Raw genomic sequence first — 61,332 nt, 5'->3', positions numbered from 1 at the left:
TGTACTGGATCATGCAGTCAGACGTGAGCCACAGTTCACCTCATCCGGGGTTTCTGCCCTGGATTTGATCGGAAAAACTCAAATTCGGCAATTTTTACTCAATAAAATGTCAGAAATGTGTAGTCATACTGCAAATGCATTTTTAACACAGATCTGTGGAAAATATTAATATTTATTTATGTACACTTTCTTTTTTCTTTTTTTGTCATGATGACCTCACCTGCCTCCCCCGACCGCACGTCACTGAAGATAATAATTATAATAGCAATAATAATATATACAAGCATGAAGACTGAATAAATACAGTATTATTATATTATAACATACTACTAATACACTACATGTGTCTTTTTTCTAATTGCCTCCTCTAAACAAATAAAGTTTTCTGAATCTGAATAAGTGACATCAGCATAAAGTGACTTGTGGAATAAATGTTACTGTTAAAGTGCAGAAAATGGGAGCAGTGCAAGGAATTGTTGTGCAGATTTTACCATGATTTAAGATGATGTGATGTTTGCCATTTTTCTTTGGAATCTGTGTGTGGTGTCGGGATTATTGGGGCCATTATTGTACAAAATGTGACGTTCCTAGTTTTTACTATTCCATATACAGATTACAACTTGATACTTGAAGTGAATAACCAGATAAGGGTTTTATGTGTTTGTTGTTCCAAATGTAATTTTAAAGGATTTGCATTCATTTTACTTTTTAGGGGTATGCACATGTATAATCACTCATTCTTGAGAGATGGGACAAAAGAGGTTTGAAAAATCTTTTTTTTTTTTTTTTTACATCTACACCATATTATTTAGTTATATATTCCTGTAAAGAAAGCTTTTTGCTATTAAACCATGTAAAGGAACAGGTTCTGAATAAAAACAATTATTTGAAAAATAAACATGTTTCCCTTTTAAACTTGATTTGTGTCAACTCTGTCAGACACACTAAGAAGTCTACAATTGTAATTATTCCAGTCCAACAAGAATCTAAAGTTCTGAATTATGTTGTAAAAGGGTTTAGTTACTCTGATATGCCAGAAAACACATCATGGGAACTTCACACTGTTCTGAAAAGTCAGATTTTTAGATATCTTAATTTTCAAACTCAACTTTTAATTTTAATATCATAAAAAGCAACTCTTTAAATAATTAAAACATAGGGCTGGACAATATTTCAATATCAATATATACCGTGGTATATTTTTATTCAATAACGGTGATATGAGTTTTAAACACATTTTCGATATTTCGCTATAGTACATTAGAGTATGTAATTACAGCGTTTTACATGCCGTTCACGGCGCAGCCAATTCAAGCCGATTCAAGCCGAACAGGAGCCGAACAGAAAGCGCCGCAAGACATTGGCTACGAAGATTGATGAAGTCACAGACGAGCCAGATTGAGCTCAGAAGCAGCTGGCTGTCCTCAGCTCATAGAAAGGCTAGCAAGCAAAGCCCCAAAGCTACAAAATGAGTGCCCATGACCGTAATGTAAACGTGACTGAACAAGCTACCACAAGCGAAGAAAAAGTTGACGAAATAGTTGATAAGAGAGGAAAAACTAATTCGGTGGTGTGGTAGTGGTTCGGCTATCGAAAATCCGATAAACTTCAGGTTTCAGTGTGCTGCAAAATATGCCGGAGAGTCGTGCCAACTAGCAGCGGGAACACATCGAACCTGTTCCACCATCTGAAGCATTTCCACTCGATAGAGTATGCCGAGAGTCAGAAGATAAAGCACCATAAAAATTTGAGCCAACCCGTACCTGAAGCGTCACCCCCAGCAGCAGCGACAGCGGAGTCAAAAGAGAAGTCCATGCAGCAAACGCAGATCGCCGTTTTCATGCCTTATGACAAGAACTCCAAACGCCATAAAGACATAACCAAGGCCGTCGCAAACTTCTTGGCTAAAGACATGATGCCGTTTGCTACAGTGGAAAACGTGGGCTTTAGGAAAATTATGTCAGTCCTCGACCACAGATACGAGCTCCCCGGACGTAAATATTTTTCACGCACAGCCATACCTGCACTTTATGGTGAAGTGAGAGAGAGGGTGGAGGAGCAGCTGAAGAAGTCCGTCACAAAATTTGCGACCACAGCTGACCTGTGGTCAAGCAGAACCTCCGAGCCTTACTTGAGCCTGACAGTTCATTTTGTTGACCAAGATTGGAAGCTTGTCAGCTTATGCCTCCAGACGGTCTATTTTCCCGAGGATCACACCGGCGAAGCTGTTGCAGCCGGACTTAAAGATGCGCTTGCATCCTGAGGACTCAGCGAGGATCAGCAGGTCTGCATCACCACAGATAGCGGGACCAATATCATCAAAGCCGCTGAACTGAATTCCTGGACAAGACTGCAGTGCTTCGGTCACCGACTAAACTCTGCTATTGGTAAGTTAAACACATAAAGACACTTGAGTGTAACGTTATTTTGTTTATGGTATAAGGGTTTATAACTAAATGTTCTGTTAAAAATACCTTATGCTTCACACGAAATAAGCTTAAAAAATAAAGCCACCTTGACCTTAACCTAAACAAACTTAATTACATCAATATCTGTATGTTTTAATAGCTATTTTTATTACATCACATTTACTTAGCTAACGTTTTTATCCGAAGACACTTTTTAATATTCTTTTTATTATGTGCAATTTATGCTTGGTATACTTATTGAATGCAAAGGGTGTAATTAAGCATGAGTCATACACTGTGTAATTCAAACTTTACACTCACTACATTGTAGTAAAGTGTAGTTTCTTCAGGGTTGTCATGTGAAAAGATGTGATTAAATATTTACAAACATGTGATGGTTGTACTCACTTTTGTAAGATATTGTACCATCACTTATTGCTCAGTTGGCCTAGAATTTTGATCAGCTGATTTAACAAGTCATTTGATAGACTTTTTATTTAGGTCTTCACATTTGTATGGATTATAAAAGCTTTAATTCTCTCATTTAACTTCAAAGGTGTTTAACTGACATGAAAAATGATTTGATAAATTTGTTCCTTTGCTTTTTTGTGTGTGAACCTTTATACCTGATGCAGCTGTTACACCTGCAGTTCCCCTTTGTATGACAATGAAGACCGTTTCTATTATTCTATCAGATGTAATCAATCATATGAATTTAGAACTGGAATTTTCCCCAAAAATATAAAGAACTTTTTTAAAAAATATATGAATACATATGTGTTTATTTTATACAATATCATATTGCAACTTTTTTTTTTTACCCTCTCTGTGTATCTATCTACAGATAAAGTTAATCAAGACAAGCGAGTGGACAGAGCAGTTGGTGTCTGTAAAAAGGTTGTGGCTGCCTTCTACTCCTGGAAGAGGAAACGGGACCTTGTAGCTGCTCAGGAGTTTCACTTGCCAAAGCACAAGCTTGTCACTGAAACACCAACAAGATGGGGCTCCCGTCAACAAATGGTGAAGCGGATTCTGGAGCAGAAAAAGGCCATCACAGAGGTCCTCTCAAAAGACAAGAAGACCAGGTCATTGGTTCCAATGTGGCAGGATGTGGACATATTAGAGTCTATTGATGCAGCTCTAAGCCCACTCCTCGAATTCACTGATGCCTTGTCTGGTGAGTCCTACGTCAGTGTGTCATTCTTAAAACCAGTGATGCATCTCTTCAACACTTCCATCTTGAAGGAAACAGAGGATGACACAGAGCTCACAAGAAGCATAAAAACAACAGTGATGGGATACAGTGCCTTGTGAAAGTATTCGGCCCCCTTGAACTTTTCAACCTTTCGCCACATTTCAGGCTTGCAGTGAAGAGAAACGGTAAAGACGAACTACGAGCTGCTGCTGAGCCGCTTACAGCAAACACTTCAAGGTCTTCTCCGGTACCTGGAGGTTCATGAAGTTCTCATATATGACTACATGACTACCTTCAAAAAGTGTAATGACATGTTGACACCCATTTGCAATCCATACATGTAATTCTAACATACACATACAAATTACATGTACTAACTTGAATTCAGGGAGCTCTGTAGTAGTTTATGGTTGATTAATTTAAAAATACAACAATAATGTTGAATTTTACAGTATCAGTGCAGTGGGATTAAACATGTGAAATTTAATTGTACAATGTCATGTTACAAGCAAAAGAACCTATACCTAAGTTATACCTTAGATATACCTAAGTTATACCATTACACTTTTTGAAGGTAGTCACCTTTAACAACTAACATTTCAAAAAGAACAAAACATACATAATACTACCATTGGAATGACTACTAATACTTGTATCCCAATTTAAAGTAGTGAAAAGCAAAAAACGATTTTGACATTACCCATGCCATTTTCAGTAAGAATATCTCAGTGAGTGTGATTGTGTGTCTGTATATGTCTGTATTCTACAAGACAGATGGAACTGTCTTGTAGAAAAATTTGGGGTCTCTGGTACCTGTCCCACACAGATTATTGCCACCAAAAACAGCCAATTATTATTAGTATTATCATTATTTTTTTGTCTGCATATCTGCTCAAAAATGACACCAACCACTCATGGTGTCATTGCTTAAGCTTCATGTGCAATTTTTTTTTCTTCTTTGTGACTGTGACCATCACCGGCCCTCATAGCAAATTAACCTATCATGTTTATTTCAAGCTGTTTCCTACATTATGCCATTGAGGGCTGTGCACACCCAAGTGAAACATAAAACAAACACAGGACAGACAGAAAGGTGAGGCATAGACAGTGTTCTAAGAGAAAAGGTGCATTTTATTTGTTTGTGCTCTTTAATTCACACCTTAAAACCAGTTACAAATCTAAAACCCTTCACAAACACCTAATACGACAAAGTCCCAACTGGATCAATCATGAAGATGTCAGGAGGCCACAAGAAGGATAGATAGAGCAGAGTGAGATCCACAGACACTAACCCAGCAACCTCCACTGACTCAGCAACCGGAGGAACAAACTCTATTGAGTTTTGGTAGGTGCCGGTGTGGTGGGTCTGGCATGCATGAAAACCTCCACCAAAAGGAGGGAGCTGTCCCCTCCAGCCCAAGGAGGTCCACCCAGCCCCCCTGCAGGAGCCACCAAGCGGAGACCCAGCCCAGGACCCCGGAGCGACCCCCCCAACACAGCCAGAGCCCCAAGGCCCGCGCAGCAGAACGGGCCATAGCGGACCCCCACGGCGCCCCACCGGCCCACAGCCCCACTTCCCCCATGACCACCCGCCCCCCTCCACCCTCCCCCACAACCCAACTCCCCCCGGCCCCCAAACCCCCGCCCCCCCACCACCCACCCATACCACCCCCCTCCCCCACCATGCCGCCCCTCCCACAACCCACCCCCAACACCCCCCTCCGCCCCCCACCAGGCCACCCCCCACCCCTCGCCCAGCCACCCTCCCCCCGCCAGACCGCCCTCCCCACCCCACCCCATCCAGCCACACCACCCACGCCACCCCTCCCACCCCCAAATCCGGGAGGCCACCCGCTCACCGGAAAACAGCACCAAGGGACCGGGCAACAGCACTGAAAGGGCAGACGAGCCCAGCCCACCCCTGGCCGCCCAGAGAGATGTGATCCTGAGGGAGGGAGGGAGGGAGGGAGGGAGGGAGAGGAAGGAGCACCAGGGGAGGCACAACAACCCAGGCCCTTGGGCCCGGCAGGGAGAAGCCCTGGAGATCACGCCAGTAAAACTATTGTGAGTTACCCTGTTACTGAGTTCACCAGTTCCCCGACTGGTGAATACTCGCCCTGCACCGTGAATGTGACCCACCCAAGTGTATATACAAGTGTGTGTGGTGCCTTTAGATTGGGGGTCGGTGAGGCAGAGCAGAGGGTAACGAACCCCCCCCCCCCCCCCCCCCCCCCCCAGTCTCCCTGCAAGCCCAAAATGTAAATGTGTATGTAGTGCGTTAAAATTGGGGGAACAATTGTCAGAGTGGGGGCATAGACGGGGGACCACAGTACAACATTGCACACGTCCAATGACATCCCACCCCATAACCACCCATTCCCCAGGTAGTGTGGTGCATTAAAATTGGAGGGGAATTGTGGAGTAGGAATAGTACATTTCCACCCCCCAAGGGATGTGTTGTGTGCCCTATGTGTATATTTACAAGGTGTATTGTGCGAAGCTAGTGAAGTGAATTAAGAGGAGCGATCAACGGGGCCCCACCCAGCCAGGCGGAGGGAGGTGCGCGCCTCCCTGTGTTTTAATTATTGCACTATCACCTCCAAGAGCCGAAACTAATCTTCTGATCTAGCCAACTTCTAAATTTCAAATTCTAAAATATTAAAATAAATATTTTGAAGTGTGTACATGCTACACACAGGAGGCCAACGACACCACACAAAGCGGCCACCCCCATGAAGAAAACATGACAGGCGGCCCAGCCCGACCGGGCGCCAGACCCAGACGACCGCCGGGCCACCACCCACGACGTTTTTAGTCACAAATGGCGACCAGGCGCCCGACCGAGCCGAACCGCCCAAACCGAGCGCCAAACCGGGCAAGGCCAACCACATCGAGCCACAGGGGACAGCACCTAGAAAGTTAGCCAAGCATGCAGTGACACCAAGCTAGCCATTCATGCATATAGACAGAGGATCCTGAGGAGTTGTTGACTGTAAGTTGTCGTCGATACGGCCCGCTCGGTCCTGCTGACAGCGACTGGGTTCCTAACTGAAGACAATCATTAGTTACACAATGCCAACATACATAAGCAGCAACATATATTGGGGTGATGTGGTGGTTCTCGCTAACAGGCAGAGTCAGGTTACCAGGTTTAAGTTAAGGGAGTTAACATACGGAGACCATGTTTGTATAAAATTTAACAACTGATTTTTATTTGAAGCAGAGATTTTCTCCATTGAAATGTGATTTATTAGGAGGTTCAACCAGAGATTAATGTTCAGAGATTGCTTATTTTTCCAGTTAACAAGGATTGTTTTTTTGGCAATGGCGAGGGCTACAAGTAAGGATTGAGATTGTTTGCGTGGTAGGTCCGTTGTTGTTAAGTCGCCGAGTAAACACAGACTTGGAGATAGAGGAATCCTGCAGTTTAAGATTGCAGAAAGCTTTTCTGAGACGTTGGTCCAGAAATTTTTAACGGGGGTGCACAGCCATAGAGCATGAAAATAAGTATCAGCAGTGTTCTGGGAGCACTGGAGACAGATGTCGGAGAATCCTATTTTGTTCATCATATATTGAGTAATATGTGTTCTATGGAGGATTTTGTATTGAATGAGTTGTAAGTTTGTGTGTTTTGTCATTTTAAATGCATTATCGCAAATTTGAGTCCAGAAGTCTGGTTCCAGAGATATAGATAGATCTAACTCCCATTTAGAGATGGGTAAATGTATTGTATCAGTGCTTAAGAGTAACTTATATATTTTAGAGAGGGTTTTAGTTGTTGTCGGAGAAAGCTTTATGATTGCTTCAGCTAATGCCGGCGGCCGGAGCGTGCTTTGAAGTGTTGGGATTCTTTTCTTAACCCTTTACGCTTCAGTGCGTCGTAGGTGTACCGCCGGTGGTACACCTACTAACCCTTTAAGGTTTGGTCAATTTCCGCCCGAAATTTCTACTGAGATTTACAGAAAGTAAATTGAATGCTGTTCTTGAACTGTTTGGAGTACATGCATGGTTGGGGTCTCATTTGAAAGCTGACAACCTGAATTTTCACCCAGTGCAGTCAGAATTACTCTAGGTGCTACTGGCACAGAGTATTTCATGTTGGCACACACTGAATTAGGATGAATTTTTTTTCTCGCCTACATTTTTTCCCTAATAAAACACCTGAAAATCAGTGTGGCAGCACTGCAACAGCTTGAAAACACAATATTGCAAAAGCCTGGGGTCTTACATAGTTCAGGTCAAAATTTCAGAGCAATACTACAAGAAATGAGTGTTTCACACATGTATTTGTACTGATATGCTCCGCCCCTGTCAATGTTGGATACACTCTTTATACACTGTGCACACTCTCTACAGAATGGTATAAATTCATTTTCACTTCATTTTCCACTTCATTTTCATTCCAAAAACTCATAAAGAACTCAAAAAATCACTTCAGATAGGCTTCAGTGTCGATCACACACACAGATTGAGAGGAATACAGAGAAACAGCAGGTGGAGCCCGGAGCTCACGAATGAAATATCATATAAAGCCGCTGGCAGAGGCGGGATTTATATTCAAGCCATTCAGCAAACTCATTGGCTACCAGGCCTGTCAATCTAACGGTTCCTCCGGCGTGATTTGCTGAGAAACAAGTCAATCAAGTGATGTAATCGATATCTGTCAGACTCGGCCATGGTTGGCTATATCGCCGAAGTAGGCGGAAACGAGTCACCTGATTGGTTGAAGTCCGGTTTGAAGCGGTCGAGAAGCCTCCAGTATCCATTTTGAATCGCGAACAAAGAAAATAGGACCGTGTATGATAAAGTTATAATAGAAAGATGCAGTGAATATGAAACGCACAGCGCCACCACGCGCCGCGTGCACGCGCACGGAGCCGATCGTTTTCTGGATTTTTTACCTATTTCGAGACATGTTTTGGCCAAAGTATTATACTGGATTGTTTCCTCTGGATGGCTAAGCTTGGGTTCTGGCCGGTTTTTGTGGATTATCTTCTTTAATGACCAGAAACGAGCGTCCAAACTGCGTCGACAGGTGAGCTGTGCACGTTTACATGACTTGTTGTTTGTTGGATAAATGTGTTTATATTACCCGCTGTGGTAATCACATCTGAAAGTGGTTTATACCGGCGGATTCATGAGAATCTCAGCTTTCTATGTGTGTATAGTGTTTGTATAATCGTGTTTGCAGTGTCCTTCTATTTAAAAAAAAGCGTATACCGATAAAAAAACGGCCCGCCCGCGGGCCGCCGTACTTTAACAAGTACTAATTTGCATAGGAATTTCAAGAATGTCCGACGGGTGCAAACACGATTATACAAACACTATACGCCGATGGAAAGCTTAGATTCTCATGAATGATTCTCATAAACCACTTTCAGATGCGATTACCACAGCGGGTGAGAAAAACACATTTGTCCGACGAAAACAAATATTCATCCATCCGTTCTCTATACACGGCTTCAACGCACACAGCGCGACTCACATTTCCGGGTTCATTACTACACACAAAAAAAAAGATTCCACAAAAAACGGCCATAATCCAACCTTTTACATCAGATGACACAAGCCAGTAAACTATTTTATCCAAAGCATGTCCTGAAGTCGTATAAAATCCCCGAATCGGTCATTTTCAAGGAAATGCACCTCGTGATGCCCGTCCAATATTCCCCGTATTTTTTGTAATTTTTTTTATTTAAAAATAGAATATTAGCGATTTTTTGTACTGAAAACGGCTGGAATTGACTGAAGCTTAAAGGGTTAATAATATTTTTAACTTGAAGATAATGTAAAAAATTCCCATTTTTTATTTTGTATTTTTGAAGCAAGTTTGTATTTGACATGAACGTATTATCTGAGAAGAGGTGGTGGAGATGTGTGATTCCATTCTGCTCCCAAACAGCTAAATGGAGCGGCTGATTGTTAACCTGAAAATCAGGGTTGTACCAAATGGGAGAAAACTTACAGGGCTCCAATTTAGAGTTTGCAATTTCTAATGCCTTCCACCAAGCGGTCAAGGTGGAGGAAATCATTGGGTTTTTAAAACAGTTGTGTCGTTTGATGGATGTTGTAATAAAGAGTATGTCTGAAAGTCTGATGCTATTGCAATCCTTCTGTTCTAATTCTAACCAACAGTTGGCATCTCCGGTAGGTTGTGTCCATAGAATAAGATATTGTAGCTGGTTAGCTAAATAATAATGCATAAAATTTGGTGCTTCTAGACCTCCTTCGGCTTTACTTTTCTGAAGAGTAGATAGACTGATTTTTGCTTTTTTATTATTCCAGTAAAATTTTGTGATAGCCGAGTCCAGCGACTGGAACCAGTTGGACGTTGGTTTGAATGGAATCATTACAAAGAAGTAATTTATTTTTGGTAGGATTTTCATTTTGATAGTAGCTATTCGTCCCATAAGAGATATAGGGAGATTGTTCCAGCGCTGTAGGTCATTGGTGATGTTATCCAGTAATGGGGAAAAATTTAAGTGAGTTAATTCAGATAATTTAGGTGAAATTTTTATGCCTAAGTATTTTAAGTTGCCTGTAGGGAAAGAGTAGTGAGGGTCCTGGTCTGCAGGACTCCATGAATTTTCTGTGATCGGAAGTAATGTTGATTTTGTCCAATTTATGGAATAATCTGATAACTCTGAAAATTTAGTTATTAAATTAAATACTTCCCTTAATGAAGTAGCCGGTTCTTCTAAATAAAGTAATATATCATCTGCGTATAAATTAATTTTGTGTTCTGTTGCCCCAGAGCGGATTCCTTGGATCCTGACATCCTGGCGCACAGCTGTTGCCAACGGCTCAATGAATATCACAAATAACAAAGTAGAGAGTGGACAGCCCTGTCTGGTGCCTCTCTGTAAGGTGAAAGTCTTTGAGGCGATTCCATTAGTGGTGACAGTAGCTTTGGGAGAATCATATAGTGCTGACACCCAGTGAATAAATGACTCTCCAAAGCCAAGCTTATTTAGAACAGCAAAGAGGAAGGACCAGTTAACTTTGTCAAAGGCTTTTTCTGCATCCAACGATATGACAACTGCCTTTTTGTCCTGCCGCTGTGACATGTTAATCAAATTTAAGAGCCTTCTTACGTTGTTGGTAGAGTGTCGACCTTTAATAAAGCCGGTTTGATCATTATGTATAATTGTTGAAATTACTGTCTCTAGTCTAGATGCCAAGGCCTTTGCAATAATTTTAATGTCGGTGTTAATTAGTGATATCGGGCGATAACTTGACGGAAGGGTCGGGTCTTTATCTGGTTTTAATAAAAGTTTAATTGCTGCTGTGTTCATGTGAGGCTGTATGTGACCGCTGGTTTTAATTTCTGTTACTAATCTAAAAAACAGTGGAGCCAGCGTTGACCAGAAGTGCTTCAGAAAACCGTCTGGACCTGGTGCCTTACCATTAGGCATACTGTCTAGAGCACTGGACAGCTCATTTATGGACAATGGAGCATCTAGGATATTTTTATGTTCAGTAGATAACTGAGGCATATTTAAACTACTTAGAAATGTCTCAATATGCTCAGGGTTGGGTTTGTTATTTTCTGAATATAGATTCCAATAATAATTGTAGAAAATATGATTAATTTCTTCTGGTGATTGCGTATACTCACCAGTTGTCCCTTTTATTGCTGTTATGAGAGATTTTTCCCGATTGCGTTGGAGTTGGTTTGCAAGAAATTTACCTGATTTGTTATTTTGCTCAAAGTTGTTGTATCTCAGTTGTTGTATTATGAACTCGGTCCTTTTGGATAACATCTCATCTAGCTGTATTTTTGTATTTTGTAATTCAGTCCATATCTGATTATTTGGGTTTGTTGTATATTCATCAGTTAGTTGTTTAATTTTATCTTCCAGATCTTTTTCTAATTTTTGATCTTGTTTCTTTTTATACGATGAATATGATATAATTTTACCTCTAAGTACTGCTTTTCCTGCTTCCCAGAGTAAAGATGGAGATGAGTTTGGGGAGTCATTCATTTCCAGATAGTCTGCCCACTCTCTCCTTATGATCTTATCGAACTCTTCATCTTTTAACAGTGAGATGTTAAAACGCCATGTCGGAGGTGGTTTAAAGGTGAGGTCAGTTTGTAAGGAGAGGGAGACTGGTGCATGGTTGCTGATAATAATGGGATGTATTCTTGTAGAAGCTTTCTCAGTAATAGAATTATTTGTAAGAAAAAAATCAATTCTTGAAAATGATCGATGCACCGAGGAATGGAAGGTGAATTCCTTCTTTGTTGGATTTTTTAGTCTCCAGCTGTCGCCAAGGCCAAAATCATCCATATATTTCTCTATTACTTTGGCAGACTGTGATTGCCTTGTACGTGTTGTGTTATTGGAGCGATCTACTGATGGATTTAGGACTGTGTTGAAGTCTCCTCCAATGATAACAGTTGAGTTTGCTGTTAAGTCAGATAGTTGAGAGAAAAATGAATGAAAAAAGGCCGGATCATCATTATTAGGGGCATACAAATTCCCAATCGTATATTCTTTATTAAATATAGTTGTCTGGATAATAATGTATCTGCCTTCTGAGTCAACTATTGTGTCATTTAAAGTAAAAAGTAGCCTCTTATGAATAAGTATAGAGACTCCTCTTTGTCTGCTGTTATAAGAGGCAGAATAAACCTGATTGAAATTTAAGCCAGTAAGTAATTTTTCTTCAGATTTTTGTAGGTGGGTTTCTTGTAGGAGACAAATGTCTGCTTTTAATTTTGAAAAATGGTCTAAGATTTGTATTCTTTTTGCCTGTGAGCGAGTGCCACACACATTCCAGGAGACCAGAGTTAGTTTATGCATATAGACAGTTTAAGTTCAGCCTTGGATGTATAGCTATGTGAGCTGCTTACTAATATTGGCATGTTATGAAATAAACTCAGTCTGCTGATAACGTTGGATGGGTGTATGGCAGGGTTTAAATCTATGATGGGTCTGGATAACAAGACTGTAAAACATGTCAAACGTGAGCACAAAAAAACAAAGAACACCGGTGCCTCGACATATATAACACACAAAAGATTTACATAGGGAGTTTGTGTGGGGGGAGAGGGGAGGTGTGAGTTTAGGTGGTTAGGGGAAGTAGAGGGAGGGGAGGTAGACAAAAAGGTGAACAGAAGGGGGTCAAACATAAAACAGTGAGCCAGTATTCTAAGTATAGTGAGATTAAATATATTTATATATATACACATTATTTTATAATAAACAAAGCTCTTTTGTTTCACCATACTGATCAGAACAGCCAGGGAGTGGTATTGGGGTCCCGGTACAGTTGGCCGTCGATATAAAGTTTATCTACAACCAAAGTAGACCGTTTACCCTTCTGCCTGTTCTGCCTCAGTATGGGAAACAATACCTTCCGCCGCTCATTGATCTCTCTCGGGAATTGATCGTTCATTCCGAAAGAGGTCCCTTTAAGCTCCCGTCCTTTACTTTTAACTAATTCTTTCTGTTTAAAATGTTCGAATTTAGCGATAATAGGACGGGATTTATTGCTTCTACGGGCTCCAAGCCTGTGAACGCGGTGAAAGGAAATATTATTCACCGTTTCCTGGGGAATTTTTAAAGCCGTTGTCATGAATTTTTTGATTTCTGTTTCCGGATTGTCTGTGGTGCTTTTGGAAATGCCTGAAAATATTAAGTTGTCCCGCATACTACGGGATTGGACATCCAGTACAGTCTCTTTAAGCGCTTTATTTTCCCTTTTAATCGTCTCCAACTCGGACGTAACAGCTGAAAAGGAAGAACGTAGTTCAGTGTGGTCCCGCTGGAGCTCACTTATCTGCAGGTATGCGTTTTCCAAACTTACCTTCAAGTCCCGGATTTCGTCTCGAAGAATTCCGAGGACATCTAGCTTTTGTTTATGGACTCCAGGATATTAACCGGGATGTCCGCCGTAACTAAATCTTCTGTATCAGTCGAAGAGTCATTCTTCCTCTTTTTAGACGGATTGTCGCGGTTCGGATCCTCCATCACGCAGCTGTTAAAATATCCGTCAATAAATCGCTTGAGGTCCTCCACGCTGGATGGTACTCCAAATCCTCAGTTTGAGGGAGAAAATATAAATGAGTAAACTCAAGTAATGCGGTGATTGAATTAAATTTTGTTTAGAAAGAGCTGAGAATAGCGAATTCTACTTCAGCAGCAGGGCGCCGCCATGTTGTCTTCCAAAATCTCATTAACGGTCTTGCGATAGTTACAGCATAGCCTGTCTCTAGCTCTCCCCTACAGTTATTGCTAACAACACTAACCTAAAAATAGCCAATTAAAAATCTCTTCCAACTTTGGGAGCTCATATTTTCCAAACTGAGGTACCTAGAAAGCTCCAGTTTGCTAAGTTATCACACAAGTTTGTGTAGAATGGAACCCAGGGGTGTTAGAACACTTCTGTGCAGTATTTCTAGCACTTTTAAGGTCCCAAACTCCACTCGTGAGTAGGTATCTCTTAATTTTTTAGCATTTTTAGCAAGCCCCCATGGCCTGCAGAGTGTAGGGAAACACCTGGGGATGTTTGTGGGGCACTAGCTACATGCAGAGGCCTTGTTTACCAACTCACAGCTCTCTGGTATGTCTAGAGGCTGAGAAATAAACACTTAAAGATGCAAAAAACGCTGGTGAGGCTTTTTATAGCCCAAATTCTGAAAATTTCAGACCCCCACAACTCAGAAACTATTTGAGCTACAGGCCTACAATTTAGCATAGAAAGTACTTTTGTGACTGTCTAATGGCATGCACATTTAGGACTAATTTGAAGATGGTGCAGCAACACCCCCAAGGAATATCTGGTCATTTCACCTGGAATGACCCTATACTCTGTTGAACTCACTCGCTCCCTTAAAAATCTGGACTGTATCACTCCCTCTGCTCCCTGGTTTACACCCCAACTCCGTCTCCTCAAAGGTAAAGGTTGACAGCTGCAGCGACTCTACAATAAAACCGGTCTAACTATTCATAAAGAAATCTATCACCATGTTACGCACCCGTCTAGGGGGAAGGTGTGTAGCATAGTCCTTGATAAAAAATATATATATATTTTCCCAGTCCCCAAAACAATTAACAGGGTCTAAGAAAAATACAAAAAAAGTTTATTTACAATTTTTTACAAATAAAAGAGGCCACCACATGGGCTATTCATTCAGGCAACAAAAGAACGGGATACAAACGAAAGAGGCAGTTTACACACTCAAAAAAAAAAAACTATCCTAAAAAACCACAACTACTACAAAAGGAAACCTAGGTCTAACAAACAAAAAAAACAACACTAGCTTAACCGAACAAAAACACAGGCAGCACGCAAATTGGTTTGGGAAAAAAACACGCGAAAAAGGGTGCTGCTGTCAGAGTGGCTCTTCCATCACTGTCAGAGACTGTATATAAAGATGGACGTAGCATCTGGCTCCAGAGTTGAAGCCAACCCAGAAGTGTCAAAACCTTGCAATATCCCGCGGTCCGCTAGGGTTGGCTCCAAAAAGCTTTTTCTCCATAGACCCCAATTCATTTTTGGAAAAATAAAATTTGATAGACTGATGTTCTACAGCTCAGGATTTTTTTCCCGTTAGTTTTCATGGTCAAAATGAGAGATCAGGTGGCCGATCTTAAAATAAATCAATACTGAATTTTAAATAAATCGTTAAAGTTGGTGGAGCCAGGGGGCGTGGCTATACTTGATTGACAGTCCCATAGACTGGTCCTGCCCCGAGTTGCTCTCCGGTCCAGCCTGTTTGATGACGCTTTTTACGTCACTGGCTCCAAAAAATCCAAAATGGCGACCAGGAAGTAGCGAAATCCGGGCTTCATTTTCTCGGCATTGAAACCAACGGCTGACGTCACGGTTAGTTCACGCCTGAGCACTGTAGGCTGCCAAGATTTAAAATGGTGAACAGCCAATCAGCACTGGGTCCACCCTGCCACAAATTACAGCTCCTGCACAACACAAAGATCTAAACTCACTCCTACCCAGTCCCAGACAACAAAACAACCCCAAAATACAAACACAATAATAAAACACTCCAGAAATACGGCCACAGCTGTAACACACCACCACATTCTTTATTATAAAGACACAATCCCTACAGGCAAATCTCAGTATTATGCAGGTCTCATCAGTGCAGGTGATGGGAACACTCACGCTTTGTTTTCTCTAAATAACAACTCCCTGCACCCACCAGACTCTTTTCCCCTCACACTTCTACTCCGCCAACAGTTGTAATACGCTCATGAACTTTTCATTGCAAAAACTGATAATATCCACCAGCAACTGACCTCTCACACCCCCTGCAGTTCACTCCCTCCTGCTCCCCTAGCTCCCTCTTGTCAGGCACTCTCAAGTTTCCACCTTCCCTCTTCTGCTGACATATCTGATCTCAACAGGAAATCTAAAACATCCACCTGTCAACTTGACCCCCTCCCCACACAATTGGTCAAAACTTGTCATCTCCATGTCACCGCCATCATCCACTCCTTCCACACCTCTGGTTCTGTCCCATCACCTCTCAGATTTGCTGCACTCACTCCAACTCTCAAGGAATCTGGTTCAGACCCCGACAACTTCAATAACCTTCACCCTATTTCCAACTTGCCATTCCTCGCAAAAATCCTAGAGAAAACAGTTGCATCCCAAATCCACTCCCACCTCTCCAACAACAACCTCTATGAACAATTCCAGTCTGTTTTCCCTCCCCTCCCCACCACAGCACAGAAACAGCTCTACTTAAAATAACCAACTACCTTCTGATGGCAGTAGACTCTGGACTCTTATCATCCTCATCCTTCTCGACCTGAGTGCAGCTTTTGACACCATCTCCCATTCCATCTTCCTCCATAGACTGACATCCATTGATTTATCATACACACCCTTGGCCTGGTTCATATCGTATCTCTCTGGCCGCACTCAGTTCATTCAGTTAATAGATCCCAGCCATCTCCCCTCTCCTCCGGTGTTCCCCAAGGCTCTGTTCTCAGTCCCATGCTTTTCATTATTTATCTTCTCCGTCTCAGCCATATATTTCGGAAATATAACATACAGTTTTACTCCTGTGCAGATGACACCTTGCTCTACCTCTCAACCAACCCCACTTCCACCCTCCCTCCCACCTCCCTCTGTGTCTGCCTACAGGAAATCAAATCTTGGTTCTCCAACTTTCTCAAACTCAACAGTGGCAAAATTGTGGTTCTCCTCATTGGTTCTAAATCCGTTCTTGCAAAAACTATCAGTTTTACCATTGACAACTCCTCTTTCTCTCCCTCCCTGCAGGTCAAGAGTCTGGGTATCATCCTCGACGGCACTCTGTCATTCCAAATTGACATCAATAACATCACTCGATCTGCATATATCCATTGTCGTAACATCAACTGCCTCCGTTCGTCCCTCACCCGTGTCAGCACCGCCATCCTGGTCCACTATCTGATCACCTCCTGTCTGGACTTTTGCAATTCCCTTCTCTCTGGTCTTCCCCTCAAGTGCAGCAGCCTGGATCATCACTAGGACACCTAGTCTCCACCACATCACCCCGGTTCTCCAACAACTTCACTGGTTCCCAATCACACACCGCATTACAAAACCATACTCCTAACCTTGAAGGCCCTCCATAACCTCCCCCCTCTGTACTTCACTGATCTCCAACACAAACACACCCAACAGTACTCTCTGATCATCTTCCATCCCTGGACATTTTCAAATCCCATCTTAAAACCCACCTGTTCAAACAAGCATACCCACTTTGACTTCCCTTCCTTTTTTTCCTCCTCTGTTGTTTTAAAACTGCTAAGTTTAATTCTTTTAATTTTTTTTTACATCTTTAAGTTTTATATTGTTAATTTGAATGTGTTTTAACTGTTTCTACGGTGTCCTTGGGTGCTCTGAAAGGCATCTATAAATTAAATGTATTATCATTATTATTATTAGATGTGGACCACTTAATTTTTTTTAAAGACCACAAGCCAAGGATCCCTCACAAGCTAGTCTCTGCTCCTGCCACTGCTGCCCCAGCGACAGCCCTCACAGCCGCCATACCTGCCCCAGCTGCCCCAGCATCAGCCCCTGCAGCAGCCGCACCTGCCACACCTGCCCCTGAAGGTTTACAGTTCAATGTAATGCATAGACTGACTGTTGAAGACGTTTGGTATGGTTTTTTGTTTTTTATATCTCAAGCTAACACAAATGCTTTCTTCTCTTTTCATGTTTTAGTTGGATCCAATAGTGCACAAGTTGCTTCTTGGAATCATAAATGAAAATCAGCATTGGCTGTTGATGGTAAATTTATAATGTGACTGCATACTGTGTACATAGTATTTTGCAAATAATTGTTATAGTGGGCAGTTTTATTTCTGCTATTTATAATAATGCACATACTGTTTTATACCTTTCCTTTTTTAATTATTATTGCTTGCTAAAGGTCTATTCTACTCTACTCTATTCTATCACTATGAGCGGTGATGTTTTACACAATGTAGTATGGGCAAAAGGGCAGTAAGGGCTGCTTCACTGCAAAATTTCTGTTGTATATCAAAATCAGAAATGCTTTATTGATCCCTGAGGGAAAATTGGTTGTGTTACAGCTCCTCCTATTCAAAAGTGTTAAAGTATATTCAGAAGTACAAAATATAAGAATTAGCAAGTATCAAATATAAACAGAGGTAAAAAATATAAGACAAAGGTGTTAAAAAAGTAAAATTTTACTTTATACTAGGTTATAAATGTACATAGTGTAAAAAAAATAATGACATAAATTACACGTTATTGCCCAGAGGTGAATATTACACGTTGCACATTATTTGCACAGTTCAAATGAATGAATTACAACTGCAGGTGAAACAAAATATAAACCAGGAATATATAACAGCGGACCTGTTTAGATGTGTAGCAAAACAAAGAACATCAGTTAACCATTATGTGCAGACCAAAGCTACGGCTTTTCATTTTAAAGATGGACTATAACTTCGGCAGTTATATACCATGCTGTATATAACTGGACAACATTTAGTAGCATTAAACTAGTAAGGCTCTGACCAGTGGCGTGCACAGATAGACACCAGGTGGTGCTAGAGCACTTGCCCCTTGTCCTCAGTATCAAGCATGACATTAAGCTGCCTTTCTTAATCTAACGCGTCAAAGTTGGTCTATAATGTTGGAGCTCTATGTGCTCCTGTAGACTAAAGCCATGCAAACAGAGACTTTTATGATCTCTGCACTTTCACCGTGGACTCACCTATGTTCTAAAAGGTGGAGAACAATTTCATCTGCATTGTATATCTTTACAATGTACATAAATTGTTTGTATTTCCATGTAGGTCATCGTCCACTAGAGGACGGGGCTCTCAGATCCATTTTGGGAATCCCTCTCCCAAATGAAAAAATGAAAGGTGTTAACAAGGTAAATAATGCTATATTTTTAAATATCTGATAATTTTGCATAGCACATATTTCCAATAGAATTTTAAAACATGTTAAACAATATATCCAGACTGGCACTCTCACCCACCCAATCCAAAAGGACTGTACACCATGAGGGGTCTTCATCTTAAAGGTAAGTGTCACATTGGTCCTTGGATAATGCTCCTAAATCAGTCATTAACACCATGTGTTTTTTGATAAAGTATTCTTCAGCATGAATTATGATGAATAAACCAATATTTATGGCTGTGTGAACCCTCTGTATTACTACATTTTTTATGCTGTACAATGAAAACTACAGCGCTTTTTAAAAATAATTTTCTAATTTCTATTTTCAGTTTGTTGAGAGCATTATTAAGGGCGAGAAAGAAATCAAGTTCAAAATGTCAGTGGAAGACCTGGAAAGGCATCGTTTTGAGATCGCTCAAACGCTGCTACTAAGGACTGGCATGTTCACGGTTGTTTTTGAAAATTCTCAAATTTTCATATGAATTTTGTTGTGAGTGAAGTAAAGTGAGCATTTTGAAAGGCTGATCCAGAATAAAATTATAGCTCATCCCTTGAAATGTTACCGAGACATTTGTTAAATGGATACACATTGTATCAATACACTTAGTATTAACAAGCTATTGATATCCAACTGTGAAATGCTGTTTACTGGAAAATATGTTCCTAAATACACCTTCTAAGTTTTTTAAAAAAAGTTTTAAATAGATAACCTGAGTCAGCGCTGTCACTTTTTTTGGGAGGAAGATTGTGACGAGCCTCATGAGCCATATTGAGTAACACTGTTAAATTATCTAATAAATGCTAGTAGTAATCATAATAGTAGTGGTCTTCAGTCATATGGGTTCTGTAAAGCGTCTCGAGACAATCTGACCTGTAATTGTCGCTATATAAATAAAAATGAAAATTGAATTGAATTAAGTTATTGATATTTTAAGTATAATCACAGTCCAGTACTTATAAGGTAAATACAATAATATATGTTTTATATTTCAGATTGGCTGTGATAGCTTTCCCTGGTGGTACCACCCCTCCTGTGTCAAACGGCCACATGTGGATGATCAGTTTATTAGCCTGTGTTTATTGTGTAAATAGTTTGAACGGGAATATGTTTGGTTTTGTTTTCACAAAAGAAAAACAAAACTTTCACCAAGATAGCTTTCTTTCATTTGGAGTATGATTGGTCCACTGACTTCTGACAGCCACCATATACACAAGACTTTATACAATAGTAGCAAGGTGCAGATATACCTGCTGTGAGTATTTGGTGGTTGTCACTTGCAATACTACTATAAAGGGGAATGAGATTTTGTTAACTGACCCAACAAAATCTGACTCCCCCACATCTTCACGCTGTAATGATGAGATACTGAATACTGTATACAACAATAGCAGAGGTCCAGATATGTCCACTGAGAACATTTGGTGGTTGTCACTTCTTGCAATACTAATATAATGGACTCAGAAAAAAAATCTGACTCCCCCTACAGCTTCTCCCCTTGTAATGATTAGATAACTTTATACAACAGTAGCAGAGGTCCAGATAGTCCTGCTGAGAAAACATGGAGGGTGTCAGATTCTGTTACATATCAAACAACCTGCACGGTTAACTCAACCTACACATTTCTGTTGATGTCATAGTTTTGAAATAGTCATTCTGCGCTTAATCTGCCACACTGTGATCACTTTAGCACCTTATTCTATTATTCTATTTTTATAGACTTTAATTTACTACATTTTAAACTTGTAATTTGGTGTTTATGCTGCTGAAACAAAAATAATTTCCTCGGATTCATAAAGCATTTCTATTCTATTGTTAACTGGCCCAACAATAATAATAAAACAGGGAGATTCTTTGTTCCACTTGGGTGAGTTCAAGAATGAAAAAAATCATGAAAACTTTCATCTTTGAGTTCTTATTAACATAAAAACTGATAATGCAGTCAACTACAGATATTGTCTGAACCAAAAGCAGCTTCATGTCACAATGATACAAAAGATACAAGGAAAACAAAAGTTACTTTTGTTCATAATTGACAGAGCAGATATGGCAAGTTGTACAATATTTTTCTGCCCTGTTTTTCCTTTTCCTCAAGACAGATGTGCTCCTCAGGGTGCAGCAGCCCGAGCTGCCATTGGCAGGGCCGCTCAAATGAAATTACATTGTATATGAAAGTGTGCAATGACAATAAAGGTTTGATTGATTGATTGACTGAATATTGGAGATTCTGAATTGTCAGATAAGCAAATGCAGAAAAAAATTAAAGTGTATAATGTTCAATAGTTCCTGAGATGTTGTTGTTCTAACAGCATCAAAGTTAAATGTGCAAAAACCCTGTTGAAAGGAGGCTGAAGGAAATTCGCTTTCTCATTAAATGTGAAGGAAAGCGTTTGATGTATTGAGCTAAAACTTAACAGATACCTGTTAAAATATTCAAAGTTTATGAGAAAAAAGGAGCTGTGGAGGTCAGTTTAAATGAAACACCAGAAGTAAAATTTAATGATAAAGCATTTAAAACAAACAAGATGATACTTAGCAGTGCATAAACTACAAATTTCTTTTTCATTTCATTTTTAAAGATGGTCATTTTCCTTTATGAACAGTGTTGCAAAACAGTATAATTATGATGTAGTCCTGCTCCACAAGAGAGGCAAAAAAAAATATGTGTAGCATTCAAGAAAACAGACAAATTCTGACGGTACATTGTGTTCACATGACCCTCTCTAGGACAAAAGTCCAGTTTTCATATTTTATTCCAAGAATATCCAGTGGTATCCTCCATATCTGCAGAGAAATCTGACCCTTTCCTTCAATATAGTGTGCATTTTTTTCCAGAGTAACAACCTCAGAAATGAGAGACAAATTTTGGGTCATCACCGACCCACTTCACCATGATGGCTTTTCTTGCCAAAATGATGAGTGATTGAATCATGACGTCATGTTGTTTTGGGGATGCAGGAACAATCCCAGCAGACCCAAAAGAGGGTTTGCTGGCATCTGCTGAGCTATTGCCACACTGATGCTTTCACATACTGTCCTCCAAAATGAGTTGATTTTGTTGCATTCCCACAAGCAGTGCAGACCAGTACTAGCATGAGACTTACATTTAGGGCAGTATGGTGAAACTCCTGATTTGTACTTACTAAAAACAGATGGAGAAACACAAATATCATGCAGAATATTGTACTGTACGTCTTTATGTTTGTTGCATATTGAAATCTTGGAGGGTAGCTGGAGAATCACATCCCATATATCATTATCACTCCAACATCTGAGCAGATTATATGTTAATGCATAGGCTTGTTAGAGTTCAAACTTACTAGCTCAGAGTAGAACTCAGATATTAAAACACCTCTGTTCTTTGTGGTCTACAAAGACCATCTTTAGTGGGTGTAGTTCTCTGGAGAGTTCCAACGACTTGCTTTTTTTATACAAAGGTTCTACCCTGTAAGTATTTAAAGACATCCTTGTTCAATATTGTTCTTAAATAGCTTCCTCTATTCCATCCATGTCCACAGGACATTACTTATCAAATGGTTGTTCTTGAGACAGAGGAAGTTCCTTCTCACATCTATCAGGCAAGTTAACAAGGGAGATCTACCAATCACTGATTCCAGCTCAATCCAGGTGGAGTCTGAGTGCTCATTTATCCATGAAGAGATAATTCTAGCTTGTGTAGATAATACATAGTATTCCACATTTGGTACACCCCACTCACCCTGATCTACAGGTAGCTGCAGAGGCTCTAGTTTAACTTTAGGTTTAGTGCCAGCCCAAATGAAGTCGGTCACTGCTTTGTTATAAATTTTAATGTCATTGAGGGGACAGTATTTTTGGTAGGATTGCCATCTTAATCAGGTTGATTCTGCCAAGGAATGAAATACAAAGGCTCTTCCATCTTGCTAAGGCTTCTTTAAGATTGCTTATCAAGCCATGGATATTTTCTGCCTATGATTAACTGATTTTAGGGGAAACCTTAACCTCCAAATAATTAAATCCAGAAGGAGCCCTGCAAAAGGTTTAACATTAACCAGGTCAATGCTTCCTCCATTATCCAAGATCATAATTTCTGATTTGTCAAAGTCAATTATATGTCCCAATTTTAAGCCAAATTCTGCTATACACTCAGGTAAAGCCACGAGAGAGTCAATGAGGTTAGTTAATGTTACAAGGATATCCTCAATCCACCGCTTTATCCTTACTAGGGTCATGGGGGGTGCTGGAGTCTATCCCAGTTGACTCAGGTGAAGGCAGGGGACACCCTGGACAGGTCACCAGTCTGTCACAGGGCTACATATACAGACACACAATCACACTCACATTCACACCTACGGACAATTTAGAGTAACCAATTAACCTCAGCATGTTTTTGGACTGTGGGAGGAAGCCGGAGTACCCGGAGAAAACCCACGCATGTACAGGGAGAACATGCAAACTCCATGCAGAAAGATCCCAGGCCGGGATTTGAACCGGGATCTTCTTACTGAAAGGAGAACATGCTAACCACTACTCCACTGTGCAGCCAAGGATATCATCCACATACAAAACTTTTTGTTTGTACTAATCATTACACCTTTAATATTTGTATTTTGCCTCATAGCCAGTGCTACAGGTTCTATAGTAAGATCAAATAGAAAGAGGGGGGATGTGGGGTGCCTTATGCTGTGCCTCTTGTGAGTCTAAAAGGAGCAGATAACAGACCATTAGTTACAACTGAGGCTGTAGGTGATTTATATTGGAGTTTAATCCATCTGAGCCCAAACCAAAAATTTCTTATTGCTTCAAATAAGTACTCCAGTTCTATTCTATCAAATGCCCTGTCAGCATCCATAGACACAACAGACCATGGTATTTGGTTAAAATTCAAATGATAAGCAATACTAAGGAGACGTCTTGTGTTATAATGGAGTGTCGGTCCTTGATAAAACCTGTCTGGTCTGCATTCACTATAGAGGCCATGACCTGCTCAAGTCTTAGAGCCAGTATCTTGGATAGTATCTTATCCAATCCCAGAAGACTAATTGGTCAATAGAAAGCGCATATTCTGGGTCCCTATTTTTCTTTAAAAATGATATTACATTGGCTCTGTACATGGATTCTAGGAGCTTGGAGTCTTTAAAAGATTTATTAAAGACCCTTAATAGAATGTTTTCTTTTTGTTCCCTGCATGGTGATGAAGCTCAAACCAGGATTTTCAGCTTGCTCACTACAGCAGTACACTGAAGTATAGAGAAAGTGAGTAGCCCAGATTTAATACTAACTTTTCTCAACAGAGTCTTTCTCTTTGTCGCCCATAAAGCTTTGACTGGTGGCAAACACACAACAATTGTTCTATGAACAGTCTCTGCCATCTCAGCTGCTGAAGCCTGGAACTCCTTTAGAGGAGTCGTAGGTGTCTTGGTGGCCTCCTTTGCTAATCTCTTTCTTGGAACTCCTTCAGAGGAATCACCGGTGTCTTGGTGGCCTCTCTCACTAGTCTCTTGATAACTCACTACTTGTTTAAAAGCAATAAAAGTTGAAAAATTTCTAAGGGAGGTGAATACCCTTTATAGGCAGTGTACTTTCTGATCTTCATTTTTACTTTGTAGTAAAAATTAAGAAACCTCAGCAGAAAACACAAATAGAGATGATTAAATTATGACGAATGTAGTACAACCTTCACGAAGACACTAAACAAGTGATTAAACCTGAATTCTGTGGAGCCTGATCTCAAGGACTTTTAGTTTGTGGGCAACTTCATGAACTTTGGCTGAACCCGGCATGGGGAGATCTTCTTGGCAGGAGTTCAGTCTGTGTCCAGTGTGCGTACGCTGGTGCCGTTGTAGGGTTCCTTCCTGGTTGGACATTCGCCCACACTGGTCACAACCATACTGTTCACCATTGACAGAGTGCTGACAAGTCTGCGAGTTTAGTCCATCTGTGCCGCTCTCCTTTGAAAACAAACAGAGTTAAACAAGGTTTTCTGCAGCACTGAAGAATACATGCCTTGCCTGAAAGGAGAGCAGCACTGTCAAGATCTGAAAACACTTTAACCTGTTGTAATTTAACATTCAGTTGTCTGAGCTGATGTCTGGATAAAGTACTTTGGCTCCAGTCCAAGGTGAGCCAAATACTTCGAATTTGCTGATATATCCCTCAATATTACACACATGAGCTATTGCAGATGAGCTGCAATACACAGTTGCACCACAGAGTGGAGCTTCTTACCACACCCTCAAGACCAATCTGTGTTGGAAAGCAGAGTATTGCTGAACCTTATCTAGTCAAGGAGCACTGACAGAGACTTATATGAGGTTTATTTACATGAGGCTAGCAAATATCTGATAAATTAAGCTAGGTTTGTATTAGATAAACATCCAACATCCCAGCAGAATATTTAACACTGATGTGATGTCTTTTCACATTTATGTGGTAAACAAAAATGTTGAGAAAATGTTTGCGCTAATGCTGATCACATCAGAATTTCCAATCTTACCTACATCCTCAGATTAAATTGGACCAGATCTCTGTGTCAATACTAGTACAGGTTAGACTGAATGACAGCTGGTAATGTGTTAACATACGCTACCAATCAAAAGTTTGGACACACCTTCTCATTTATTGGTTTTCTTTATTTTCATGACTGTACATTGTAGATTCTTGCTAAAGGCATTAAAACTATGAATGAACACCTATGGAATTATGCAGTAAACAAAAAAGTCTGAAATAAGTCAAAACATGTTTTCCTTTCAGATTTTTCAAAATAACTACCTTTTGCTTTGAGTACTCCTTTGCACACTCTCGGCATTCTATCAATGAGCAGTGTGAGGTAGTCACTTGAAATACTTTTCCAACAGTCTTGAAGGAGTTCCCAGAGATGCTGATCCCTTGCTGGTCCTTTTGCCTACACTCTGTGGTCCATCTCATCCCAAACCATCTCAACTAGGTTTAAGTCAGAGGACTGTGGAGGCCAGGTCATCTGAAGCATCACTCCATCACTCTCCTTCTCGATAAAATAGCCCTTACAAAGCCAGGAGGTATGTTTGGGGTCATTGTCCTGTTGAAAAATAAATGATGGTCCAACAAAACGCAAAGTGGATGGGATGGCATGTCGCTGCAGGACGCCGTGGTAGCAATGCTGGTTCAGTGTGCCTTTAATTTCGAATAAATCCCCAACAGTGTCACCAGCAAAGCACCCCACACCATCACACCTCCTCCTCCGTGCTTCACGATGGGAACCATGCATGTAGAGACCATCCGTTCACTTTTTCGGCGTCACACGACGACACAGTGGGTGGAACCAAAGATTTAAATTTTAGACAGGTCTAATGTCTATTCCTTGTGTTTCTTGGCCCAAACAAATCTCTTCTGCTTGTTGCTTTTTCCTAGTTGTGGTTTCTTCACAGCTACTTGACTATAAAGGCCTGATTTGCACAGTCTCTTTTGAATAGTTGATATACAGACATGTCTACTACTAGAACTCTGTGTGGCATTTATCTGGGGTCTGAGATGCTACCAACTTGCGTTTTCTGAGGCTGGTGACTCGGATGAACTTATCTTCAGCAGCTGAGATGACTCTTGGTCTTGGTCTTCCTTTCCTGATTTATATTAATATTAATATTGAATTCCTTACCTTTCTTTACTTTGCTCATTGACTCTTGCCTTAATATGGATTCTAACAGTTGTCAAACAGGGATGTCGACTGTTTACCAACCTGACCTCTGCACAACACAACTGATAGTCCCTACTCCTTTAAGAAGGCAAGAAATTTCACAAATTATCCTTGACAGGCACATCTGTGAAATGAAAACCATTTCAGTAGGCCAAGGGTTTGCAAAGCTGTCACCAAAGCATAGGATGGCTACTCTGAGGAATAAAAAATATAAAACATATTTAGAGTTATTTCACAATTGTTTGTTTGCTGCATAATTGCATATATCTTGGTTCATAGTTTTGATGTTTTCAGAATGTAACTACAATGTAGAAAGCAGTAAAAATGCAAAAAAAAAACATTGAATAAGAAGGTGTGTTCAAACATTTGACTGGTAGTGTAAATCAACTGACCACAGTTGTTCAAAACAGTTCGACACGAAATTTCACAGCAAGATCCAAAATACCAAATGCAGAGTTGTGTGAACACAACTACTGACACCACTCGTTACATACCTCAGTGTGACGCTGCTTGAATGTTCTCTTTCTGGTATGGATCTGCTGGTGTGTTTTCAGGGAACCCGAAGTTCTAAAAGTCTGATTACACTTGTCACATCTGTAAGGTCTCTCCCCAGTGTGGAGACGTTGGTGAGCTTTTAGTTGGGCAATGTAGTTGAAACCTTTCCCACAATGGTCACAGTGGTACGGTTTAATCCCTGTGTGGGCAACTTCGTGGGCTTTTAACTGTGCAAACTGTACAAATGGTTTGCCACAGTGATCGCATCTGTACACATCATGTCCAGTGTGGATGCGGTGGTGAGATTTTAGTCCCTGTTGGTGCTTGAAAGATTTTTCACAGGAGTCACAGTGGTATCGCTTTCGATCAGAGTGGGGGCATTGATGGATCAATAGCTGTTCATTTTGAGGAAAGGATTTCACACACTGATGACAGCTGAATGGTTTAATTCCACTGTGGATGACTTGATGAGACTTTAAATGACCCAGTCGAGTAAAAGTCTTCCCACAGTCACCACAGATAAACGGTCTAACTCCACTGTGGGTAAGTTGATGCGTTTTTAAATGACCTATCTGAGAAAAACTCTTCCCACACTGATCACAGCTGAATGGTCTAACTCCACTATGGATGAGTTGATGTCTTGTTAATGAATGCTTGTCATTAAAAGTGGTCCCACACTGATCACAACTGAATGGTTTAGCTCCACTGTGACTAAGTTGATGGGTTTTTAGGTAACTCATTCGAGTAAAAGTCTTCGAACACTGATCACAGCTGAATGGTTTAACTCCACTGTGAATGAGTTCATGTCTTGCTAAGTCACCAATCTGAGTAAAAGTCTTCTCGCACTGATCACATCTGAATGGTTTAACTCCACTGTGAATGAGTTGGTGTCTTGTTAACTTACTCTTGTCAGTAAATGTCTTCTCACACTGATCACATCTGAATGGTCTAACTCCACTGTGAATTAGTTGGTGTCTTGTTAACTTACTCTTGTCAGTAAATGTCTTCTCACACTGATCACAACTGAACGGTTTGTCCACAGTGTGAATACGTAGGTGAATTCTTAGATTACTTTCGGTGATAAAAGTCTTGCCACATTGCTCACAACTGAATGATTCATCTCTGTTTGTCATCACTGGGGAACTCTCCTTATCCTCCTCAGAGGTCCAACATCTTGACTTCATTGTTTTTTTTCATGTTTCTGTAGCAACAGACAAAGACACAAACAGAGACAGTAATTGAAATGCAATCCTGAAAAAATGCAACCTAAAAGTCTCAATTACATGTGGTTGGACGTAAGGTTGAAACAAGATTACGAATCTGCAGACATATTAGCCACTCTGTGATGAGAAACATAGAAATGTGTCGGCATGCTCACAGTGTAAACAAAACACTGTCACTGGTCAATAGTTTTCAAAGTTCTGCATTGTAATTATGGCATACTAGGACAGTAACATTTGCTAAATGCCATGAAACACAAAGGACAGCTGGAACTGTGGGATTGTACCACCACGATCTGTTGACCCCCAGCCTTTTGGTTAAGCTACATTATTGGATCAATGTACAATACATAAAGTATACAACACCCATGTCCAGAGTTGGGTCATGCTGGCAGTAGGGTCATTTAGGATGTCCCTTTCACCACCAACACTTTCCAGTATCTCCAGGGGAGATCAAATGTTCATAACAGGTCAAATGATAAACACAATTTTGCCACTGGATTCTGGTTCTGCCCTGGGGACTCCTCCCAGTTAGACAAGCCACATTAAAAAAAAAAAAAAAACAGGCCCAGAAGGAATCCTGATCAGATGCCCAAACTACCACAGATGACTCCTTTTTGATGAAGTGCAATGGGGCGTGGAGGCAAATATTAGCATTGGTTCCTGTAGTAACGCCCGAAGGGGCGACACGTCGGGCAAATTCACAAGACGAATAATATTTGGATACCGCCGTCACGACCGAATATTCGGGTCCAGCCCTAGTGATATCACTCTTCTTCATAGAGAACTATACTGACAGGTAGAGAGCGGGAAGAGGGTGCTTGGAGGGTTCTTTTTGCAGGGTGCGGTTCTTGGAGATTGGATGATCGTGTGCCAAGAGACACATCTGTGCACCAACTAATGGAGAACTAAGTCTGAACCACAGTTTATCCCCACCTTTAGCCAATCACATTTCAAAATTTGAATTAATATGTTTGTGTTCTGCAACCAGTCACATTTCACTATACTGTATAAAATTCTCAGTTCATGTCAGACTGAATCGTTTTCTCGGAGGCTGTTCCAAACTAGGGCTGCAACTAACGATTATTTTAATAATCGATTAATCGGCCGATTATGTTTTATTTTTATTAATCGATAAATTGGATTTAAAAAAAAAACATTTTTAATTTCCACCTCTTTATTCAGAAACAGAAGATTTGGAATGACAGACCAAATAAGATCATTGTAGTGAAGCCTTTGTTTTCAACCATCGAAAGAGGCCTCATGTCAGTAGTTGGGTTTCCATTACAGTTTTTCGCAAAATAAAAGCCATATTTCTAAAATTTTGACAAAGTATATTTCCCCTTTGAACGGGGTTCCATTGAAGGTTGTTCTGGGCAGAAGCATCGTAACTCTCGTAAAATATCATCCCGCGAGATTTCACTGCAGGAAGATGGACACCCAAAACCTGTTGCAAAACCTGTTATAACACTTTGCATTCCTCTGCGGTTTGCTGTCTAGTATGGCAGTGATGTTTTTCTCAAGAATAATGTCAAGAAATGTCTCGGTCTCCTCTTCTGTCCACACGTACCGCGCCATGTTTACTCCGAGAGAACTGGTCATGTGACCAGGTACTTCATGTCCGGTGACGTATAATTGCAGAAAAAGTGTTTCCATTGCGCTTTTACGATATTTTTCAATATCAAAACGTCTGAAAAACCACCTCATGAGAGCGTAAAAACTTCTTAGCGATATTTTAGTCCTTTTTTGAAATTCAGGTGTTTCCATTACCAGTTTTTTATTGCGCTATTTACATTTTGCGCATATCTAAGAGTAATGGAAACGCAGCTAGAGATGGTCATGGTGAGGATGCTCTCAGTCAGTCAGCTGCTTGCTGTGGTGGACATGATGTCTTTCTCATCATAAAGTCTGTCAATGTAATTCATCCTGCCTCATTCCAACACAGACCAGTGTCTTCATTCAGACTTTGTCAGAAAATTAAAACTTGAGGCTCAATCTTTAAATTATTACCACTATAGTGTGCAAGTTACGTTCATTTGTAACGCATATTCAAACCATGCTTTAGCTGCTGAAAGTGAAATAAAACCTATCTCTCACAGTCACACGCCCCATCTCTGTCATTAATCAGTTAATAAGCTAACCCTAGCATCAGACAAGCTACCAGAGAGACTGATGTTACGTTTCCTCACTTTATAACGGAACAAATGTAGGATAATGCAGTGACTTAAAGTGTGTGTCCACTAGATGACACACATCGCATGTGGCATGATGGTCCGGGTGTGGTGCGTTTCCAGCTGTGATCCGGTGTGTTTACCTGCAGCTCATTTTTATAAAGTAGACTCTTCTACTGTCCTTAAACATCTAAACTAGCCGTCGGTGAACTAAAACCAGGACAGGTTCAGCTGCTGCACAGATTATTTCTCGTCTCAAATACTTTAGAAATACTTTTCCCTGAAGTGTTTTCAAAACAATAGAGAAAGTTTGCGGCCCAGCTGCTGTGTTTATCAGACTCATCTACCGGACCGTCAAGCTGAAAGCGCGGTCACATGACCACGTAGTGTCCCGCTCTGTGAGGGATTGTCCACCTTCCCTCACTGATCAGGTGTAAGCTCCCCACTTACCCCCATTATTTTGTATATTTCTGTATATATTTAGTGTTTGGTATTTCACCACTGCACACACAAGTTACCATATTGATTATTATTACATTACAGTTATTTTCCCCATTATTCTTGTGTAACAGCTAAAGATTGGATCCTTATCTAGTTAGTTGCACATAGAAGTTTACTGGTTGATTTCCAGCTTCCTCATGGGTTTCTCCTTTCTTTGAGGTGATTGGCTGGGGTACTCCATGGAGGCGTGCCCATGTGAGTGCAGTCCAGGTGCTGTTCATCTCCCCTGATTGGACGGAGCCAAGTGGCCTCATGGGAGGGGAGGTTGGGATGGGGAAAACGTATTGTAGTGGGTAAATAAAGTAACTTAAAGGGGTAGTTTAAAGTGTAAATATGAATTTGGAAATTGTAATGTGTTTTGCTAACAATAAATAGGCCTATTTTGTACATAAATTCTAATATATTGTAAATAATTCTGCTGCACTGCTCCTTGGATTCTACCTACCAATGGGACGCAGTGGTTTAAGCTCACCTATACACACGTGGACAAAATTGTTGGTACCCCTCAGTTAAAGAAGGAAAAACCCACAATTCTCACTGAAATCACTTGAAACTCACAAAAGTAACAATAAAAATTTATTGAAAATTAAATAATCAAAATCAGCCATCACTTTTGAATTGTTGATTAACATAATTATTTAAAAAAACAAACTAATGAAATAGGGCTGGACAAAAATGATGGTACCCATAACTTAATATTTTGTTGCACAACCTTTTGAGGCAATCACTGCAATTAAACGATTTCTGTATTTGTCAATGAGCGTTCTGCAGCTGTCAACAGGTATTTTGGCCCACTCCTCATGAGCAAACAGCTCCAGTTGTCTCAGGTTTGATGGGTGTCTTCTCCAAATGGCATGTTTCAGCTCCTTCCACATATGTTCAATGGGATTCAGATCTGGGCTCATAGAAGGCCACTTTAGAATAGTCCAACGCTTTTCTCTCAGCCATTCTTGGGTGTTTTTGGCTGTGTGTTTTGGATGGTTGTCCTGTTGGAAGACCCATGACCTGCGACTGAGACCAAGCTTTCTGACACTAGGCAGCACATTTCTCTCCAGAATGCCTTGATAGTCTTCAGATTTCATCGTACCTTGCACACTTTCAAGACACCCTGTGCCAGATGCAGCAAAGCAGCCCCAAAACATTACTGAGCCTCCTCCATGTTTCACCGTAGGGACAGTGTTCTTTTCTTCGTATGCTTGGTTTTTGAGTCTATGAACATAGAGTTGATGTGCCTTACCAAAAAGCTCCAGTTTGGTCTCATCTGTCCAAAGGACATTCTCCCAGAAGCTTTGTGGCTTGTCAACATGCATTTTTGCAAATTCCAGTCTGGCTTTTTTATGAGTTTTTTCAGCAGTGGTGTCCTCCTTGGTCGTCTCCCATGAAGTCCACTTTGGCTCAAACAACGACGAATGGTGCGATCTGACACTGATGTACCTTGGCCTTGGAGTTCACCTTTAATTTCTTTGGAGGTTGCTCTGGGCTCTTTGGATACAATTCCAACGATCCGTCTCTTCAATTTGTCATCAATTTTCCTCTTGCGGCCACGTCCAGGGAGGTTGGCTACTGTCCCGTGGGTCTTGAACTTCTGAATAATATGAGCCACTGTTGTCACAGGAACTTCAAGCTGTTTAGAGATGGTCTTATAGCCTTTACCTTTAAGATGTTTGTCTATCATTTTTTTTCGGATGTCCTGGGACAATTCTCTCCTTCGCTTTCTGTTGTCCATGTTCAGTGTGGTACACACCTTTTCACCAAACAGCAGGGTGACTACTTGTCTCCCTTTAAATAGGCAGACTGACTGATTATGAGTTTGGAAACACCTGTGATGTCAATTAAATGACACACCTGAGTTAATCATGTCACTCTGGTCAAATAGTTTTCAATCTTTTATAGAGGTACCATCATTTTTGTCCAGGCCTGTTTCATTAGTTTGTTTTTTTAAATAATTATGTTAATCAACAATTCAAAAGTGATGGCTGTTTTTGATTATTTAATTTTCAATAAATTTTTATTTATTGTTACTTTTGTGAGTTTCAAGTGATTTCAGTGAGAATTGTGGGTTTTTCCTTCTTTAACTGAGGGGTACCAACAATTTTGTCCACGTGTGTATATTGGGTGTGAGGGGATTTTGAGGGTGTTCCTGTTCTGTGTGCTGGGGAAATGCTGTCGGACTGCTCTGTGATGTGCTGGTGAATAAATATGAAGACCTGCATCCTCTGCAAGTTTCACTGTATTCTTTCCACCATCTCAGCCGCAATAGCCATCCCGGGCAAGTAAGAGCCTCCTTTACAACCTGACTCTTACACGCTCACATCAGTGTGATTTTCAGATGCGTGCATTCGCATGTAGTGGACACGCAGCATGTCTTTGTTTTGTGAAGCGTGAAATGCTCCCACACTTTTGAGGACTTCTGTCAAACTGTTTTCTCCGTGCTGGTCATGTTTCATTTGTTGAATTTACTTCCTTTTGAAAATACCTGCTCTGCTCTGCCTCCACCTCGCTCTGTTCAACTACCTCTGCAGGTGAAGTAAACGGCTCCACGACATGACGAGTGACGCATGAATCGCGCGACACAATGAATCGATAATGTAATTCGTTGCCAATGCTTTTCATAATCAATTATTATCGATTCGTTATTGCAGCCCTATTCCAAACAGAGAAAGTCCTTGTACAAGGTTCTTTTGAGATGCTGATATACGAAAATAAACAGCTTAATTGGAGAGGAGTAGTTTCTCTTCTACCTTCAAAAACGAACACGGCCAACATAGTCAGTACATTTACATGAGACCTTTTATTCCTCTTTAATTGAGAATAAAAGTTAATTCCGGTTTAAATGCCCTTGTAAACACTTGATTCCGAATTAAAAAGTTAATTCTGAATAAACTTAATTCCAAATAAACTACCTGGTTTATTCCGATTTTAATTCCGAATAAACTAATTCTTGTGTACGTTCTGTTCATGTATACAGTTAATTCCACCAATTCTGGTCATTCTGGCTCCACACGTAGCGATAACGTAGCGACATACACGTTCTGCGACCTTTGTCGAGCTGCTGTTTCAAAAAGAAAAGCAAAAGCAAAGCATGCTTATTAGTAGATATGAAGAGTAGATAGGCCACGCCCCTCTGAGCGGCGTCCCTACGGAGACACTAAGCTCGTGGGGGCAAAGTTTCAGTGTTTTCCATTGATGTGTACGGCACCAAAATTAAAACAAGAAGAATGCCGGCTCATTGAGTTGAACACTACGTCGGACGATCAAGACAAGGAAACTTGGAATAACTTTCCACAGGTGGAAATACCAATTCAATTATCAAACTTCCATAAACAGGCGTTGCTCTCCTGGGGGCTGATCTACAAACGCGGCTTCTTGCCAACCAGATGGAACAACCAACACATACAGCACAGAAACAAAACCATATTTTACTAATCTTGGTTTGATCAGGGAGTATTATGGGTCAATCAGTTAATCGATGAACAAGGACAAATCTTACCGTACAACCAGTTTATTAACAAATACCATCTCACAAACAGAATACACTACAATTTCCAATGCAATACCAATAGAAACTCTGCAGCTCCTGAAAGGTTCCCAATTCCACCCTCTGACTCAGAAAAATGATGCCAAATTCAGTGTTTCCCCTCCTATATAAACGACGAGGCGGGTGGCCTCGCTGCTATAGGCCACCGCCTCATGACAATTCTGCTGACATTGCTGCCTCACAAAAAAATAAAAATAAAAAAATAAAAAAATAAAAGTGCAGCGCAAAACCCGCCGGACCGACGAGACCGTCCGCGGGGGGGTGCGCGGCTGCGGCAGAGACGGCCGATAGTATATATAATTCCTTCCTTCCACCACCCACCCCCACCCCCCGTCAACAACTTTCAGCTGAAAGTGACCCCTCCACCTCACAGCCATTTCAACCCAGGGGAAACACTGAAATTATTCATCCATAACATAGACAGAACAACCAAAGTCTGCTCAAATAAATTCATCAGGAATCTCATTCAACCCTCCAATCGACCGGCAGCCAACTCTTCCTGGAGTTCACTGTACGGGGAAATAAACTGGCTGGTTGGAGAGAAGCTGCTCGTTCACAATAAGGTCAAAGAAATATCAGACAGAATCTGTCACAATGTATATCCGTAAAAAAAACCCTGGAGAGGTTTAAATTAAATATAGACTATAACTGACTTTTGCCAAACAGAACCAGAAACCATCATCCACCTCTTCTATCAATGCTCATACAGTAAAAACCTCTGGAATCATCTACAAAACCTAATCCAGAACAAAACCAGACACAGGATCAGCCTCCAGGAGAGCCACATCCTCTTTTACTTTGAAAATCCCTCCATAACTCACGATCTTTCCCTTTTGTTAGTTTATCATCATGCTGGGTGAATTTCATATTCACAAAACAAAATGGGTAAAGAAAAAAACAAATGGAAAATACTTTGAAAATGAACGTAAACAATACTTTAATACAATAACATCATCATCAAACAGCAAAGACATAAAAATATCAGACTTTTTTATTAAATACTTAAAACTCCCTGATCTAATATAAATGTGTTTATACTATTAATTATTCGTTAATTTCATCCTCTTCTGTTACCATATGGTTGTAATTCTCCCTTTATATGACTCTTTGTGTTTGCACTGTAATATGAATAAGTTGTTGTTTCCATGTTGTGTTATTCTCTATGATCATTTTCAGTTAACACCCTGTATAACCTCTTTGTGTTAAATTTTTTAAAAAGGTTGTTCCTCTGTGTTGTTGGGGAAAGAAATGCCGCGGCAAATGGAGTTTGTTTTCTTCCAGTAAACACGGATACGTCACGTCCACTCCCTGTCCAATCAGAATCCTTTCCAACGCCCAAGCGTTACAGTGGAATTACGGTGTTGTGCAATTTTCACACTCCCCGGAAAAATCTGACTCCCCCCTGACAGGACAGGGTGTAATCACCAAATATTGTTCATATTCCATCAGTGTTCTACACGTGTCAATAAAATATTTGTTCACTGAGAAAACTTTATATCTCCTTATTTAAAATCAGACTCCCCTAAGAATGCAAGATATGGCATCAAAATATGTCTGGTATTTATGTATAAAGTCTTTAATATAAGTATAGTTCTTAAGTATAAAGTCATTTGTTATTGTTGTTATTTTTATTGGGCCAGTAAACAATATAATAGAATTGAATTTCTTTACTTATCCCACACCTGGGAAATTATTTGCTACAACAGCTAAAACACCTAATTACAACAAGTTTAACAAAAAAATTGTAAATTACAGTCTATAAGAACAGAATAATAAAATAAGGGGCTCAATGATCACAGTATGGCAGATTAAGAACAGACAGACTGTTTCAAAACTAGGACTTTAACAGAAATATGCAGGTTGAGTTAACTGTGCAGATTGTATGAGATGAAATAAAATCTGGAGTCAGATTTTGTTGGGTCACTTAACAAAATCTGACTCCCTACTATTTTGGGAATGCAAGAAGTGACAACCTCCAAACTTTCTCAGCGACAACATCTGCACCTCTGCTGCTGCTGTGTGAAGGATCAAGTATGTAGACATCACAGGAGAGAAGTTGTAGGTGTTTTAGATTTTTCCGGGGAGTGTGAAAATTGCACAACAATTGTTAGGGAAAAACGTGCAGTCCATGTAAACCTTAATTCGGAATTAATACTTCCATGTAAACTCGAAGCACAAAGCTTTAATTACGAATGAGTTTATTTCGAATAAAAAACTCCATGTAACCATACCCAGCATGCAGCGGAACAGCACTTTGCAGATAAACTACACTCGTTAATTTAGGGACATCTCCGTTTACTGGGAAAATGATCATCTTCGATTAAATCTCAGAGGCTTTAATACAAATGAAGTTGATCAGAGTGTGAGCTGAAAGTTTTTAGTTCTGACTGAACTGACCTCAGTTCCCACACCAACAAATACAACAAAACGTGAATTGTTTTAAAGAGTTCACGAAGGTGTAGGCGAAAATGTAGAAAGGGTGCAAGTGTGAACCTTACCATAAGATATATGAGAACTTCATGAACCTCCAGGTACCGGAGAAGACCTTGAAGTGTTTGCTGTAAGCGGCTCAGCAGCAGCTCGTACTTCGTCTTTACCGTTTCTCTTCACTGTTCTTGGCACAGATCCACGTCGCTGCTGCTCAGACGCTATCTCACAGTCTTTCAGCTGCTTCTGTCGGCGGCCGCATATTCGTCTTTTCGCTGCTTTCAACAGGTTCCAACAGAGTAAAGAAACAGCTCCGGTAGGACCGTCGAGGCTTTAGTACGTCATCAGCGGCCGACGTCTCTGGGCTCGCTTTAAATAACCCGCGCATGCGCAAAAAGCGATCACTGCACAACTGATATAAATTCAGGAAATCATTTCTGGTCGATCATCTCTGACTGGCCCAACAGTTTGAGTCTACAGAGCTTAAGGCTGCACTTCTAGGGCATTATACAGTCTATGTTCTCGGGCCGCACGTTTAGAGCATTTCTTTAGACAGCGCTACCTACCAATAGATAATCACTGAAGTGCACGACTTAAAGTTTAAAGGATAATTTCACTCAAAATATACTTAGACTTGAAAAGGTTTATTCAAGGATATTCCATTTTCATTTTGGCCCCAGTAAGTTTGTCTACAGTTTGTCAACATGTCATTACACTTTTTGAACAACTAACATTTCAAAAAGAACCAAACATACATAATACTACCATTGGAATCACTACTAATACCAATTTAAAGTACTGAAAAGCAAAAAAACATTTTGACATTACCCATGCCATTTTGAGTAAGAATATCTCAGTAACTACAAATATAACCCTGCTGCTTTTTTGTACAGTGATAGACGACAGATGGAACTGTCTTGTAGAAAAATTTGGGGTCTCTGGTACCTGTCCCACACTGAGATTGTTGCCACCAAAAATAGCCAATTAAAAATCTCTTCCAACTTTGGGAGCTCATATTTTCCAAACTGAGGTACCGAGAAAGCTCCAGTTTGCTAAGTTATCACACAAGTTTGTGTAGAATGGAACCCAGGGGTGTTAGAACACTTCTGTGCAGTATTTCTAGTACTTTTAAGGTCCCAAACTCCACTCGTGAGTAGGTATCTCTTAATGTTTAGCATTTTTAGCAAGCCCCCATGGCCTGCCCCAGAGGAAAATTTTACTGCTCAAAGCTTGCTCTTCTACAGCTCAGGAGACAAATTTGAGATTCTCATGTCAGCCTCATTTTAGTTTCTATTTTGTCTAAAGGTTTCTCATACGTTTCTCCTAAAATTCACTAGGAGAAATAGGTGAGACAGGATAATTAGAGGGAGTCATACTTGAGACTTGTGGGAGATACCTTGCTAATCTCAATACAGTGTGTTTAATGGCTCCTTTATTTCTCCTCTGGAAAAGAAAATGAACAATAGTGGAGCAATATGTAAGACTCTCTCACAGCTCCACATGAGCACAACAGACTCGGAATCAAACCACAACCTTCTGGGTGTGAGACAGCCACTCTACCCACTGAGCTATGCATATATTAATCTGCACACACACACCTTAGAAATGCTGCAACAATTAAGAAGTTGCCAGGATACAGCCTAAACATCTTGAGGCACTTATAATAATATATGGTGACTTCAATCATGTCACCCTCTCCTCCCACTTGACTGGATTTATCATTCTAAACACCACGGATCATCCACTCATAATATCGTGATGGGCCTCTCTCTGGACTGCAGGACGGACAGATATAGAAGATCTTTGTACCCACAGCGATCAGGCTTTATAATTCTATAGCAAATAGTAGATGAGCTGACAGACAAATGAATTTCCCTTTTGGGATGAATAAAGTAATCTGAATCTTTATTAATTAATTTAAAATAATTATCATGTGGATTACAATAAAGTCAACATGATAGATGATTAAAAACAACCAAAACGTTGACCTGAGTCTGAGAATTCAGTGAGCGCTTGTGGAGATCTCTTCATTTGTTCTCTCTGAGCTTAGTATGAGATGCATGAACTGAAGCTGGGATGAGAACAGATGGAGTTCTTAGAGAGAGCTCTCTGATTTCTCTGCCTGAGATCACAAAGAGACACAAAAGTTGAGAAACTCTGAGAATTATATGAGAGCTTGTTGAGATCTCTTCTGAGACTTTAAAGGAGACTAAACTGAGATTTAGTGCATCTTATTGCTCAGGAGAAAAAAATGAGACACAGGAGAAATAAGCCTTAGTCTCAGTTTGGTGTCACACAGATCTCAAAGTTGTCTAGGAGAAGTAAATGAAACATTTTTGAGATCTCTTTTTGAATTTTCTTTTCCTCTGGGGCAGAGTGGAGGGAAACACCTGGGGATGTTTGTGGGGCACTAGCTACATGCAGAGGCCTTGTTTACCAACTCACAGCTCTCTGGTATGTCTAGAGGCTGAGAAATAAACACTGAAAGATGCAAAAAAAACACTGGTGAGGCTTTTTATAGCCCAAATTCTGAAAATTTCAGACCCCCACAACTCAGAAACTATTTGAGCTACAGGCCTACAATTCTGCATAGAAAGTACTTTTGTGACTATCTAATGGCATGAAAATTTAGGACTAATTTGAAAATGGTGCAGCAACCACCATCTGGTGAAACCACACAGAATGACACTTATCCATCAAGATGGAAGTGGAGAGTGTGAAGTGGGAGAGTTTGACAGCCAGAATGTCTGGGATTATTGTGCTTTCTAGCTGAGCTATAGTCAGTGAAGAGCATCCTCACACATCCCTTTTTGTGTCCCAGGTGACCCAGTGCAGTGTAAAGGGCCATGGCAACGGCATCCTCAGTGGAGCTCTATAGGCGAGTAACAAGTGAGAGGTTGAAGTGTGTCTGTGATATGTTTTGCGAGCAGCCTCTAAAAGCCCTTTATGACCACAGAAGTAAGTGCAACAGGCCTGTAATCATTTAGACTGTCAATGTCTGCTTTCTTTGGAACACTGATTATTGTTGTGGATTTCAGGTAGGAGAGGCTGACGGTTTGTGTCAGGGAACAGTTAAAAACCCTAGGAAAGACCCCAGGCAGTTAATCTGCACTGGCTTTGAGTGGCTTCCCAGGTTCTCCGTCCGGGCCTGCAGCCTTTCTGGGGTTAGTCCTCAGCATGTCTCACTTCAAGTTCTTGAAGCGTGACTGTGTTGCTGCTTGAGGGTGGTGGGTGTGCTATGATTGTTTTGGGCCTTTCAGCCTCAACAAAAATGGTTTTGTTCCTCAGCCAGCAATGCATCAGCATTAACAGTCACCTGGTTATTGTTCTTGTCGTTGGTGATGTGCTGTATTCGCTGCAACATCTTTTTTGGGTTATTTTCAGTGAAGTGCTCCTCAGTTTTCCTTTTGTAGGCTGTCTTGGCCCCTTTAATGCCTCTCTTTAGGTCAGCTTTGGCCGTGCTGTATAGGGACTTGTTACCTGAACTGAAGGCGGTGTTACGGCGTTTCAGGAGTGCCTGTATTTCACTGGTCATCCAGGCTTTTTGAATGGGGAAAACCTGGATCCGTTTGGTTACTGTAGCGGTGTCCTCACAGTTTTTGATATAGGAAAGTAGTACCTGTATATTCCTGAAGGTTCTGGTGTTCAAATACGTCCCAAAGTGTTTGTGAGAACAAGTACGGCAGCTGAGAGAGAGCATCCACGATGTTCTTGTCTTTGTTTGTCGCTTTGCATGTAGTGTGTGTGAGGGGGTGAGGGACGGGCAGAGGTGGTCAGATCCAGCTCTGTCACTGAAGGATTAATTCATATCCTCGCTGTAGTTAATCATCATCATCATCTGGAGGTGGGCTACACAATTCTGACTATGACTCAATTAAGCAAATCTGCAAGCTATAAATTGATTTTACAGCAACTGTCAAGATATAAAAGTGGTTGTTTGTACTTGTAACCTAGATGAAGTTGAGCTATTTGTGCAGAAGACAGAAGATCCAGTTCTTTATGGAGCCAAAACGGTGTGAAAGAAAAACCCCACAAATAAATAACTTTGAACAAAATGGTATTATTGAGAATATATATAGGACAAATAAACCATAAGACAAACAATATAGACAAATATGGCAATTCAATAGGACAAAACAAACAGAAAATCACAGCTTTTGCTGGTTAACCCAGAGTTTGGTTTTCACTTTCTTTCAAGTTTCAAAGTCTTTTGAGTTTTCTCCTTGAGTTTGATCAGCTCAGTTTTTGATCAGTTCAGTTCAGTTTTTAGTTAGGAAGGGGAAAAAAAACCTTCTGTCCACAATCCGTTGACGGTTCAGAGGGGGGGAAAAAACCAATCCTACCAGCTCGCCACTTCATTAAAGAAGATTCAGTTCGTTCTGGAGTTTCTGGCATCCAGGTTGTGAGGTACACAAAGAAAAACCTGACCTGAGGAGGTCAAAACAATACATAATCACAAATCTTATAATGTTGCAACATTCATTTATAATTAAGTTTACCGGTAAACATTCAAAGCTCATCAATTAAGTTGTGACAAAGTAAACACATCGCTTACAAAACTTCAATACAAAATTCAATGCATTATGCTACGTAGCACTTCAGGGCAATATGGCTGCCGCTTTTGCATTAGTTGCAAACAACCATCAAAATATAACATTCAAAGGGTGCTTTCACCAAACTTGCCCTGCCGAACTAAACATAACAAAAATCAGGATTCAAGAATGTGTACTTGTTATGAAAATTGAAACAAGCAAATTACCTTAGAGCGACTGCGTTCGTAAAATACGCTATTTTAGAGCGGGAGTCCGGGCGAGTCACCAAACAAGCACTGTTTTGAACAATAGTCAAAATAAACAACCAGATTAGCCGCTATCGTAAAAGGGGTTACCTTTGCAAAGGGTTAAGGCATCTTACCGGTGCTTTAGATGGGTCTTAAGTGTTCAGATAGGCTTGAAAGTTGCGTTTGTCTTCGTTAGATGCTGCACGCGATGCCACCAGCCACAGCAGGAGCCGACCTTCTGTGCATTTCCGCACAGGAGTATTTAGCAATGCCGCGGCGGAGCAACAGCCAATCAGAAGCGGCTAATGTCAGCTGACTACGTAGTCAGCTGACAACATCAAATTGTTCATGAATGAACACTGAGCACTATGGATTTTTCTTTATTCTGGAGTTACAGGTTCCCCCCCTTACTCCATGTGCGTCCTCGAACATGGCAACGGTTGACTTTGGACAACATGTGGATTGACATCATTAGATTTTAGACCTTCCTCCTCTGGAGCTTGAGTGAATGCTGTCACCAGATTCTGCAACAATGATTGGATACTTTTTAAAATTGGTCGACCCAGCTTTTCGTAGTGTAACCGCTCTGGCGGTTTTCTGGTCCTGGTGGACATTCTCACAGTTTCGGGTTCTGAGTCAGGGCTGGCCACATGATCTGTCTCACTTGATGTGTCAGTAGAAGATGCAGACATATAAGGCTCAGCTGGTTTGTCATCATTTAATTCATTGTTTTCTTCTGCCTCAGTGGGCAATCTAACCTCCACTTCCTCAGATTCCACCTCTGAATCAATAGACTCAATGATTTCATGTTGTTCTTCAGGAGGTTCTGAATGACTTTCCTCCAGATGTTCCGTGGGAGGTTCTGAATGAGTTTCCTCCAAATGTTGTTCAGGAGAGTCTCCCATTTATCAGCAAGTTTATGTTTTCCTCTCAGCCTCACATTTTTCACAAGAACCCTGTCTCCGACATCCAATTCCGATGGAGTTACACGTTTGTCAAATCTCACCTTGTTCTTCTCCATGACCTTCTTGGCATTCTCCATAGCAATATTATAACTCTTCTCCAAATTTGACTTCAGGTTCTTGACATATTCAGAGTGACTGGGCTGACTATCATCGACTGGCAGACCAAAAACCAAGTCGATCGGAAGGCGAGGTTGGTGGCCAAACATGAGCTCATATGGACTGTAACCGGTAACATCATTTCTTGTACAATTGTACGCGTGGACCAAAGGCTTCACAAACTCCTTCCAACGAGTTTTCTCTTCAGAAGTCAAGGTCCCCAACATGTCCAAGAGCGTCCTGTTCAACCGTTCAACCGGGTTCCCTCTGGGGTGGTAAGGAGTTGTTCTGACCTTCTCAATTCCAGCCATTTTACAAAGTTCTTTGATTGTTCTTGACTCAAAGTCTGGACCTTGGTCGCTATGAAGTTTTTCGGGCAGCCCATAGTGTGTGAAGAAGTTGTCCCATAGAGATTTGGCGACAGTCTTGGCCTTTTGGTTTGGAGTGGGGACAGCAACGGCATATTTAGTAAAATGGTCCGTGATTACAAGAATGTCTTTGATCCTACTTCTGTCTGGCTCCAACGATAGAAAGTCCATACAGACAAGTTTGAGGGGTCTGGATGTACGGATGTTCACGAGTGCTGCTGCTCGCTCTGGTACCGACTTGCGCAAGACACATCTCTCACACGTTCTGATTTTATTGTATATGTCGCTTGTCATCTTTGGCCAGTAATGTCAGGATTCAGCCCTCTTGCGGCCTGTTTGTTCCTTCTGTGTTTGTTGCTTGTCTGTGTGCATTTTTGTTGTTGCCCTTTAGTGTGTTTTTTGGCTTGTCTCTGTCTCCCTCTGGCTGTGTTTTCACCCTGTCCCTCTTCCACTCGCTCGTCCCCTGGCTCTGTCTTCTCATTAGCTCATCACCCTCACCTGTCGCAATCAGCTCCACTCAATTCACCTGGTCCCCTTCTCTGTTACTTAAGCTCTGCCATTTCCCCTCAGTCTTTGCTGGTGCATAGTTGGACATTCATACAGTTTCTCTCCACTCCCCACTCCCCTCCTCCACTGGACTTTCACTTGTTGGACTTCGTCTTTTCATTCCCTCACTGGATTACCCCCACTGGACTCGTGTTTGTAAGACCTTAGTTTTGTTCTTGAGTTTGCTGTTTGTCCACCTGCTGTAGTCTTTTAGTTTTGTTGTAGCTTTTGTTTTGTTTAGTTTTGTCTCCTTTAGTCTAGCCCTTGCCCGTGCCTAGTTTAGTTTTTGTCTCCTCTATTAGTCTTCCTGTGGTCTTTGTCTAGGTTAATTTTGTCCTTCCTTTGCCTCCTGAGTTCCCTGTTCTATTAGTTTTGATCCACCTAGTCTTGCTTTCAGTTGTTAATGGTTTTCGATTTTGGTTAATAAATCCTTTAATTATACATAGTGTTTTGTCATTGTCTGCATTTGGGTTCACCACTCCCACCAATCCTAACAAGTAAAATCGACTTCGAACAAGGTCAAGTGTATGATCAATGCCCAGATGTCCCATTCTGTCATGCAGATCTGTAAGAACTTCAGCTCTGAACTCATTAGGCAAAACAAACTGGTAGCAGCATTTGTCCCCCACTTGCCGTCTCCTCACGAGAATGCCATTTTGGAGCTCCAGGCGTTGTTGTTCTCTGAGTAGGAGAGGCAGTTCGGGAAGTTCTTCTCTCAGTGTTGGGGGTGGTGTCTCCCCAGTCTCCAACAGAGATATTATGTGTTTCAGAGTCTGATCTTCACGCTGCTTCTCAGCAAGTTCAGCGCTTGTCATTTATGCAAGAACAGGAGTTGTGAACTGGACATCGTTGACGAAACTGTCGGACAAACCTCCTGTGCCAATTGAAAGGGATTGGACCAGAGCGGAGGTAGGTGTCTGTTCAGTTGAGCTATACACAAATTTGAGGTCGCAAATTGCCTCAATAATGTGGCCATTAATTGTGTCGGCAGTGGGGTCAGCCAAATGTTGGTGAGCAAAGGTTTGGATTCTTTCCCACTCCTTCTGAGACATGAGATCGTTGGTGAGGTCTCCATGAGGTCTTCGTGAGAGAGCGTCTGCATCCAAATTTTGCTTGCCTGAGCGATATGTGATTTTGAATGAGAACGTGGACAGTGCAGCCAACCACCGGTAGCTAGTAGCATCCAGCTTTCCTGAGGTGAGTAGATATGTGAGAGGATTGCTATCGGTGATTACTGTGAAGTGGGTTCCATATAGATAATCCTGGAATTTTTCAGTGACCGCCAATTTCAGAGCCAGAAACTCCAACTTGTGAGCTGGATACTTTGACTCACATTTTGACAGTCCACGGTTTGCATATGCAATCACAAGATTGTGACCTTGCTGTTCCTGATACAGGATAGCACCAAGGCCAGAGGAGCTAGCATCTGTATGGAGAAGGTATGGCTTTTGAGGATCTGCGAAGGCGAGTATGGGTGCTGTGGTGAGTTTCTCAATAATGGAGGTAAAGGTGTTTTGGCATACGACAGTCCAGCGACCCCCAAATGCTTCCTTGGGATTCAGGTAGTGATCTGGTTTTACAGAAGACTTGAATTTCCTCTGTGAAGGTGGGTATCCAGAGGTAAGGTCGTGTAGGGGCTTGACGATGTGGGAGTAGCCTTGCACAAACCTGCGGTAATATCCTGCAAATCTGAGAAAGGAACGGAGTTCTTTCAGGTTCTTTGGAACCGGCCAGGACTTCAAGGTCTCGATTTTATCAGGATCTGTCTGAACGCCTTCCTTTGATACGACATGTCCAAGATATTTGACGGAGGGTTGGAAGAAAACACATTTTTCCACTGATAGCTTCAAGCCATATTCTTTCAAGCGGTTGAGAACTTTCATTAGTCTCTCCTCATGTTGCTCAAGCGTCGGTGCGAAGATTATTAGATCATCGATAAAAACCAACACCTCCTTCAGATTCATCTCCCCCATGCACTTTTCCATCAATCTCTGGAAGGTACTCGGCGCGTTTGTGACCCCCTGGGGCATCCTGTTGAACTCATAGAACCCCAAAGGACACACGAAGGCCGTCTTGTCCTTATCTGCCTCCTCCATTTCGATCTGGTAGTACCCAGATTTAAGGTCGAGAACAGAGAACCACTCCGAACCAGTGAGCGCTGTAAATGTGTCCTCCAGTTTTGGAAGTACGTAAGCGTCTTTGATGGTCTGCAGATTCAACTTGCGATAATCAATGCACAAGCGAACACTCCCATTCTTCTTTCGCACGACAACAATTGGGGATGCGAAAGGTGATTCAGACTCCCTGATGACTCCTGATTTCATCAACTCCTTCAGATGCTCTCTCACCGCGTTTAGATCTTGCGGGTGGATCGGTCTGGGACGTTGTTTGAAAGGTGTGGGGTCAGAGAGTTTGATCTGGTGTCTCACTTTGTCCGTCCTTCCAAAATCAAGGTCGTGCTTGGCGAAGACTTGTGGAATGGAATTCAGTTTTGCAATAACACGACTCTTCCATTCAGGTGTTAAAGGGGAGTTGCCAAAATTGAACTTGAATTCAGTGGTCGGAGGATGAGAAGGCTGAATATTCTGCACACTCTCTTCTCGAGGCTGGATGGAGTGTATTGCACTGATTTCAGCTATGATGGCTCTGGCTGGCAGTGTCACATTGTGGCCAGAGTGATTTTGGATGATCACAGGCAGGTGACATGGCTGGCGTTGGGGGAAATCAACCACACTCGACTGTACTGTTAGTCCACCTGGCAGTGAGGCTGAGGTTGGGTGTTCGAGAATGACTGCTTTCTCGGTGTGGAGAGAGCGGGAAAAAACGATGCCCTCCACAGCAACAGTGTGGCCAGCAGGGATGGTCTGTGGCTCATCTGCATACAGCTTCACAACACCATTGTGGTTTTCCTCTGACAGTTTTTTCCGCAGCTCGAGGATCTTAAGCACAGCCCTGTATCCACTTGGAGTTGGAGAAAATGGACACTGATTGACTGCAGCCGCCTTTTCATATGCCAGCTCAAGAGTATTCATTCCAATGAGCACACTTGGGTGTTGGGCAGATTGAACATCAGGCACCACCAGAGCAAGTGTATCAATGTCAAGGGAACTGCCAAGGAACCCGGGAGGGAAAGTGACATTCAGTTTTACAAAACCAAGATACGGGACAGCTTGACCATTCGCACCCTCTATTTCCAGAAGACTATTGAGCGGCTGTATTTCAATAATGGGAAGGTAAGTGTTGTAGAATGACTGTGATATGGTTGTGACTTGGGATCCAGTGTCCAACAGGCAGCTGAATGGAGTCCCTTCGATGACAACATGGCCTGTACTTTTAGTTCCGATCAGCCCTTTTGGCAATATGGTTGGCACTCGGGTCTTGTATGTGGGACATGAATCAGTTGCAGCCTCTGTATGTCCCTGCCCAGAGACTGCCTCTAGTTTGATATCTTGTTATTGTTTGCATCCCATGTTTGTTGTCTTTGCTGAAGCTGCCGCTTCTTTTGCTGAATGAGAGAAGGATTTGTAGGATTTGTGCATCCTGTTGACATGTGGCCATCCTCCCCACAATTGAAACAGTAGCCTGGTCTGGGCCTAGACGTGTTTGCATTGGTGTTGAGCTTTTGTTTTGACTTGGATGGAGGCGGGGCTGGCTTAAAGGGGCGGGACTTCTGAGCAAGCAGAGCTGACATCTGTTGTTGCAGTTTCTGCATTTGTTGCTTTAGCTCATTGAAAGCACTGCTGTCTGAGCCACAAGCACATGCACTCTGGGAGTGTACATGTGCACGCTGCTTTGCTGAGGTCAAATGCTTCTTCATGAGACTGTCTTTCGCTAGCTGCCTATCCTCCTCAGTGCGCAGCAGTAACAGAAGCTCTGCAAATGATGGAGGACTGCTCATTAGTTGTTCTAGCTGCAGTTTGTTAATAACAGCGTTATCCCAACAACCCCGGCAAAACTGTTTCAGCAGATGTTTATTGAAATCTGTGAGTGACACTCCTCCTCTCTTCAATACAGTGTTCAATGCAAGTTGAAGGTGCTGGAGATAAGCAGATGGCTTTTCACCATGGTCCTGCAATGTATTCAGAAATTGCGCAAATAATTCTTCACCATCTTCTACTGTGGCAAATGCAGAGTCCAGTACACGCAAATAGAGAGAGGGGATAGTGTTTGGGCCCAGTCCTTTTACAACATCTGCGGCTGGAGATAACAGGCTTTCCAGTATACGTCGTGTGATGTGAAGAGGAGCAAGAGTTGGATCAGCGAGGAGTAGCTCGATATGGGACCTCCAAGTCTCATAGTCAACTTCATTGTTTGGCTTGGGGATTTTTCCTGAGAAAGGCCGGAGTCTGAAAGCAGGAATACTGTGAGGAGTTACATCATCTGATTTCCAACAGTGTTCCATCACAACTTTATGTACTCCTGGTGGGTAAATGTCTTTGTCTGACCATGAAATACGAGGCTTAGTTCCTGGTTGGTCAGATGCATGAGTGCTCAGAGGAGGTATGGCATTAGTTTGGCTGGTGATATTAAGACCTTCATCTGACAACACCCCCTGCTGGCCAGACAGGCTGGGTGCACTCTCTTCTTGGACAAAGTCTTTGGTGTCCACATCTTCAGCCAAAACCTCCAATTGTTCACTTATCTGTCCCATCAGTTCTTTCAAAATGTCCTCAAAGTTTTTCCCAGTTTTTGTTGCCATGTGTTTTAGTTGGTTCAGGTATTCTGCTGGGTCGACAGCTCCTGCTGTGGCTGAAAATTCAGTGGCAAGTGATTTAACAGTAAATTCTATGGCAGAATATTGTCGTGACTCATATTTGTAAGGCAAAAGTGGGGCCATAGCAGTCAAAGCTTCAGAAGAATTAAACTCTACGATCAGGTTTTTGTATAATGCACTTGTTTGATCATTCACTAATAAAGTTTTTTTAATGGACCCATAGTGTTTCAAACAATCAATAATCTCCTCATCTTTCTCAGTGTTTGTCACCTCTCTGTGTTCAGTACCATGCACTTTATCATGATGACAGCAAACAAATGCACATGGCTCAATGCCTTAATGGCAACACACAACAGCTGAGTAAATTTCCCACTACAAGCTCAGCAGGTAACACAAACCCTAGAAGAAGCATGCAGCCCTTGAAGTACTGGTGTATTGGTGTGGTCCTGAAAGTACAGCCTCCGGCTCTGTAGACAGACTTACTGGGGTCAAAATGAAAGTGAAATACTCCTTGAGTAAACTCTAAGTATATTTTGATTTTGAAATTATCCTTTCAAGCTATAAGCAAAGTGGTTCAAAGTGCGGTTGAAACGCTCTGCCTGTCCATTACCCATCAGATGATACGGTGTGGTATGGGACTTTTCCACACCCGCCAACTGTAAGAGCTCGGCTATGAGCGCACTCTCAAAATTAGCGCCTTGGTCTAAATGCAAGCGTGCTGGGAATCCATAAAAAGAAAAGAAATTGTTCCACAGAACACGAGCGACTGTCTTCGCTGTTTGGTTAGGGCAAGGATAGGCACAGGCCAGGATGGTGAAGTGGTCAGTAACCACTAAAACATCAACTGACTTGTTATTATCATCCTCTGCTGACCAAAAATCCACACATACCAACTCCAGTGGAGCAGTAGTGACAATAGACACCAGTGGAGCTCTGGCTTCCGGCTCTGGGGCCTTGCTCAACACACATCTCTTACATTGCGTAACGTACAGCTTGCTATCGTCTGTCGTTGTATCCCCATAAAAACGTTGCCTGAGGAGCCATAAAGTGTGCTGCTGCCCCTGATGACCAGCATCGTCATGCACCCTTTTAGCACCTGACTTCTCAAAGCTTGTGGGACCACATACTGGAAAACCTTTTTGCTCACCGGATACTTAGAAATACGATAAAGGACACCCAGCCGGGCCGTGAGTTTTTCCCACTGCTTCAGTGTTCTGTTTGTCTCCCTGCATTCATGAACTCTCTCCCGGTGAGATGGACGGCGACCTCTGTCCACAAAAAAACGCACTCTGTTCAAAACAGGATCCTGAATTTGCATATCCTGCAGTTCCTTGAGGGTGAAAACAGGCAGTGGGTTCTGTCCCACCGATGCCACCTGCTGCAGCTGCTGTACGTGAAAGACTGCTCTCACTAAACCAGCATCGTTCCAGTGCCGATGCATATTCAACACAGCAGACACTTCCTCACCTGAGATTTTACCGCCACTACAAGACCCACCCCCACAAATTTCAGCGGAACTTGAGATGGGTAGAGTCTGCCGCCCCCCTCATCCTGCTCACAGGAGAGATGAAACGCATCCTGTACACAGGGGAAGGAAATACCACTCACCTCATCCAACAAAACATGATAGGGGATTCTTGTCAACCTGTGCATCACTTTGCACCTCACAAAACGTTCTCGGCTCAGTGCGTCAGCCACAATATTCTTGGGTCCAGGAATGTACTGGATGTCAAAATCAAACGGAGCCAGTTTAGACACCCATCTATGCTCGCATGCATCCGGTCTTGGTTTAGTCAAAATATATTTGAGAGGATTATTTTCTGTCCACACCGTGAATTTCTGTCCCTACAGCCAATGACTAAACTTGTCATGAATGGCCCATTTCATAGCACAAAACTCCAGTCTATGAGCTGGGTACTTAGACTGAGCATGGTTCAATGATTTGCTGGCGAATGCAACTGGTCGTGCTGTGTCGTGTCCATCCTGCACCTGAGAAAGTACAGCCCCTGGCCCACTGGTAGATGCATCGACAGACAGGATAAATGGTTTCGAAAAATCAGGATGTGCCAGTAGGACTTGGTCAACCAAAGCCTGCTTCAAAGACTCAAAAGCATGTCTACACTCTGTGGTCCAATCAGGAGGAACAAGTCGACGTACAACTTTTGACGGCTTTTTACCACGTGCAGCCCGTGGTTGTCTGCACCCTGAGGTAAGTTGAAAAAGTGGCTTAGCGATCACAGAACAGTTCTCAATGAAGTGTTGGCAATACACCACCATGCCCAAGAATGAGTGAATCTTGTCACTGGAGGGTGTAACACCATCACTCTCCATGATGCCGTCTTCACTCAAACTCACTATCGCTTGCACCTTGTCAGTATCAGTGGATATCCCCTCCTGAGAAACCACGTGCCCTAAAAACTTCACAGATCTTCGCAGGAACTTGCACTTCGCTGGAGAGAGCTTTAAATTGTTTTCCTGCAGACACCTGAAAACTAATTCGAGCCACTCCAAACTTTCCTTTTCTGTCCTGCCAAAGACCACACATCATCAAGGTAACAAAGCAGTGACAAAAACATTCTTATCACCAAAAATGGTCAGCATCATTCTCATGAAAGTTGCTGGGCTATTACAAAGACCTTGGGGCATGCGATTATACTCGTGCAGTCCCAGTGGTGAAGAGAAAGCAGTGTATTTCTTATCCTCTTCGTGGAGTGGCACATTGTAATAGCCCGAAGTCAAATCCATCGTACTGAAAAAGGCGTTGCCTCCCAGTGCTGCCAAGACATCCGCCTGATGAGGCAGAGGATGTGCGTCTTTGACCGTGCGGGCATTTAACCAACAGAAATCATTACACAGTCTCAGTTCCCTGTTTTTCTTCCAACACAAAACAAGAGGTGAAGCATACTCACTGCTAGACTTCCTGATTATATCCCGCTCCTCCATCTCATCAAGCGTCTCTCTCAACTTCTGGTAGTGGGCTGGTGAGAGCCTGTGATACGGCAACCAGAAAGGACGGTCATCGGTCAGCCGAATACGATGACAGAAACCAGTGGCTTGTCCACAATCCAAACTGTGTCTGGAAAACACGCTTTCGTACTTTACAATCAAAGACGTCAGCTTGTCTTTCCAAGCCGGAGAAACCCCACAACCATCCAACGGTAACTCCTGGAGACCCAGTTCCCTGAGCCTAAGGCTCCCACCCACAAACTCGCCCCCAACAGAGCTCTGTGCCGTCAAACTACCATGGCTGCTGCCACTGGCTACTTTTCCACTCATCTGATGAGCTGTCTGCTCAGCACCCACCTCAAAATCCTCCAATGCAATACAAGGCGACACATCAGCCACTTTTGCATTTCTCTGCAACGTGATTTTAGATGCAGTTGGATTGATTATTTTTACAGGGACCCATCCATCCCCCCACAAAGGTGTCACTACCCTGCCGACTAATATGTTTTGGGGTGTACAGCAAGATGAGCTAGGCTCCACAATCACAGTGCTGCCACCCGAGAGTACAGTCCCATGAGGGAGGCGGCCCCACACAACATGCTCACTCATAGGCTCCAGTGTTACTGCTTTTCTCAACCTGACCGTCCCAACCTTGTCCGGGATCTCATCCCCCCTCCATCTCTCTAAATTGTCAGGGGTGACAGGGAGTGTTTGATCAGAAGAACCGTTTTGCTGCAAACGAGCTTTGATAGATTCCCCAATCTCTGCCCCGATTGTTCTAATCAGCACAGCAAGTTGATTTGGACATGAACCCATACCAGCATCACCTGTGTTCTGTGAAGAATGAATCAGGGTTGACATTCCTGGCGTAAATGTCATCGATCTGACCACATCATCCCTTAACCCCTCATGTGTATTCCCCGAACAACAGAAGGACCAGGTTGCAATACAGGTTGACTCATGGGTGTAGGCTGCAACTGAGGAGTCCACATTGCAACACCTCTACCCCTTCCTACACCCGGAGTTGTCCCGCTAACACCCCCCACTCTCTGTATATTAAACGTGTCCATGTTATCACCACAGTCCCATAAACACAATAAAATATTTTCAACAAACAAGGAATCAAAAATCAAAAACTAGCCTAAACCAGCTGGTTTAGCACACCTACAAGTACACCATGTAACTTAATGAAAACGGATAGAATGATCTTTTTTTTCCCCAATCACTGGAAAGGATAAATATGCTCGAACCAGTCGACTCCAAGATGAGAACACTGCAGCTCCGTAACGTCCGAACGCTGCTCCAGTCCACAGGTTGAAGAATCAGAACGTAGCAGCGGCTCCCTCTCACCAGTCAGTCGACTCCAGGATGTGGATACCGCAACTCTGCAACGTCCGACGGCCGCTTCCACTCCCCCGACCACGTTATTGGCACGCAGCAATAGTCCTCTCCTCCAGTGAGTCAATGACACCAGGGCAGCAAAAAACAAAAATGGTCGACGCTGCAACGCCTGTGACGAACGTTTCCCCCTCTCTGCACGCCACGCTGTTATGGCTCGTACCGTAGCAACAAGGCGGCTAGCGGTGTAGCATCTGTAACAGCAGTGTTGGGCAAGCTACTTGTAAACTGTAATGAGCTAAGCTACCAGCTACTCCACGTTAAATCAAGCTTCACTACACTGAAGCTATGACCCACAGAAATGTAGCAAGCTAAGCTACAGCAATATGGCCAAAGTAGCTTAATACATTCAAGTTACTTTTTTTTCTTACCAAAAACTTTCAGGGACTAATGAAGTTTGATTTTCTTTTTAGTTTGTACTGCAGACATAATGTATCTGATAATTAAGTTGCAGTAGCTTATATTAACACACCACTTACATTGGAGGGTATAACAGGTTACATTTGATATCATTTCCATATAAAGTAAGCAATATTATACATAATTTGGGTATTAAATCAAGTTTTATTTCTTAAGTCTAATATCTATGTAAAATCATTCCATGCTTTCCCAAAGTGCTGTATCCACTACTACTTAACTCAGTTTTGGTCTTGAGTGTAAGATTAAGATATTTAATCATTTATGCCATCACTTTTGTTTCCCTTTCTGTTATTTTTTTTCAGCCATTTGCTCATTAGTGTTAACAGTAATACTGAAGAAGACAGATTTTGGTTTTACTGTTAACTCGTTTTCTCCCATACCTCTTCCCTCCTATACACACGTGGACAAAATTGTTGGTACCCCTCAGTTAAAGAAGGAAAAACCCACAATTCTCACTGAAATCACGTGAAACTCACATAAGTAACAATAAATAAAATTTATTGAAAATTAAATAATCAAAATCAGCCATTACTTTTGAATTGTTGATTAACATAATTATTTAAAAAAACAAACTAATGAAACAGGCCTGGACAAAAATGATGGTACCCATAACTTAATATTTTGTTGCACAACCTTTTGAGGCAATCACTGCAATTAAACGATTTCTGTATTTGTCAATGAGCGTTCTGCAGCTGTCAACAGGTATTTTGGCCCACTCCTCATGAGCAAACAGCTCCAGTTGTCTCAGGTTTGATGGGTGTCTTCTCCAAATGGCATGTTTCAGCTCCTTCCACATATGTTCAATGGGATTCAGATCTGGGCTCATAGAAGGCCACTTTAGAATAGTCCAACGCTTTTCTCTCAGCCATTCTTGGGTGTTTTTGGCTGTGTGTTTTGGATGGTTGTCCTGTTGGAAGACCCATGACCTGCGACTGAGACCAAGCTTTCTGACACTAGGCAGCACATTTCTCTCCAGAATGCCTTGATAGTCTTCAGATTTCATCGTACCTTGCACACTTTCAAGACACCCTGTGCCAGATGCAGCAAAGCAGCCCCAAAACATTACTGAGCCTCCTCCATGTTTCACCGTAGGGACAGTGTTCTTTTCTTCGTATGCTTGGTTTTTGAGTCTATGAACATAGAGTTGATGTGCCTTACCAAAAAGCTCCAGTTTGGTCTCATCTGTCCAAAGGACATTCTCCCAGAAGCTTTGTGGCTTGTCAACATGCATTTTTGCAAATTCCAGTCTGGCTTTTTTATGAGTTTTTTTCAGCAGTGGTGTCCTCCTTGGTCGTCTCCCATGAAGTCCACTTTGGCTCAAACAACGACGAATGGTGCGATCTGACACTGATGTACCTTGGCCTTGGAGTTCACCTTTAATTTCTTTGGAGGTTGCTCTGGGCTCTTTGGATACAATTCCAACGATCCGTCTCTTCAATTTGTCATCAATTTTCCTCTTGCGGCCACGTCCAGGGAGGTTGGCTACTGTCCCGTGGGTCTTGAACTTCTGAATAATATGAGCCACTGTTGTCACAGGAACTTCAAGCTGTTTAGAGATGGTCTTATAGCCTTTACCTTTAAGATGTTTGTCTATCATTTTTTTTCGGATGTCCTGGGACAATTCTCTCCTTCGCTTTCTGTTGTCCATGTTCAGTGTGGTACACACCTTTTCACCAAACAGCAGGGTGACTACTTGTCTCCCTTTAAATAGGCAGACCGACTGATTATGAGTTTGGAAACACCTGTGATGTCAATTAAATGACACACCTGAGTTAATCATGTCACTCTGGTCAAATAGTTTTCAATCTTTTATAGAGGTACCATCATTTTTGTCCAGGCCTGTTTCATTAGTTTGTTTTTTTAATAATTATGTTAATCAACAATTCAAAAGTGATGGCTGTTTTTGATTATTTAATTTTCATTAAATTTGTATTTATTGTTACTTTTGTGAGTTTCAAGTGATTTCAGTGAGAATTGTGGGTTTTTCCTTCTTTAACTGAGGGGTACCAACAATTTTGTCCACGTGTGTATGTATCAGTTTAATTATTTAATCCCCCAATTTATACATATTCACACACTGCCACCACAACCTTACGCTTAATTTAATTAATTTACTGCCACGCGAATTTTAGATGTTGAAAAGTAGCTCGTTGTGTGTGCATCTTATACTGCGGTTGACATGTGGTGGTTAGCTAACTGCTGCTGGTTGTGCATATTCGGTATCACCTGTATATGGGTTCTCACATTTGTAGTTGACGTCTTTGAAGTTGACAGAAACTTCGCCTTGGGCGGGCACAGTAGGCATCTGAAAACAACTTTTCTCCGTTTTTTCACAAAAACTCATAACTATGTAGGTAGGGCCACGGTGACTCTGACTCCTTCTCTGCCATCTCTCAGTGAACTGAAGCGAGCGTCTGTGTGTGTGTGTGTGTGTGGATCCAGTGGAAGGGATTGTTGAATGACGACATCAACAGTTCCTCTGCTTCTATTGGTCGACACAGACATGTCGGCGTTTGGAGAGGATGTCACTGTCTGATCCTTAAAAGTGTGAGATGAGACTGCAGCAGAGCAGAAAGCTCCGCTTCAAGCAGTTCAACATTAATCATTTTTAATGTAGCTTTTTGCGTTCGCTACCGCGCTACATGACCAAAAGATTAGCTAAGCTGTTGAAACGTTTTTTGATTTTTTAAACAACGACGCTACCACCTCGTTACAGAAAAATGTAGTTAAACTACTAACGACGCTATTTGTAGTGATGTTACTGCCCAACACTGCGTAACAGTCGTTCCTCGCTCTTCACCTACTCCTCGACGCCGCTATGGCTCGAACTTCAGCAACCAAGGCGGCTAGGTCCAGCTAACCAGTCGACGGGTCACGGCACCAGTTTGTAGTGGATCATGTTCTGTGTTGTGTTTGAATTTAGCATTAGACGACACGAGGATGATAGCTTCAAACAGGAAATTTATTTTCCTCCTTCCCGTGAGGAGTCACCATAAAAAGAGAAAGCAGAACAGCCAATGTTATAAACAGCTTGACAAAGACACAGACTATACTAACTAAACAAAACGTTCCATTAAGGAAGAAAAAGACGAGAAAAAACAGTGACAAAAACACATACCTTCCCGTGAGGAGTCGCCATAAAAAGAGGAAGCAAAACACCGCTTTTCAAAATAAAATACCGACCACACTTCCGATGATTATTAATCCTCCTCCCTAATGGACATACTAAAAGCTCATAACCATAACTGTATTTAAGTAGTCTCTCCACATGATGTGACCAATATTCGACATATAAAATAACCATAAAAACAATAAATACAAATATAAACAAAAATAAATACAAATTCATATAGCGCAACAACATCAATCTCATTCTATTACAGAGGCAGAAAAATCACAATGACTTGAGGGTTCATATTGAACCATTCCCAAATCATTAGTCTTCTATAAAACTAACATTGTCCCAGGTGTTTTTATGTGTATCATCAAAATCCAACTGAAAAACTCTCTGGAACAAACACACACAAAACAGAGGGAAAAGTCAGTCATGTACACTTTCTGTAATTTTACCAGCACTTGTGAAGCAGAATTTTCTCTGGACAGGCAACAGGAAAAAAAAACCCTGGCATGCCGTATCCATGCTCCTCTTCTTAGATTTCTGTCCATTGTAGTGCCTCACAAACCAGTGCTCTGGCTTATATGTACCCTCACATCATTAGACACAAGTGTGATCAATTTTGAGTTGTGTTCAACCGGTGACGCCTGAGCTTTAACTGTGTTTGACTTTTGCCACCAGTGCTCACCATTATGCAACACAGGTGCATCACAATGACAATGTGTTGACAAGACGTGTCTAAACAGGTGAAAGGGTTTATGGTTTTACCAAAAGAGTGACTGATTCAATAAGTGGGTTCAGGCAACTGAGAATTTGGTTCAGACAATAGAGTTTACTGTTTTAGCAACTGAGAAAAAATGTAATCGGTATTATGCATTTGTTAGCCCACCCAACAAATTTCACCACCAGCTGCCACTGGGTTTCACCATGCTGTCCTGATTCGTGAGTGGTTCACTAACAACCAGCGCTTCATCAAGGTTTTCCTTCCACCCTACAGCCCCTTCCTGAATCCAATAGGGGAGTTTTTCTCTGCATGGCAGTGGAAGGTCTATGACCAACAGCCCTACACCAGGGAAAATGTATTGGAGGCAATGGAACAGGCCTGTGATGAGATGACTGCAGAGTCTTAGTTTGGGTTTGAACACAGGAGAACTGGTTTTGAGGTGATAGTTTGATTTTGACAGAAAAGTCTGAGGTTTTGTGAATGTAGTTTGAATTTTTGGATTTGTATTTAAGGTTTTGAGAAAATGGGTGGAGGTTTCAAGAAATGTGTCTTAGCAACTGTGAAAAACTGTAACCTCAGCATATTTTTGGACTGTGGGAGGAAGCCGGAGTACTCGGAGAAAACCCACACATGCACAGGGAGAACATGCAAACTCCATGCAGAAAGATCCCAGGCCCAGGCCGGGATTTGAACCGGGGACCTTCTTACTGCAAGGCAAAAGTGCTAACCACTACACCATCTCTGGAAACAATAAAAAGAGGAGGGAGCCAATAGTGGGTGATGTAGAAAGAACTGACAAACTCAACTTGTTCTTCAACAGATTTGACACTGTGGACACACCTACTTCCACTGCTGCTCCTCCTTCTTCTCCTCAACAGATGGAAATCCCCACTATAGCTCCTCCTCCTTCTCCTCCGTCTCCTACACGTCTCCACAGCTGCAGCCACTTCCGTTCCAGCACCTGTATCCGTCTCTGTCACAGAGCTGAGATGTTGGAGCTTCAAAGACTTTGCTCTGGGAAGGCAGCTGGCCCAGATGGTGTATGTCCAAGACTGCTTAAAGACTGTGCTGCACAACTGTGTCAACCTCTCCACAGGATCTTCAACCTGAGTCTACAGCTGGGGCGGGTGCCTGCTCTATGGAAAACATCCTGTATCGTACCGGTACCAAAAATCAAATGTCCGGCTGAACTCAATGACTACAGACCTATTGCTCTGACCTCACACATCATGAAAACTCTGGAGCGGGTTTTACGTCTACTGAGGCTTGAGGTCAAAGACAAACTCGATTCCTTGCAGTTTGCATACAAAGAACACATTGGAGTGGATGATGCCATCCTCTTCATGCTTCACCGTGCCCTGTCTCATCTGGAGGAACCTGGAGTTTATGTGAGAATCATGTTCTTTGATTTTTCAAATGCATTCAACTCCATCCAACCCACCATCCTCAAAGACAAGCTCACAGAGATGAGAGTGGATCCTTCCTGTGTTTCATGGATCACAGATTACCTGACAGGAAGGCCACAGTTTGTCAGGCTGGGGAACTGTGTTTCTGGGACATTAATGAGTAGTACTGGGGCTCCACAAGGAACAGTCCTGGCTCCATTCCTGTTCACTCTCTATACATCTGACTTCAAATGCAGCACTGAGTCCTGCCACATTCAGAAATACTCTGATGACACTGCTATCGTGGCATGTATCCAAAAAGGACATGAAGCTGAATACAGAGATCTGATAAGTGCCTTCAGTGACTGGAGTCACAAAAACTGCTGCTACTCAACGCCTCAAAGACAAAGGAAATGATCATAGATTTCCACAGATCCAAACCCCCTCTTCGTCCAGTGAACACTTATGGACATCGAGATGGTGACATCATATAAATATTTAGGTGTCCACCTTGATAATAAGTTGGTCTACAAACGTAGACTTCATCTACAGAAAGGGCCAGAGCCGACTTTATTGCCTCAGAAGACTTCAATCTTTAGACATGTGCAGTAAGATGCTGCAGATATTTTATCAGTCTGTGGTAGTAAGTGTCCTGTTTTATGCTGCAGTCTGCTGGGAGGCAGCATAAAGCAGAAGGATGCAAGGCATCTGAACAAACTGATCAAAAAAGCTGCTCTGTGGTTGGAATCAGATTGAACACATTGGAGGATGAGGTGGAGAGACGGACACTGAGCAAGATGGAGGCCATTCTGACAAACATGGATCATCCACTTCACATCTGCCTCAATGAACAACGAAACATCAGTGGACGGCTCCTATCCCTGCGCTGCAAGACCGAAAGATTTAGGAAATCTTTCTTGCCATCAGCAGTCAGGCTATTCAATTCAAAATTAAACATAAGAACCCTGACAACTGAATTTCCCTTCGGGGATGAATAAAGTGATTCTATTCTATTTACATAATTTTAGCTACATAGTTACCTTCTTTATGTAACTTTAGCTACATTGTTAACGTCTTTCTGTGACTCTCTGGACCTACATCCCTAAGTTAAATGTTAAAAAGTAAAGAACATAAAAGGGTTCTGGAGGATTCAGAGTTGAAGTCAGTTTATCTTAAGTTTCATTCAATTCAGTTCAATTTTATTTATATAGCCCCAATTACAGTCAGATTGTCTCAAGACGGTTTAAAGAACCCATATGAATCCCCAGAGCAGCTCTAAGGAGACAGTGGCAGAAAAAACACCCTTTAACAGGAAGAAGCCTGGAGCAGAACCCGAATCTTTATGTGGAGGAACATCTGCTGCTGGAAGGAGGTAGAGAGGAACAGAAGTAGAGAGGTAGAAGGATGGAAAGGGGGAGGGATGGTAGAAAAGACAAAATCCTTTGTAAAGAAAAACCAATAGTCATTAAAATATCTAACAGACTGATTGATTAATAATTTGGACATTGATAAAATTGTCAACAGTCTTTATGCAGAAACATGCATGTGTTTATTGCAGACATTAGAAAAACTTTCATTTACAGCCAATTCCCTCAAAACTTTCCTCAGAATTCTCTAAAAATCAGTTAAAGTTCTGCAGTTTTATAGGAAATGCGGAGTCGCTGAGTTTTATAAAATCTTCATAGTTTCGGCTGAGATGCTGCCAATTGACCGCTTCTCTAGATTTGGCACAAAGAAACAAGACTCCTTCAGAAAACAATCAGAGTCACACAGAACACCAGAGGTTCTACAAAAGACCAAACCTCCAAGTCCAGACAGAACATCTGAACTAAAACATGAGAACAGTTCCCAACAAACGGATTGTTCTTTTACTGAAGTCCCTTCACGGTGTTAGCATGGACTGTTAGCTGCACAGTTAGCTTCTTTATCTGCTCTAGTTTCATTCAGTAATGGAGATGTTCCACGTAAACGGAGATGTGGATGTTTGATAAACATTAATATCGGACTCATCAGAACCTTCGGTATTAATCTGGGTTAAGAATAAACCAGAACAGATGAGTAACAACCTGCATAAAAACACAGATTCAGTACCAAGTTTAAACTGACAGAACATGACTGGAGTGTTTCCATGAGGTCACGTGTTCCAGAACAACATTTCGTCCTCCCTGGTTCTCCTGGTTCTTCACATCTCCATAAAGTCTCAGAGGATCTTCAGGGACTCCATGTAGTGGAACGTTGCTCCTAAAGCCCAGCTGGTCTCCACCTGGTTGATGGTTCTGGCCAGCTGTCACACACAGAAGGACAGTCAGAACCACCAGAACCACCAAAACCCACATCAATGAGACGATTGATGGTCAACACATCTGATCAAAACTTAAAGAGACAGAACCCGGAGCTTCACACAAAACAACAAGAACCTGCACAGGTAGGTGATCTGATAGCTGTACCTGAGTCAGAACCTGGAGCCTCCTGACTCTGCTCCAGGTTCTGCTCCAGGTTCTGGTGCTGCTCACCTTGAACTGCTTGCTGGGGGGGAAGCCGAGCTCCTGCAGCAGGACTGAGATGTAGACCAGGTCCAGACAGAGGAACGGACTCTGCAGAGGCCCAACGGATGAAGAACTGCTGCAAACTGCAGAACAAACATCACAGGTTGAAAGCCCAGTTCAGAGCAGAGAACCATCCTGATATCTGATCTGGATCCTTTCAAACAGAACTTCATGTCCAAAAAACTCCACTTATTCTGGTTCCACAAATCTGCAGAACTTTCAGATGTGCCACGGGGAAGAAACACAAGACAGAAACTGATCAGAGTTCAGAGAATTTAGGTTCTACTTTTTCTGGATTCCTGCTTTGATATTTTAGAGAA

General features: G+C 41.9%; 2 protein-coding genes across 2 annotated transcripts in view; both read right to left on the bottom strand.

Annotated features, from left to right (window-relative positions):
• Positions 1–14,671: 14,671 nt before the first annotated feature.
• On the bottom strand, positions 14,672–37,356 carry LOC110970022 (zinc finger protein 665-like). Its single transcript, XM_022220227.2, has 3 exons — positions 37,081–37,356; positions 27,152–28,353; positions 14,672–24,936 (listed from the first exon to the last, which is right to left on the bottom strand). Exons 2-3 carry the CDS (start codon positions 28,334–28,336, stop codon positions 24,688–24,690), a joined length of 1,434 nt encoding a protein of 477 aa, XP_022075919.1. The 5' UTR covers positions 28,337–28,353; positions 37,081–37,356; the 3' UTR covers positions 14,672–24,687.
• Positions 37,357–59,992: 22,636 nt separating this feature from the next.
• The window catches only part of entpd6 (ectonucleoside triphosphate diphosphohydrolase 6), a 24,342-nt gene continuing 23,002 nt past the window's right edge, over positions 59,993–61,332 (bottom strand). Inside the window, 2 exon segments of the mRNA XM_051959914.1 lie at positions 59,993–60,750; positions 60,980–61,095. Coding sequence (XP_051815874.1) covers positions 60,667–60,750; positions 60,980–61,095 — 200 coding nt within the window. The 3' untranslated portion in view covers positions 59,993–60,666.

The sequence above is a fragment of the Acanthochromis polyacanthus genome, chromosome 15, assembly GCF_021347895.1.
Source record: "Acanthochromis polyacanthus isolate Apoly-LR-REF ecotype Palm Island chromosome 15, KAUST_Apoly_ChrSc, whole genome shotgun sequence".
NCBI lineage: Eukaryota > Metazoa > Chordata > Actinopteri > Pomacentridae > Acanthochromis > Acanthochromis polyacanthus.
The sequence above is the reverse complement of the archived record's forward strand: the minus strand, read 5'-3'. Positions and strand labels throughout refer to the sequence as shown.

Coding starts and splice junctions, on each gene's coding strand:
- LOC110970022 (XM_022220227.2), bottom strand. CDS start 28,336: ATGAAGTCAAGATGTTGGACCTCTGAGGAGGATAAGGAGAGTTCCCCA. Junction 24,937..27,151: donor TCAAGCAGCGTCACACTGAG/GTATGTAACGAG, acceptor TTGTTTTCAAAG/GAGAGCGGCACAGATGGACT.